Here is a 72,089-nt window from a genome sequence, read left to right as displayed (position 1 = left end):
ATTGAAACGATAATCACTAGCATCATTAAAAAGGTAACAAGTAACGTTTTTGAACCCGACCCGTCATTGTTATTCCTAACCCGATTCACCCCATAACCCGAATCCTCAACCCCATTATTTGTATGAAGATTTCCGTCGGTGATCCACTGAGTCAAACTCGCAGACTCGTGGCGGTCCGAATCGGCGCAATCACACGCGCAACTGATTAAACTCGGTATCTCCGGCGACTGTGGATCAGGAGTTTGGCGATGAAAGGATTTGTCGGACTTGGGTCTTGCGAAGCGGGTACGGTTTTTGATTAAGAGATCTACGAGGGAGGCGGGGAAACCGGTCTGAACGACGATAGAAGAAGCACCGCGTTTGGAGGAGTGAAAATCGGCGATGATTTGAGAAAATTGGGTTACCCTGTTTTTGTTGATCCATGGAATAGGCATGGTTGATTACAATGTAAAGTAGAGTTTGGAAGAGAGAGCGAAAAAGATGAAAATATTTAGGAGTTGATCATGGTTTTATAGCTGTGGAATGAATCAAAAGCAATCAAGCGTAATTGGAGGGATACGGAAAGAGAGAGTGTAATTGTTCATGATTTTCGCCGAAGAGAGAGAGAGTATATGAGTGTGGAAAGCGGAAGGAAGGAGAATGAATAAAGTGTTGTTCCATTATACTGTGCCTTTCAATTAGGATATTGATTTATTTTGTGCACCTTTTAACCTGTTTAGCATGTGTTATATGCTGCTAATAGGATCTTTCTTTATAAAAAAACATGAAAATTTTACCTTGTACCCCTACAATTCACCCCATACCCCTACAAAAATTTAAAAATTCCCATTTTACCTTTAATTGGTTTTAACTAATTTACCATTTTATTTTTACCATTCAATTGAAAATTGCAAAAATTACACTTTCACACCCCTCGCACCGGAACTCTTGCAAAAAGACTTCCGGTATGTATTTTTCCAAACCGGAAGACTTTAGGAAAGACTTCCGGAACACAAAAAAAGCAAATCGGAAGACTTTAGGAAAGACTTCCGGAACACAAAAAAAGCAAACCGGAACACTTAAGGAAAGAGTTCCGGTTCAGATAAAAAAAAATTCAAAAAAATTTGCATACCGGAACTCTTTGGAGAAGTGTTCCGGTATGCATTATGTGTGTTCCGGAAGTCTTTCCTAAAGTCTTCCGGTACGTTTTTTTTTTAATTTTTTTTTTTTTACAGAAATGAGGGTATTTTGGTAAAAAAAAAAATTAATGTAGGGGTATGGGTACAATTGTAGGGGTATAGGGTAAAATTTTCAAAAAACATTTGTCATTCAAACTTTGGGCCCGGCCCGGAATTGTTACAAATCAGGATAGACTTGTTTGGATTCATAGGTCTATTTTCATTCCTAACCTTAATTTTAGAGAGTGCATTATCTCTTGCAAGACAATGCGTTGCATTATTATTTTCTCTACCAATGTGACAAAATCTTAACATTTTGAAACAATTCACCTTTTTCTTAATTTGATTACAAATCACTCCCTAATCGGTTTTAGGAAGATCCTGTTTTTAACCTCTTTAACAACACAATGTTTTATTAGTTTCAAAATGCATGTTACTGGAAACCTAGTTGAATCGCTTTATTAACGACTTTAAGTCTCGTCACAGCTTCCGTTAGAACAAGGTTGTTGGCACCTTTCATGTTTTGGGCAACCTTGTTTATTATCTCGCCATCCAAATTGTGAAAATGACTAATAATCCTCGGATCCCTTCAACGACTAAGCTCGCATCTAAGGTACAATAAATCCAATCCTTAGCCGACGGGGATTTCTCAATATCTTTGTCTTCAACATCAGGTTTGTGCTTACAATTCTGATTGATTTGATTTTGGTTAATCAATTTATCCTTTCTGATCTCTTCTCTATCTTGCATGCTATTATTTTGAGGCTTGTGTATGATGGAGTCAAAATTTATGATTTTTCTTTTGGAAAGGTACTTATTCTTCATAGTGTTATTGTTGTTGATAGAGTCTATACTAGGATCCTTGTCCTTATCATTGATGTTTTTGCAGTTTACGTTGTGTTGATGATCTTTATTTGTCCATATCGGGTTTTTGATCTCGTTAGATAGGTTATTATTGTCTTTATTTCGCATAAAAGCTTTAAGATTGCTAAGTCTCATATTAGACTTGTTCTTTTGAGGTCTTATCTCATTAATGCTTTGAGTTCCTCCTCTGATGTTGCTTGCTTTAACCATGTTGTTGTTGTTGTTGTTAATGGCTCTGCAAGAGTCCTTTTTATTGATAGGTTTATCTTTGAAAGTGGATGTTAAGTGATCTTTAACATAAGGATTTGAGAATATGTGTTCAAAATCCTGATCATTAATATGAAGTTCAATCTGATTACTGGGAGGTGGAAAGTACTTATGATGGTTCGTGATATGTGAGGTCATCCTCCTGTTATGACTCTGAGTTTTAGAATGGATAACCTTAGGTTTTTTTTTAACTTTATCCGTGTTCTTTCCCTTGTTTCTAGAAATTTGCTGACAATCGAAGTTCCTAGTTGCAAGGTGATGACAGTCGTCATTACATGATTTTTTATGAGAGAATTTAGAAGAATATTGAGCAAAAAGCAATGCTAAAATGTGAAGAAATGAGAAAAAATCTATCATAAGGAAGAAATAAATACTTAGTGAAAATGTTGAAGAAAAAGGGAAGAAAATAAAGCATTTGCGTTTGGATTTCTCGCGCACGCAGTGCATCCCTTATGGGCGACGAGGCTTGCATCGCGGGGTGATGCAGCAACATCGTGGCACAATGTCACGCTTTTTACTGACACACATAATTGCTATTTAAAGGCCTTTTTGCTAAAAAATTTAGGGATTTTGAAACCTGGAGATAGAGTGATGGCTATAGATATTCAAAGAGCAAATTTTGAGAGCATTGAAGTCTCTGGAGAGTTATTCTTCCATAAATTTTGATGATGAAGACTTACCAACTCATGGTATTTGTTAATTTATCAATAAGTAGCTAAGTTTTTCTATATTAGATCTTTTTAATATGAACCTTATTATTACTTTGTTGGATCATATGTCTACTTGAGATTTATTGAACACTTTTCTTATTATTATCTTATTTAAATTGTTCTTGAGTTTAATGTTTTTTGTTCGTTTACGAGCACACAAATCGATATAGATACGTAGGGATTTCTGACTGTTAGTCTACTTATCTGATTTGGGCAATTTATTTAACTTTGTAATTAACTAGGGATAGATAATTAGAAGTCATTCCTTTTGAATTAATTCACTTAGAATGCCTAATTTAACTTTGAATTGGCCTAAAGAATTAGGGAATTATCGAATAAATTATTGAGTTGCACACCAAGGAATTTAGTGCAGTGACCTTGTTAGTTCGTAGTGAGATAATAATTTAATTGAAACTCAATAAATACACAGTTCATCAACAGATAAAATAAGGGGATTCAATATAAGAGACCTAATCGCTTTTCTCATATTGACATTTATTCTCTTAGTTTTCTCGTTCTTATTTTAGAACTAGATAAAATCAAACCCTCCCAGTTGCTACTATTTTAATTCGCACATAATTACCTTGTTAAACAATATTCCTCGTGGAGATGATCTTGTTAATTATTACTTCGACATTATCGATACACTTGCTGAAAGGTCATCAATTTGTTGGCGTCGTTGTCGGGGATTGTTGATTTCAACAAGGAAATTTAGTGCGATGCTTTTAGTTTTAAATTTTTGCATTTTATTTTTAGTTGTAGTTTTTTATTTTGCAATTTAATTTTTAATTTAATTTAATTTTTCATTTAATTTTTCATTTAATTTCTACTTTTCTTCCATTCTATTTGGTGCGGTGCTACCAAGGTATTATTTGTTTGTTTATGCGAGGTACAAATTCGACGCTGATATCGATCAATCTAGAAATTGAAAGAACATATCGTGCAATTCGTAGGGAGAAAAGAGAAGCACTGCAAATTACCGAAGAAGTAAAATAGGAAGTAGTATAAATCATTGTTCCACCATGACAAACATTTGGGGACTATTGTAGAAGGACTAATTTGGGACAGATATCTTTAGGATTTCAGTCGGCTAATCCAATAACATTTGACATCAAGATTTCTATACTTTCAGGTTTGAAAGATAACCCGTTTGACGGGAAAGCAACCAGAGATCCTTGGGAGTATCTCGCAAAATTTTACAAGACATGGCCAATGTGCAATCCAAGTGGTGATATCACCGACGATCAGGTAAAATTAAGTTTATTTGGTTTTTCCTTGATATGTCACACGAAGGATTATTTACAATGCATCTCAAATGGTATAATTCAGACCTGGAAAGAGCTAGAAGACATGTTTATATAGAGGTATTATTCAAATGCTCAATTTATGGAGAAAAATCATAATTTCCAACTTTGCACAAGAAGAGTCTGATTCATTATCAGATGCATGGGAAAGATTCAAGTTGTAACTCTGAAAGTGTCTAAATCATGATATGGATGCTATATAATAGATGGCACACTTTATCAATGGTTTGAGAACACAAACGAGAATGCATCTCGATGCCCCAGCTAGAGGTACATTAAGATTAAATACTAGTGGAGAGTTAGGGTCATTGATTGAGAATATATGTCAAAATAAGTATTGCTCAAGTGAATGAGTGATGAAGCAAAAAGGAACTCATGTAGTTGATTTGACCACATCCTCATCAACTCAGATAAAAATAGTGTCTAAACTGAGTTTTGGTTGCTAGAAAATTGAGTTTAAACATGAATTTTTGGAAAAATCACAACATGTAATCGATTACACCAATCGATTGCCACCTTGAAAATATAGTTTTTTTTTTGAAGTAGAGAGTTGGTGTAATCAATTACACCAAAAGTGCAATCGATTACCACCTAAATTTTTTAAATATTTTTTGGGACAGAAAGTTGGTGTAATCTATTTCACCTTATGTGTAATTGATTACACCCCCTGAAACTTTTAAATTTCACTTGTGTGCTTGTCTTAGGTGAGTTGAGATGGTGAAAATTTGTAAAAGGTAATATTGTTGTAGCACGAAAAAATACCTGAGTGTAAGTAACACTCAAAATATAAACAAAACAGAGTCGCCATCGAACTTTATTTATTCCCAAATAGGAAAAAGGAAAATATCGATAAAATCCACGAAAATAAAGAGAAATGGTCGTCGCAACCAAACCGAGTTCGGGAGTCTGTTATGCAAGAGGAAGGCATTAGCACCCATCACATCCATCATACTCGATGGAACCCATTTAGTTAGTTTCGTGTAAGAGTGTTACCATGATATTAGTTTGCGAACTTCTACCTATCAAGTGAGAAACGAGGAAGAAAGAAAGGAAATACTTAGTTTTTTTTAAAATATTAATGTGTCTGACAAGGTTTCGCAGTCCTGCTCCTACGTATCTCCAGGTGTTATGGAGAACTCAAGGCTACGCAGTTTTACTAAAAGGGAACTACTGAATTAATTGCTTTTAAGAGAGTGATGTTTGGATCGCATTTGAGCGATTAAACCTTTACTTGCTGCTCACTCTTGGAGGATGAAATATTTGCTTGTTTTTAGTCGAAATGGATGTAGCATACTCGTTTTTGAAAATATTTTTGGGGCCCCGCAAGGGTCGAAAACAAGTTTGATTAGTTTGAGTTTATTTTAAGTGGAGACAGACATCCAAACAGGGAGCTCTACTGCAGTACTCATATGCCTGAAAAGGAAGAGGCCTAAGCTCAATCACTCTTTTTTCATCCAAAAGTTTGTTTATGAAAATGTGTGGTGAATTAGGTCAAAGTTCATCAATGGAAGACGATTATTCAAACAGGGAGCTCTACTGCAATGTCCAAATAATCGAGAAAGAGAAGGTCGATACCCAATCAATCTTGTTCTTCTATAAAAGAAATGACCTAATTGTGATAATTATTGTATTTTAATATATAAGATGAATGTTTGAACATGAAGCTCTACAGTAGTATCCAAACATTCGAAAAAGAGAAAGTCTAAACCTTATCAATTTCTTCCATTTTTATTGTGAAAATCTTTTAAAAACAGGGGGACGACTTATCGTTGGATCAAGTGACTGAACCTGATTTATGAAAATAATTTGGATGTGGCGGGGGTTATGCTCGACTTTGAATTTGATTTGGATTTGATTTGGGAAAAAGACTCGACGTTGGATCAAGTGTTTGTTTTTTGTTCTTTTCTGAAAGTGGTTGATTTTAATCTTGAGTTAACAATCAACTGACATAATAAATTAAATGAAAGCGATAAACTTATTAACTTTTACAGAAATGAGGGTACAATTTTCCAAATGGGGATACAACACAATAATTTAAACAATACAATTTCAAAAGACAATTGAAAAATAAAAGAATCTTGTTGTAAGAAGGCCCAAGAGAAAGCCAAGGGATTAAAAAAAATTGAACTACATAATTTAGCGCTATGTTAAGCAATCGTAAAACGATTCATGTAGGAATGACCCTATCTAAGGCTGATCAATAAAACTCTATACGCTTTAGCAATATCTGAAATTAAATTGAATTTTTGACTCCGAAATTGCAAGGCATATCTGAAAACCCGATTTTAAGCGACAAAAAGAAATGAAATTTAAACTAAAAGAATTTAGTGCTATGTTAAGCAATCGTAAAGTGGTTCATGCAGGAATCACCCTATCTAAGATTGATCAACAAAACTTTATGCGTTTAAGCAATTTCTGAAATTAAATTGAATTTTTAACTCCGAAATTGCATCGCATCTATGAAAAACCGATGGGACAATAAATCAAATTTTCTTTAAGAATTTAAAATAAAAAATTTAATTAATGAAAAATAAATAATATAAATAAATAATATAAATTATAATGATAGTAATTATAATAATTAAAAAAATAATAATAATTATTAACAATAACTAATTAATATAATAATTAGTAATAATAATTAACATATATAAATAAAAAAATTAATAATAATAATTAATGATAATCAAAAAATAATAAAAATAATAATGACAACAACAATAATAAAAACAATAAATCAATAATAATAATAATTAGTAAACAATATTAATAATTATAATGATTAGTAATAATAAAAAAACAATAATAATAATCGATCAATAAGTATTAATAACACTAGTAATAATATATAATAAATATAACAATGATAATAATAATAATCATTATTAATAATAATAATAATAATAATAATAATAATAATAATAATGGTAATACTTAATAATAAATAGTGAAAGTGAAAAAATAGTAATAATAATACAAATAATAACAATAAATATATAATAATAATAATAATAATAATAGTAATAATAATAATAATGTAATATAATAAGAGATTAATTTGAATACACTGACAGTGTAAAAACATTTTACACTATCATCCAATTAAAACTATTCATTTTGACAGATAAGCGTGTAATTAAAAATAAATATAATAATAATAAAAGATTAATTGGAATATACTAAAAGTGTAAAACCTTTTTACACTATCATCCAATTAAAACTATTCATTTTGACATATAAGCATGTAATTAAAAATAAATATGATCGCACCTGATCAGGAGGGCCTTCCAAGGTCTTGGTGAATGGGCCGGAGAATGAAGTGAGAGGGGGGTGTACCTGCAAGGTGCTCCAACGCTTAAGTCAGAAAAGGTACAGAATGAGGTTATCAGAGTGTGAGTTAGAATACCTGCCCCTTTGCCATGAAAGGGGTATTTATATTGAGCCCCCAGCGCTGGGCCAAGGCTCCTAATGGGCTGGATTAGCTAGGCCCAAGGAGGAGCTGCCAGGGGACGCGTAAGAAGCGTTAAGACCTAGACCAAGGTCTGCCCCCTGGTCCAACTGCCCCTATCCCTAAGGAGACAATATAGGGGAGTTGGGTGACGTGGTGAGTGAGATGCCGTTATGGCCCTGCCCGACACAACTTAGGTGTCCGCGACGTGGGTTGACGATGAGTGGATGGAGATCATATGAGGAGGACCCGCTCGTTGTCCGACACGTATTTAAGGGGCCGGGGAGACATTCTTCGGGCGGACGGTCGTTCACCTGACGTGTCCTCGTGGTCGCTTGGACACGGTCGTTTGGACGTGGGCTTGGCGAGCATTGGGCCGTGCCGTGCCTAGTGTCATGGCCCAGTCCAGAACAGGAGCCCCCCAAGTCGAGTCTCTGAGCCAGAGAGATGACTTATGTTTCAACTAAGGGTTCCCCGAGACGATGGGGAAGCTTGATCGTTAGACAGGTGAGGTTGTAACAGACCTATTCATGACTGACATTTTCTCCGGGAATGTCGGGGATGGAGGTGATCGGTTGGTCTGCACCTTCCTTGTAGTAAACGTGGGTACGACGCGGGGAGGTGGCGTCTTGGTGAGTCGAGGAGACGGATAGGTGCTCGGGTCGTTTCAGTTTCTTATCTTTGATAGACGTGTCTCAGGATTAGTGGCGTCGCTTCGTTTCGCGCGCAAAGACGGCGTAGGCAGGCTAGGCAATGATGACCTAGCGTGTTGGTCTACGTGCCAAGCCCTATAAAAAGGGGTTGAGTAACTTCATTTCCACCTTTTTTTCTCGTTCATACGTTCACCGGAGTTCTCCACCTTCTCTCTCGTTTGCTTGCTCAACCGTCTGGACCGCCGTCTCCGCCCGTCCTCCTATCTGAACCACCGTCTTCTGCTCGGACACCACCGTACCCCTTTCAACTTAACTATGTCAGGTATGATTTTCCACTGTGACCCATTCTTTTTCCTTGTTGTTTTCTGTCAAACGCATGCTATTTTTGTAGAAATGTGGTTAGGTTTAACTTGGGAACAGTGTAGCGGACTGTAGGTGTATATTAGATGGTAGAAAATAGGGTTGGGATCCTACTGTACCGGGCATAAACTTCATATGCTGGGCAATACTTGCATAGGCTGTATGAAGTTTATGCCCGGTCTCCATAGAATGCGCGCGCCACCGAGTTGAGCGCGGTTAGTGTCCGTCGCCGCTACGCCCTTTCACTTGACCTGCGGTGGAAGGGTGGATTTGATATGACGTCGAATTCACTCTTTCTGTCTGCGTTTCAGGTGCTACCGGGCGCTTACGACCGAGGAAGGAAGATTCTGGGTCCTCCACCGAAGACGCGACAATCGCTCGTCTCCCTGTCGGGGATGGGAGTGTCCGAGATGGTACCGAACACGCCTCCTCTTCCGGGCAGGTCGACTTCTCATGGGTTGCGGACGAGCCCTTGGAGGAGGAATCAGACTTCTGTGACGAGGCCATCACTGCTCACGCTATGGTCGAGACCATAAGCCTGGAGGATCCACCAAACTGGTATTGCTGCGCCCCCAAGGAAGGAGACCGCATTTGTCATCATTTCCCGGGGAAGCAGTTCACCATGTACGAATTTGCTTTTCGTGAGGCGGGGATTAGACTGCCCTTCAACTCCTTCCAGATGTCGGTCTTCAAGTGGCTCCGGCTGGCGCCGTCCCAACTACATCCTAATGCTCTCGCATTTATGCGGGCATTCGAGTTAGTTTGCCAGTTCCTCGGCATTGGTTGCACCCGGGCTCTCTTCTTCCACGTTTTCCATCTCCAGAGGTCCGGTTCCCGTGGTCGCCACAGTTGGGTTTCTTTCAAGCAGCCCGTGCGTCTGTTCAAGACGTACGAGGATTCTGTTCGCCATTTCAAAAGCCGGTGGTACGTGGTGATGCCGATTACCCGGGCTGCCCTTCACTCTCTATACTACTATCAACGGGAACCCAACGGGGAGGAGACGCTGATGTCGAAGATACCGCTGAGGTGGCAGCGTGATCATTTCGATCTCTCCACGGCGCATTACCGGGTCAAGTACGCGATGCTCGGCGAGGAGGGTAGGCTCGCGTACAAGAAGCTGGTCGATTACGTGCAGAGCTTCAGCTTGGCGTTCTGGGCGAATCGACAGGGTGTGCCCTACCTGGATGAGGCCGGGGAGCTAATCACCGAGACGCGTTATATCAATACGAAGGCTCTGCTCGAGTGTGATACCGAGGAGGAAGCTCTGGCGTTATTGAGTAGGCAGACTTTGTTTAGCTTTTTATTTCTGTTTATGACTTCGGTCGCTAATGTTTGTGTGTAATTTATTTGCAGGTGCCATGCCCAATGCTCGTGATCGGGTGCTGAAGCTAGCGAATCAGGTCGGCGCTCCTGACCGGGTGCCCAAGAAGAAGAAGAAAACTGTGGCCCGTGTCTCGGAGACTGCTGGCGATGCCGGGGTCGGTCCCTCGCAGGCGGCGAGCGTGACTCCTTCCTCTCCTCCTCGGTCTAACCCGATCAACATTCCTGATAGCAGTCCGTCGCCAGCGGCTTCCCCCCTCCATAAACGGAAGCGTCCGGCTGGGCCTCTCACCAGGTCGTCTCCAGGAAGTCCGAATGGACCGGGCAGCTATCTTCTACCTCCCTGCTATGTGGAACGGTCGTTCTTCAAGGCCGAGGAGTCGATTGTTGTGCCTGCGCCTGAGGCCAAGGCTATTCTGGACCAGGACGCTGCTGCCCGGAGAAAAGATCTGGCCAGGGATATTGCTGCTGTCATCCGGGTGATGGAGACGGCCATGGTTATGACCGACGCTTCGGTCTCCACCGCCTCGCTGGAGGATGCCCTTTTGCAGGTTCGGACGGAGAAGGAAAGACTATCTAAAGATCTGTCGGACTACAAAGAAGAGCATCAGCTGCAGGAAGGGCTGAGCCAGAAGTTGGAGGAGGTGGAAAGGGAGAGGGACCAGTTGAAGGCTGCTAAGGCGAGCTTGGAAGAGCAGGTGGTCGACCATCAGAAGCTGATCGAGGACAACGCTGGCCTACGGGCTCAGGTTGAGTCCCTCGAGGGAAAGGTCCGTCCTCTGGCAGATGAGACCGAGGAGGAACGCGCCCTTGGTTCGCGCGGTGAGCTGCTAGGGCATATTCGGACTCTCAACCAAGATCTCGTGGCCTGCTTCAAAGAGGGTTTCGACAATGCTGTCGAGCAGCTCGGGCTTCTGAACCCTGAGTTGGTGACAGCAGGGTCGGCCTATAACTGCTGCGTCCGGGATGGTGAGATTACCTGCCCGTTTGAAGCGGAGGAGGAGCTGGGGGGAGAAGAAGAAGAAGAGGATGAAGAGGTGCTCCGAGCGGAGTCTTAGTTTATTTCCTTTTCTTTGATTTTAGTTATCATGGCCTGCGTGCCTTATGTATTTTGGCCTTCGGGCGTTGTAATATGGCCTTCGGGCGTACTTGGCTTCGGCCGCTCTTATCGTCAATAATGTATGAATATTTTCGTTGTCATTCATTGTGCTCGTTTGTGTTTGATACTTGTTTGTATGAATTCGTACTCTGCTCGACCTTGTTAATCTCCTCGGTTTAGGGAACCGACGAAGTGTCGGGCTTTGTGCCCGTGGGTATCGAAGCCCGGGTCCGTTGTTCGAACCCTGGTCCCGAGGCTTGGGCCTTCCCATCGCGAGCTGGGTGCCCTGCCAGTCCTGGTACTTCGACGTTGAGTCTTGGTCAAGATCCCAACCGTCGGGGAGGGTTGTGTTTGTTATGTGACCCGGGTCGTTCCCGGGTCTCGTGGTTCCTCCCTGGGGTTTTGGGGACGAAGAGCGTGGTCGTACCTGCCACGTCTCCCCGTGGTGTACTTAGCTGTAATATTGTCTAAGTTTTTCTGCGTTCCATGGTCGAGCGAGTTGTTCTCCTTGTAGGTTTTCTAGGTAATAGGCCCCGTTGCTCGTTTTGTCGCGGACGCGGTAAGGGCCTTCCCAGTTGGCCGCCAGTTTGCCCTCTCTCGGGTTTTTCTGGTTTCTTCTGAGGACCAGGGTGCCGACCTGGAACTCTCTTTTTATGACTTTCGCGTCATGGCGTAGTGCTATTTTTTGTTTGAGGGTTGTTTCCCTGAGAGCTGCTTCGGAACGTATCTCCTCGACTAGGTCGAGCTCGGCTCTAAGGGTTTCATCGTTCATTTCCTCGTCTAGGGGCTCCTCTGTCCTCCTTGTTGGCGTCCGTATCTCCACCGGGATGACTGCCTCGGTGCCGTAAGTTAGTCGGAACGGGGTTTCCCCGGTGGTAGAATGTGGTGTCGTGCGGTAGGCCCATAGGACGCTATGTAGCTCCTCGACCCATGCCCTCTTTGCCTCGCCGAGTCTGCGTTTGAGGCCACGTAAGATTACCCTGTTGGCCGCCTCTGCTTGCCCGTTCGTCTGCGGATGCTCGACAGACGTGAAATGCTGTGTGGTGCCCAGGCTGGCGACGAAGTCCTGGAATCCTCCGTCTGTGAATTGTGTCCCGTTGTCTGTGACAAGTGCCTGGGGTATACCGAACCGAGCGAGGATATTGCGTTTGAAGAACCGGAGAATGTTCTGCGCGGTTATTTTAGCCAGTGCCTCCGCCTCGATCCATTTGGTGAAGTAATCCACCCCGACGATGAGGTATTTATTCTGATATGATCCGGTGACGAAGGGTCCGAGGATGTCCATGCCCCACCACGCGAAGGGCCATGGGGAAGACAGTGATTTGAGGTCGTTCGGGGGTGCGAGGTGCATGTCGGCATGTCGTTGGCATTTGTCACATCTTTTGACGTGCTCTTTCGAATCGTTTTGCATGGTCGGCCAGTAGTAGCCTGCTCGAAGGGCTTTTCGTGCGAGCGATCGTCCGCCGAGGTGTTGAGCGTTAATTCCCCGGTGTATCTCTCCAAGTACGTCGGGGACTTTCTCTTCCTCGACGCATTTGAGTAGTGGGATGGAGAATCCTCTCCGGTAGAGTTTGCCTTCGAGGAGTACGTATGAGCATGCGCGTCGTTTGACAGTGGTCGCCTCTTTCGGGTCAGCCGGGAGTTCGTCTCGTGTGAGGTAATTGTAGATGGGTGTCATCCAACAGTGGGCATCTCCAATAGCGTTGACCTCGAGTGGAGGCGGTAGTTTGTCGATGCTGGGCCGAGGGAGAATTTCTTGGATTACCGATTTATTCCCACCCTTTTTCCTCGTGCTGGCTAGTTTCGAGAGAACGTCTGCCCGTGTGTTGTGCTCGCGGGGTATGTGTTGAACTTCCCATTTTTCAAATCTCTCAAGTTTTTCTTTGACGAGGGACAAGTACTCGAGGAGGTTGTCGTTCTTGGTTTGGTATTCCCCTCGCACTTGTGAGGCCACGAGCTGGGAGTCGGTGGATATTTTTACCTCTTTTGCTCCCAGGTCCTCGGCTAACCTCAGGCCTGCGAGGAAAGCTTCGTATTCGGCTTGGTTGTTTGATGTTGGGAACGCTAGCGCTAATGATACCTCTATCAGGATCCCTTCTTCATTTTCGAGGATGATCCCGGCCCCGCTGCCTGATGTGCTAGAGGCGCCATCGACGAAGATCGTCCATTTGTGGGCGCTTTCTGCTGGAGTCGGGCAGTGGGTCATCTCCGCGACGAAGTCGGCCAGTGCCTGAGCTTTCAAGGCTTTCCTACTTTCGTATTGTATGTCGAATTCGGAGAGTTCTAGTGACCACTTGAGCATCCTCCCGGCCATATCCGGGCGCCCGAGCAGCTGTTTGATTGGCTGGTCGGTCCTCACCTTTATCGTGTGTGCGAGGAAGTAATATCGTAGTCTCCTCGCTGTGTTGATGAGGGCCAGGGCGACCTTTTCGATTTGCTGATATCGGAGCTCGGGACCTTGGAGTGCTTTACTCGTAAAATAGATGGGTTTTTGTCCTTCGTCGGTTTCTCTTATTAGAACGGCGCTGACGGCCTCGGTTGCCACGGATAGGTATAAGTATAGGGTTTCCTTTTTTGATGGCCGTGATAAGACCGGGGGTTGGGACAGAACCTTCTTTAGATGGAGTAGCGCTTGCTCGCATTCGTCGGTCCAGTCGAAGGTAGCCTCTTTGCGAAGGAGTCTGAAGAATGGCAATGCGTGCTGGGCGGACTTGGCGATGAAACGGGAGAGTGAGGCGAGCACTCCATTGAGCGACTGGATCGATTTTTTGGTTTTCGGGGTCGGAAACTCCGAGAATGCCCGGCATTTGTCGGGGTTGGCCTCGATCCCTCTTTCGGTGAGATAGAAACCGAGGAACTTGCCTGCTCGGACTCCGAACGTGCATTTTTCGGGGTTGAACCTCATTTTACACTGTCTCGCCTGCTCGAATACCTTCGTAAGGTGTCGAGCATGGGTTATCTCCTCGTGTGATTTGACGATCATGTCGTCCATGTACACTTCGAGCATGTCCCCTATTTCGTCCTTGAAGACTTTGTTCATCATGCGTTGGTATGTAGCGCCAGCGTTCTTGAGCCCGAACGGCATCACGTTGTAATAGTAATTGCCCGTTGGGGTCATGAACGCTGTGTGTTTCTTGTCTGCGGGCGACATAGGGATCTGGTTGTATCCACTATATGCGTCCATGAAGGACAAGAGTTTAAAACCTGCAGAGTTGTCAACGAGCGAGTCTATATTAGGGAGGGGGAAAGCATCTTTCGGGCAAGCCCTATTAAGATCAGTATAATCAACACACATACGCCATTTTCCATTATTTTTCTTAACGAGGACTACATTAGAGAGCCAGGTTGTGTACTGGGCTTCAGAAATAAAATTTGCCTCTAAGAGGTCTTTTACAGCTCGCTCGGCAGCCTCTGCCTTTTCGGGCGATTGCTTGCGTCTACGCTGTGCTATGGGCTTGGCTGCCCGGTCTAAAGCTAGCTTATGACACGCGATCTCGGGGTCCAGCCCGGGCATTTCTGCGGCATTCCACGCGAAGAGGTCGGAGTTCTCTTTGAGGCATGCTACTAGCTCTTCTCTTGTTTCCTCGGGTAGTCCCTTACCTATTTTCACCGTCCTTTCCGGATCGTCCCCAAGAGGAATGAGTTCGAACTCCCCGTCGGGGATTGGTCGGACCGGGTGTTCGAGAGAGCGTTCCTTGGGGAACCTCCCCTCTTCGGTCTCGTCCAGCCCGATGCGACAGTCGAGGTCGATGGCGTTGATTCCTCGGGCAGGATCCTCGGTCTTGAGTTTTTTGTTGTTGCAGTTGCTCTTCGTGCTGACTACGGCCTGTCCTTTTACTGCGGCGTCGTAGCATCGCCGGGCTGCTTCGATGTCACCATGGATGGTGACCACACGTCCCAATTTGGTGTAGTATTTCATCTTCAGGTGGACGGTGGATGGGACCGCGGTGAGTTCGGCCAGTGTCGGGCGTCCAAAGATGCAATTGTAGAGAGACGGACAGTCTACGACCAGGAATTGGGTTTTGACTTCCCTGGCCGTTTCTTGTTCGCCGAAGGTGACGAGGAGCTCAACATATCCCCACGGTCTGGTTGTTGCTCCGTTGAATCCTTGGAGATCTGATCCGACGTAGGGGGCTAAGTTGGTCTTGTCTAGCTTCAGAGTCTTGAAGAGGTGGACGTACATGATATCCACTGAGCTGCCTTGGTCGACCAGGATGCGTCGTACGTCGAATTGGGCCATCTTTGCCCTTATCAATAGCGGGATGCCCGAGTTCGGGGATCCGCCCGGGAGTTCCTCCAGGAAGAAGGATATTGGGTTGGATTTTCCCCGGTATTTTGTCAATGTCGCTTTCTGCTCGGGGGCAGCCAGTAGGAGTTCGTCGAACTTACGTTTGACGGAGAGGGCCGCGGATTCCCCGTTAGTTCCTCCTCCTGATATCACCAGTGTGGTAGGGAAGTTTTCCCAGGGGCTGAGTGCAGTGATCTTGCCCTCGGGCAATGGTTCGGGGAGGAAGAAATCTTCCGGTCGTGACACGCAGAGGGCCACTTGATGGGGAGAGTTGTCAGGGGGTGTGTCTTCCCGGGGTCTCTTCTTCTCTGGCTCGTCGTGTCTGGGAGCTTCGTTCTTCCTCGTATACTGCTTCAGGTGCCCCTCTTGGATTAAAATTTCTATCGCATCCTTCAGGTGGACGCAGTCTTCGGTCACGTGCCCGTGACTTCTGTGGAACCGGCAGTACTTTGATTTGTCGGTGTGGGGCTTTGGTGCAGACGGTTTTGGGAACCTGACCCTGCCCTGCTTAAATTCAGAGTTGATACATTCTGCGAGGATGCGCTCTCGAGGAGCTGTCAGTAAGGTCTTGGTGAATGGGCCGGAGAATGAAGTGAGAGGGGGGTGTACCCGCTATATCTGCCCGCGGGGCCTCTTCCTTCCCGGAGCTCGCGAGGTCTTTCTTCTCTTCGTTTGTCTCCGTTGCGACGGGAAATGCTCGTGTCCTCGCGTTTTGAGTGCTCGGTCTCGCCAGCGTTACGTCCGCTGCGGGCATTGTGTGCCACCTGCTTTTCCTCGTATCTGATGTAGGCCTGGGCTTTATGCAGGAGCTCGTTTAAGGTGCGGGGAGGCTCGATCCCTACGGCTCTGCTAAGTTCACTGCCGGGCAAGAGACCTCTCTCGAGGAGATACTTCTTCATGTGCTCGGTGGTATCTACCTCGACAGCTTCTTGGTTGAATCGCTCGATGTATGAGCGCAGTGTTTCATTCTTCTTCTGCACTATGGCTTCAAGGGTCGCCTCAGTCTTGGGGTGACGACGGGAAGCTGTAAAGTGCCTGGTGAACATGGACCTCATGACTCTCCATGACGTAATGGACTCAGGGGCCAAGCTTTTGTACCAAGCCATGGCCCCTTTCCTGAGGGTCGTTGAGAACAGTCGGCATTTGAGGTGCCCGGTTATATCATTGCGGTAGTCGAGCATCGCGTTGACGTTGTCGACGTGATCGTCGGGATCTGTAGTCCCGTCGTACACAGCTAGATTTGGTGGTTTCTCCATGCCTTTGGGGAGCGGGGCTTCCATTATTGCCCGAGATAGGGGGCAATGCAAATCTTCCTCGTCGCTCCTTAAGGGAGACAGTTCGTTGTTGTCGGGGCTGTGCCCGCGCCTTGGTGATGTTCTCGCTCGACCACCGTCACGACGAGCGCGTGCCCTGCTGACGTGGGGTTCTGGAGAGCGACGTCCTCGCTTCTTCGTTGGCTCCGAACGTTGTTGTATCCTACTCACCGGCTGGGGCCGGGCCTCTTGTCGTTCGGCTTCGAGGGCCATGATTCGTTCGTGCTGCTGGTGGAGCATAGAACCGGCCTGATTGAGGGCATTCACCATGGCAATCATTACGGCGTCTCCTTCAACGGGAACGGGAATGGGATGAAATGTCTCTGCCCCTAAATTGTGGGCGTGAGAGGCATCTCCGTTGTTTTGGGGCTCTGGAGACGGGGTGGATGGATGACCGTCCCGAACGTCCGCTTCATGGGATGGCGGGCCGTCGTCCATATTGTAGTTGACGAGGGGACGGCTGTGATCGCTATGTTGTTCTCCGGCCATGTTGGAAGGACAGAAATAAATGAGCTTTTGATCCTCGTTTGATGAAGATGGGGATAGCTAGTTCCCACAGACGGCGCCACTGATCGCACCTGATCAGGAGGGCCTTCCAAGGTCTTGGTGAATGGGCCGGAGAATGAAGTGAGAGGGGGGTGTACCTGCAAGGTGCTCCAACGCTTAAGTCAGAAAAGGTACAGAATGAGGTTATCAGAGTGTGAGTTAGAATACCTGCCCCTTTGCCATGAAAGGGGTATTTATATTGAGCCCCCAGCGCTGGGCCAAGGCTCCTAATGGGCTGGATTAGCTAGGCCCAAGGAGGAGCTGCCAGGGGACGCGTAAGAAGCGTTAAGACCTAGACCAAGGTCTGCCCCCTGGTCCAACTGCCCCTATCCCTAAGGAGACAATATAGGGGAGTTGGGTGACGTGGTGAGTGAGATGCCGTTATGGCCCTGCCCGACACAACTTAGGTGTCCGCGACGTGGGTTGACGATGAGTGGATGGAGATCATATGAGGAGGACCCGCTCGTTGTCCGACACGTATTTAAGGGGCCGGGGAGACATTCTTCGGGCGGACGGTCGTTCACCTGACGTGTCCTCGTGGTCGCTTGGACACGGTCGTTTGGACGTGGGCTTGGCGAGCATTGGGCCGTGCCGTGCCTAGTGTCATGGCCCAGTCCAGAACAAAATATAATAATAATAATTACATCATAATAATAACAACTTCTCCACGTTTCTCTCTTTCTCTTTCTTATTGCATGTATCTCTCACTCTCTTTTTCTCTTTCTTCTTCCATGTTTCTCTCACTCTCTTTATTTCTCATTTTAGTTACTTCTATTATTCTTCCCCCACTCCCTCCATCTATTCAAAATTGATCTTTATACTTTCACAAATTTTATCTCACAAACTATATTTGAAAATCTCTACATACATGAGGTTAAACCTTAAACTAATAATATTTTCTTCTTTTTTATGATTGTGTGACTTTCTAATTTTTTCTTGTTTTTTTCTTTTAATATTAAATTTAAGTAGAATAATTTATGAACTTCTACTGATTGTTGAAACTTTATAAAATTTAAATCAATGGTAGCTTGAGTTTTAACAAATAATATGGGATTTGATTAAAAGAGAGAGGATAAGTATTGTATTCAATTTTACTAGCTTTACTAGTGCAATATTATTTTTATTATCATGTTCAACAGTTGTGTAAATATTGTTTGTATTATTATAACAAATTAAGAGATGCAAAACATACATGAAGATCAACCATAGTTAGCTCTGATGACATGCTTGAAAGTGTGGTTGTATTGATCCTCTCAATAGCAGACTACCAGCAGAGCCTCCCTTAGAGCCATACGAAGAAATGGAGTTTGCTTCAATTGAAGAGACGAAAATTTACTACACAAGGTATGCTAAGAATAAAAGTTTTAGCTTTCGTATGGGTCGTGTTACTAAATCAAGAACAAATGCTATGATAATAGGTCGAGAATTTCTTTGTTCAAAGGAGGGATTTCAGGCAAAAAAATATGTGAAAGAAAAAAGTAATAGTATTGTCGTACACTATGAAACAAGGGTAGGATGCAAGGCAATACTGTATTTAAAGAAAAATGAAGAAATATGGATTGTTTCAAGATTTGTAAGGGACCATAATCATGAACTATTTTCTCCTAGAAATTCACAGTTTCTTCGAGTACATAGAAAGAAGACTAATGTGCAATAAAAACTTATTGATGTGTTGCATGAACAAAGGTTTATGAATATCATAAACAATGTTAACAATTAAGATTTAAAAAATGACTGTGATAGTGCAAAGGCTTTTGCGATTTTGGTCGGTATAGTGCGTCGTGACATTAATTGCAACCGTCAATTAACTTCAATTTATGACATTAATTGCAATCGTCAATTAACTCCAATTTATTCTTTAACATAAAATGGCAAATAACGATATCGGTATAGGTATTTGACGATACCGTTTTGCCTCCATTTTTGCGGTTGCAGATAGGCTTTTAAAGCATTGCTAACACTAATTTTTCACCTACGTTGCAGCTAAGATGGTTAAAGATGTGATCATGAAAAGACTAGAGGGACTTGCTTTTATTTAATACACAAGTCAAAACGATGTGATCACGGAAATATCGAAGGGACTTGCTTTATTATTCATTGTCTATAAAATTTTACTACCGAAAAATATCTAAAAAACTTGTAAAACTTAATCCTTATGATTTGAGTGGACCCCCACCAAGAGCCTCAAAACCACCAAAGAAGTGGAACTTATCCTCTCTCTTTTAATCAAATTTCATATTATTTGTTTAAACTTTATAGGATTTGATTAAAAGAGAGAGGATAAGTTCGACTTCTTTGGTGGTTTTGAGGCTCTTGGTGGGGGTCCACTCAAATCATAAGGATTGAGATTTACAAGTTTTTTAGATATTTTTCGGTAGTAAAATTTTATAGACAATGAATAATAAAAGCAACTCCCTTCGATATTTCCGTGATTACATAGTTTTGACTTGTGTATTTAATAAAAGCAGGTCCCTCTAATCTTTTCATGATCACATCTTTAACCATCTTAGGTGAAAAATTAGTGTCAACAATGCTTTAAAAGCCTATATGCAACCGCAAAAATGGAGGCAAAACGGTATCATCAAATACCTATATCGACATCGTCATTTGCCATTTTTATGTTAAAGAATAAATTGGAGTCAATTGACGATTGCAATTAATGTCATAAATTAGAGTTAATTGACGATTGCAATTAATGTCACGACGAACTATACCGACCAAAAGCGCAAAAGCCTTTGCACTATTGCAGTAATTTTTTAAACCTTAATTATTAACATTGTTTATGACATTCATAAACCTTTGTTCCTGCCATTATATTTTTCGTGGCAGTCATATTAAGGTAAGATATCCCTTAATTAATATGCTTATGAAAAGATTTATATTTGATTCTTCGAACCATAAATCTGAGCAAAACTAAGCAAATCATTTTATTGACATAATAACTTTTTCGTTCCAATTTCTTCGTTTGATTGATTTTCCAGACATATTTAATACATATTTATTCTAAGCATTTTGTGTTTATATTATTGCAAACATTGATGAAGAAGGATATAATAAATCGTTTCTATAGATTGAGCATGAAAAAGAAAATAAAATAAAAATTAACGATCTCTTTACATAAAAGCATTCACTATCAGACAAAATCTAACATTATCAACACCACCATTTTCAATACATAAGACAAATCTTATTTTACTAGGGCCTAAACCAGAATCATGCAATACATCAATAAGTTTTTTTTGCACATTAGTCTTCTTTCTATGTACTCGAAGAAATTGTGAACTTCTAGGAGAAAATAGTTCATGATTATGGTCCCTTACAAATCTTGAAACAATCCATATTTCTCCATTTTTCTTTAAATACATCACTGTCTTGCATCCTACCCTTGTTTCATCGTGTATGATAATACTATTACTTTCTTCTTTCACATATTTTTTTTCCTGAAATCCCTCCTTTGAACAAAGAAATTCCCGACCTATTATCATACCATTTGGTCTTGATTTAGTAACACGGCCCATACGAAAGCTAAAACTTTTATTCTTAGCATACCTTGTGTAGTAAATTCTCGTCTCTTCAATTGATGCAAACTCCATTCCTTCGTATAGCTGTAAGGGAGGCTCTGCTGGTAGTCTGCTATTGAAAGGATCAATGCCAACAACACTTTCAAGCATGTCATCAGAGCTAACTATGATTGAATCTTCATGTATGTTTTGCATCTCTGAATCTGTTATAATAATACAAACAATATTTACACAACTGTTAAACATGATAATAAAAATAATATTGCACTAGTAAAGCTAGTAAAATTGAATACAATACTTATCCTCTCTCTTTTAATCAAATCCCATATTATTTGTTAAAACTCAAGCTACCATTGATTTAAATTTTATAAAGTTTCAACAATCAATAGAAGTTCATAAATTATTCTACTTGAATTTAATATTAAAAAAAAAACAAGAAAAAATTGAAAAGTCACACAATCATAAAAAAAGAAGAAAATATTATTAGTTTAGGGTTTAACATCATGTATGTAGAGATTTGAAAATATAGTTTGTGAGATAAAATTTGTGAAAGTATAAAGATCAATTTTGAATAGATGGATGAAGCGGGGGAAGAATAATAGAAATAACTGAAATGAGAAATAAAGAGAGTGAGAGAACGTGGAAGAAGAAAGAGAATGAGAGAGTGAGAGAAACGTGCAATAAGAAAGAGAAAAAGAGAAATATGGAGAAGTAATTATTATTATTATTTAATTATTATTATTATATTTATTTTTAATTACATGTTTATATGTCAAAATGAATAGTTTTAATTAGATGATAGTGTAAAATAATTTTACAGTGTCAATATATTCCAATTAATCTTATGACAATATTAAGAAGAGAAGAAAAATAAATAAATAAATAAATAAATAAGTAAATAAATAAATAAATAAATAAATAAAAAGTAGGCTTTGGGACGGTACACATGTGACATGGAGAGGGGTTGATTTAGAATTTTATTTCAAAATAAAAATAAAAAACAAACACCAACTAAATGGCGACATGTGGCTAGAAAAAGATTCTCCCTCATGCACATGATGATGCTTCAGAACCAGTAAAACTCGCTTTTCATTTTTTTCTCTTAGAAAGAAAACTCCCTCTCCTTATTGAACAACAACAACAATTGATGAAACAAAATCAAAACTTTTCCTCCCTTTACTCACCCCTTTGAATCTGACGGTGGTGATGATTATGTGTAAAGGTGGTTGAAGGAGGGAGGCACGGTGGAATATGGCAGAGCGATGATAGAATCCACAGCGAGTTAAGGTTGAGGAGGGGTGGTTGTTATGAGATGGTTTCGAAAATGGTGGTGTGATATGTGTGGCTTTAAACAAAGCGAAGTTGACAGAGTTGTGAAGTTGTTGAAGTGGTGACAGATGTTGCTTGATGTGTGAGATGCAGACATGTGTGAATGAAGGAGTTTAAAGGTGGTCGGAGGGAGTTCCACCAGTCATGATTGTGTGTTTGTCGCCGGAGGAAATTTCTTCAGTGATAAGTTTAGATCATTGGATGGAGGGAGTTCATGAAGTGTGTTTGGTGGTTTTTTTAGGTGGTCGCCGGAACAAAGTTGTTGGTGGTAGTGAGGAGTTTCATCGATGAGTGAATCAGAGTTGAGAGGGAGTGTGTTTTGCGTGAGGGTGACCCTGAAAGGGAGGCGAAATTGTGTGGGTAAAGCTGAGTCGTCGGAGTGAGGGTGAAAGAGGAAGGGAGAGAGTTTCAGATGTTTAAAACGTTGCTGAGTGTGAGAAAGGGGAGAGCGTTATTTGGTGGTGGTGGTGGTGGAGAGGGAAATATGGTGAGATAAAGTTTGTTGAAGGTGGATAAAGTTGTAGTGTTTTTTTTTTTGGAGGTTGAGTGTGAGGTGGGTGATGGTAATCAACTTTTGTAAAGGATCCTCTTTCAGATTTTTCTTTCTACTCACATTTTTATAAAATTTCTCTTTAATTAATATTATAGAGGTTTATGAATGGAAGTTTTGTGTTTGTGTAGTATGTAGAAGATGTTTGTGGAGTGAAGAATGAACAGAGAGATTGAGATACGAGAGGAAGAAGAAAACAAAATAAACCAAAAAATGGGAAAAAAAGAAGAAGAAGGTAAGTGCAAGGAGAGAAAAAGTTTCTGAATTTTAAAACAAAACCTTGTGAAGGAAAATAAAAAGGAGGAAAATATCTAATCTTAAGCCACATGTCACTTTTTTTCATGGTTCTAATTTAAATAAAATTTAAAAATAAAATAATGACAAGTGTCACCGTGTGATTGGTCATTTTATTTTAAAAAATAATTATTTTATCTTCACTAATTAAATTAAAAATACACAAACACAAATTAAAATCAAAATGAAATATATAAAATTCTAAATAATTCTTTCGATTATTTTTGGCAAAAGAACAAAAATAATTGGACAAAAATTGAATTAAAATCGGGTGCAAAATGCATGAAAAATAAATTGAACGCATTAAAATGATCAAAGTGAAATAAACTTTTTGAAAATATACGAGATTTGATCAGAGTTTGAAATAAAAAATGACTGGTTAAAAGACTCAGACTGATTTAAAATGCGATCGAAAAAGTAGTCGATAAATTAAAATGAGCATGCCAGGTTAACATATGTGAAACGTAGATTAATAAAACTAACGTTTGCAAATTAAATTTTAAAAATTTTCGCCCGCTAATTCGATGTACAATTGAAAATCGATTCATTTGGGTTGTCTGTAGATCCGAAATTTTAATTTGGCTGGTATTTCAAGCATTATACAAAATGAAATGCATGTTGTGACAAGTATAAAATGCAAACATTTTGTAAATGAACTGAATTGCTAACTGGGTAACCATGAATAGACAATCAGATGCAAATAAATCGCTCTTGGATCATTTGCTTACTATTCTCAAACACAAACAAAATCATATAAAGATTCAGATGACGACACAACTCTTGATTCTCAAACACAAATAAATAAATAAAGCTAAGTGTCACATGGTGATTGGATAGGAGAGAGATACTTTATGATTTTTTCTAATTTTAAAAACTATTAAAAACTATAATATTAACAATTTAAAATAAAATCAAAAACATAACAATAAAATCAAAATAATAACGTAGAAAAATATATTTAAAATAAAAGTAATTTGTGTTGGAAATTGTGTGTTGATTTTAATAAAAATATAAAATTAATCTTTTAATTGTTTTTTCCAATACAAATTTTCTATAAATGAGTTTCTTATCTTTTTCTCTTAGGGCACAAGTTAGCATTCCCTTAAAGTTATTTCTTCTTTTTTCATGTTATGTAATGGTTTGGTGAAAACTCTATCCAAAATTACGTGAGTATTGTCATTTTAATTATAAATAAAATAAATAAATAAACCCGACTACACGCAAACTATTTTACATGTTTAACATAAAAAAAAAAGACAAATTTTTAAGTATTGATAGCTAATTTAATATATATATATATATATATATATATATATATATATATATATATATATATATATATATATATTGAATGTGATTCTTTCATTAGTGGTTGGTTTGAAAGAGAAGTTATGGAGAAAGAAATAGATAATGGAGAGTGTAAGAAGAGAGAAAAGGATGAAAAATAAAGTAGATTTGAGATATTTTCTGGTTTAAGAGAAAGGGAGAAGAAATAGAAAAGAAAGAAGTGTTGTATATTAATAAAAGTACTATAACACCCTTATATAAATAATTTAAAAATCTATATATTTATAATTTAAAGGGCAAAATAGTCACTTTTCTTTTTTAATTTGTTTCTTCTGATTTTCTTTCTTTTCATAATTGAAGAGAAATATAAAAGGTGGACTCACTCTTTTTTAATCTCTCTTTTTAATTTCTCTTCTTCCTTAAAGAAAAGAAAAGTTATCAATCTCTCATCAACTTCTCCCTCACCTATTTCTTTCTTTCCTTTTTCTACTCTACCAAACATACCTTACAAAAAAAAAGAAACAGACTTGTGAACGACATTTCTTACTATTCCATCTAACATTCTGTATATCCATTTAAAATATCAAAATAAGTAAAATGATAATTCTTATATATTTTTTAATTTCTTTGTACTCATCTCCACTACATACCTAAAGATAGATATATTAATAAATAAAAATGATAAGAAAAATGTTAACATATATCTCAAAGACACACATTCTTTTAAGAGTTTAAAAAATAGTTTCTAAAAGAAAATAAGAATATTCAATGCATTTGTTAGCCTGACCTAAATGATAGTGACAAAAGTAGTATGAATTTGCATTTAATTCCGAGCCCCAACCCATCATAATTGACATATCGACACAAAAGGCAAAAGGGAAAAACTTGAATAGGGAACTTGTATGTATAATAAGCTACCTAGTCAAACATTCAATAATTTAATATCATCAGAACCATTATCACAAAACCCAGCTTATACAATGAGATCAATTTAATACAACACCACATGAACAAATCAATGAATTTTGAATACTCAACAAATTAAACATGTCAAAAGCCATTTGAAATTGCAGTTTGAAACAACTTTGACAATTCAGAGAGAGGCCTTAAGCGCCAAGTTCATCTTCCTCCTCCTCATACTCTTCCTCATCAACAGTAGCATCCTGGTATTGCTGGTACTCTGCCACCAAATCATTCATGTTACTCTCAGCCTCGGTGAACTCCATTTCATCCATTCCCTCACCAGTGTACCAATGCAAGAAAGCCTTACGCCTGAACATAGCCGTGAACTGCTCGCTAACTCTCCTGAACATCTCTTGAATGGATGTTGAATTTCCAACGAAAGTGGATGCCATCTTAAGACCAGTTGGTGGTATATCACAAACACTAGACTTGACATTGTTGGGTATCCATTCCACAAAGTATGAAGAGTTTTTGTTCTGTACATTAATCATCTGCTCGTCTACCTCCTTGGTGCTCATCTTACCCCGGAACATTGCTGAAGCAGTCAAATAACGACCGTGGCGTGGATCTGCAGCGCACATCATATTCTTAGCATCCCACATCTGCTGAGTCAATTCAGGCACAGACAAGTTGCGGTACTGCTGGGATCCTCTTGATGTCAAAGGTGCAAACCCGACCATAAAGAAATGGAGACGGGGGAAGGGGATAAGGTTAACAGCAAGCTTTCTAAGATCAGAGTTCAGCTGCCCAGGGAAACGCAGACAACAAGTAACTCCACTCATGGTAGCCGAAATGAGGTGGTTAAGGTCACCAACTGCGATAAAAAATAGCAAAAATTTAAAAAGGAACATGCAACTAAAATGATAGTAATACATTATACACTATATGCAAAAAGAGACTCAAAAACCAAATGATTACAGAATTTCAACAATCATAACCACCAGTTACGAGGGAGATCATACAAGGCCTAATTAAACCCACTACAATCCTCCGATGATTATAATCCTAATTTAAATTGTAAATTTAAAAACCAACTACATCACTATATCAATTAGTATAAATTAACACAACACTTTATCTTTAGCTAATAATGACAATACCAGCATTACCATTAAAAAAAAGCAGAAATAACAAACCAACATCTACTTTGCTCTTTTCTGGTTAATGTTAACTTTTCAACGATACCAAATTTACCACTTTCACTCTATGCCTTTCTTTTTACTTTTCATTGCAATTGCAATATCAAACAGTTACCTTAAAAAATGATCAACCCTGACCTATTCTTCCTACAGAAGATATAAAAAAAAACATGTTCTCTCATGTTTGTCAATCATTATCTAATCAAATCATCTAATAGTAAATACGACAAAAAAAAACTAAAATATTACAATGATATCATAAAATGCAGAATCTGCAGTAAAATTCAATTTTCAAACAGAGGAAAGGAATAAGAATTTACAAGTTGGTGTGGCGAGCTTCAATGTACGGAAACATATATCATAAAGAGCCTCATTGTCCAAAACCATACATTCGTCCGCATTTTCAACAAGCTGATGCACCGAAAGTGTGGCATTGTAAGGCTCAACAACTGTATCAGACACCTTGGGTGAAGGAAAAACAGAGAACGTCAACATCATTCTATCGGGATACTCTTCCCTAATCTTCGAAATAAGAAGCGTTCCCATTCCAGAACCCGTTCCACCTCCCAATGAATGACACACTTGAAATCCTGTTCACACATTACAATTTTCATAAACACATAAACTACAATCCAATCCAACCCCAATAATAATTAAAAAAAAAGAACGGAAATAGATATTGAATTATTGATACCCTGCAAACAATCGCAATTCTCGGCCTCCTTCCTCACAACATCCAAAACGGAATCGATAAGTTCAGCTCCCTCTGTGTAATGACCTTTCGCCCAGTTATTACCGGCACCGGACTGTCCGAAAACGAAGTTATCAGGTCGGAAGATCTGACCGAACGGTCCGGATCTAAGGGAATCCATGGTGCCAGGCTCAAGATCCATGAGGACGGCGCGTGGAACGTACCTTCCGCTACCAGACTCATTGTAATAAACATTTATGCGCTCAAGCTGAAGATCGGAATCGCCGCTGTATTGTCCGGTATGATCAATGCCGTGCTCGTTGCAGATAACCTCCCAGAATTTGGCTCCGATTTGGTTACCGCACTGCCCACCCTGGATGTGGAGGATTTCTCTCATTTTCTCCGGGAAAATTGAAAAGCGAGGGAAAATGCAGAGAGAAACGAGAAGGGGGCGAAGTGCGTAACGAGAGAATTTGCGTTGTTGTGATTGGTTGAGAGAATTTAAAGGCGTGGTTATGCGGTGTCGTTTTGGGGATGTTATTTTTGACGAGTCGTAATCAATGGTACTGCTTCTTTCTTTTTGCTGTCAATTTGTTTTTGTAATTAATTTTTTCCATTTTTTTTTATATTTATCAGTTCTTGTTTTTTTTTTTGTTGTGTTTTCTTGTGTGGGAATTTAGCAACCATCCAATCTTTTTTTTTCTAGCTGTTTTTAGTGTTGTTTTTCTAAAAATATATTAGTAACTGATTTTGTGGTCAAGCATTAATATTGTGTAATTGATTTTGTATTGACTGTGATTTGAATGTTTTTCACTAGTCTATTATTTAAATTTTGATTTCAGCAACAAAATATTTTATACAAGTAAAAATATATTTTTTTATATATAATTATCACTTGGTGAATGTGAATTTCAAAAAGTAATTATATAATTATCACCTGGTCAATGTGAATCTCAAAAATATTTTTTTATATAATTATCACTTGGTCAATGTGAAATTAAAAAAATATCTTTTTTTATATAATTATCACTTAGTCAATGTGAATTTCAAAATATAAAACATATTTGACGTGTAGAAGAATTCTTCAAATAGTCTACTTGTTTTTGTTTTGATATTTCATTTTGTTTTGATATTTCATTTTATTATGATTTTAAATTATTTTTTGGTTTGTTTTATGTATTTGATTTGATTTGTGGTGGATATTTGATTCTAGCATATTTCAAATATTTATATAGTTACATTATGAATTTTGAGGTTGATACATGAAATTAAATGAACTCAAAATAAGAAATAACAAATGGTTCTGCTGAATATTCATAGATATTGTGTTACATACTTATTGAATTATTGAATTATAATCTGATAAATTAATTAATTAGTTAACTTTAAATTTTAAAGTTATGTAACTCTCTAACTCTTTCTTACATTTTCTCTAATAGTTTTATATTTTTTAATATTCTCCCACGTGTTGGATCTTGATACATATTAGATCAAATTTAACTTGGACATCAGAAATGAAAAAGACTTATGTAATAGGGATTTGGTAAAAAAAATCCAGCTTGGAATTTTTCTCTTACAAGGTAACTATCAAGCTTCAAATGATTTGTTCTTTCATGTAAAAGATGATTGATTGTTATATGCAAAATACCCAAGTTTGACATAACTTATTTGTAAGTCACGTAACAAATACAATATTTATTAAAGTTTATATGTTATAACAATCAAAGCTCAATATTCTGCTATAGAAGATGACCTGAAAATTGTGTTTTGCTTCTTTGTTCTCCAATAAGTGATGTTCCAGTGAAGAAGCAAGAACTTGAAATTAATCTTTTTGTATCTATACAAGCTACCTAATTAGTATCAGATAATCCAAGAAGACGAAGTAAATAATTTCTAGAAAAAATGAGCTTTTGTGAGGACAACACTTGAGGTATCTCAAAACACTACAAGCATCAATATTATATCGAACAATATAAGGTTTAGACAAAAGTTGACTTTATTATTGAGTGATATGTGTAATATCGAATTTGGTGGTATTGAGATAAATGAGCCTTACAATCAACCTTCTATAGGACGGTATGTCTTCATATGGATCAAAGTTGTCATTGTGCAACTTGATTGACGAATAAGATGAATTGGAAATTGGTTTTGAGCCAACCAATCTTGAAGGTACTAGAAGATCAATGAAGTATTTCCTTTGGCAAAGTGAAATAACAAATTTAGAATGAGTTACTTCTAAATCTAAGAAATATTTAAGAGTGTCAAGATCCATTATTTTGAAAGTTGAGAGCTTCTTTGATGGCTTGAAATTCATAAAGAGAATTCCATGCTAAAATTACATTATCAACATAGTCAAATAGAATTGTGAATTTTGAATCTTTATTCTTAACAAACAATGAATGGTTAGAGTTAAGTTGTTTGTAACTATGATGAATAAAATATTTAACTTCTCATAGACCATTGTCTACTAGCCTGCTTAAGTGCATATACGTATTTGATCAATTTTCGTATTTGGTTTGGCTTAGAGGATGTAACACCAGGTGGAACTATCATTAAACATCTTCATTTAACTCACCATGTAAAAAATATTATTTACATCAAGCTGATGCGAGTTCCATTTATGTATTAATGCAAGAGCTATTACGAGTCTGACTATATTGAGATTTGCAACATGTAAATAAGTATCAGAGTAATTTAATCCCTCTATCTGATTATAGCCCTTAGCAACTCGTTTTGTCGTTAATCTTTCAATGCTTCCATATGAATTGAAGTTCTATTTCTCATCCAAGTATGCATCATTCACTCGCATTTCCATATTATGGATATCCACATAGAGAACCTTTTTCGCTAATTTCCCCACCCCTAACCAATTGGAAAACCAAAAAATGGAGTTCACATCCTCCAATCTAAATTCAAAGTCATCTTTAAGTGCAAAGAGAGCTTTCATAATTGCATTTCAAGCAAGTGATCTTAGATTCTTTTTCATATTAAGGAACATTTCCTCACTGATGTACTTATGCTTCAAAACATGGATCTATAGAGAATCATAATCTCGATGGAGACCCCAAACCATCTTACCCAGCATAGAAATTTTGACCTCTCTTGCTTTCTGAATCCCAAGACCACCAAACTCTTTGCGCTTAGTGATTTTATTCCAGCCAACGATATACACACCAGAGTTTGAACTTCATTTTCATAAAACATTATTGGCCATTCAATCAATAAATTCAAAAGTTGGTTTAGGTAACCAAGCCACTTGCATATAATAATTTGGGATGGAGTTCAGGTGATGCCTAACCATAGTCAAATGACCAACCTTGATTAACAGTTTATGTTGCAAAAATGTTAACCTCTGGCTGATTTTATCCTTTAGAACTCAAAGTACTTGCGTTGAAGATGACCATGGAACATAAGGAAACCCAAGTATTTCTCTAGAGTAAGAGTTTGCTTGATACATGTGTTGGAGACAATTAAATCCATTTTACTCCTTTTAGTTGTACCAGAAAAGAACACATTTGATTTAGCAACAATCACTTTAAGGCCATAAAACATGGAAAATCGCCTTAAGATATCAGAAATGATATATCTTTGAGAGTTAGAAACCTTAATAAAACAGAACATCATCAGCAAAACATAAATGCCATAGGGGGGTCTATTGCGAGATAATCATGCTGGTTTCCACTGGCCTTCATCGAATGCCCCAATGATTGTATGTGACAAGAATCCATGCAAATAACGAAGAGATAGGGTGAAAGGGGGTCACCTTGTCATAATCCTCTAGTCGAAACAAATTTTGGTAGTCGTCTCCCATTTTGAAAGAATAGACATATAGGAGCTAGTTACACAATGCATGATTAACTTTATAGTAACGGAAGGAAAACTATTTTGCTTCAAACAAAATTACAAGAAATCCCAATTAACATGATCATAGACCTTTTCAAGGTCTATTTTAAACATCATGTCAACTTTTTTATTTTTAGATTTACGCATAGAATGAATTGCTTCTTGGAGGATAATGGCATTATCAGTTGTTCTTTTACCAGACAAAAAACTACTCTAGAAGGGTCCAACTATCTGATATAGATAATGACATAATTTGTTAACCATAATCTTTGTAATAAGCTTATAAACAGTGTTGCACAAGCTAATGAGCCTGAATTCCTTAAAATTTTGGGGGACAATCTACCTTAGAAATTAATACGATAAGAGTATCAGAAAGAGATGAGTAAAAGCTACATGTCACAAAAGCATTTGCTATAAATTGAACAACATCATATCCAACTATATACCAAAACTCTTTAAAGAAAATAGCTTGGAACCCATCAAGGCCACGCGCCTTGAAATAGTGCATTTGATTCAGTGCATAAGTAACTTCTTCCATCGTCATCTGTTGAGTAAAAGAGTGTTAGGCTTCTTTAGTGTGGATCAGAGCCATTGTTAAGTCACCCATACTAGCGAGGAGTATAGGAGATGTAGGGCAAAAAACACCTTTAAAAAGTTTGTTCTTCTTCCCTAAGTATAGTGTCATCTTTGCACCAACACCATTGAGAAGATGAATGTCATGGGCTTTATTTCTCTTCCCCCAAATTACCGTCTTAGTATGAAAAAATTTGGTGTTATGATATCCCAATTTAATTAGTTCTTCTATAGACTTTTGATACATGTCATACACTAAATTTTACCCTGATTTTTTTCATTTGCATCAGTATGGCATGATAATTTCATTTGATAATACATTCCATCATTCATTTTATTGCATTATTCAGATTCCCGGATAGATGAAGAGTCGAGATCACATAATTTCATGTGTCTTTGAAAATCATAAGTGTCAATTATGATTCAAAATTAGAGGTAAATAGTCCAAGAGTTGACTTTTTGTAATTAGTTCTCCATTCAAGAATCCACCCGCATCATTATCTTTCACCAACATACTTTTGGGATGGATGTCAAAAGTCAAAGTTTGACTTTGTTGACTTTTATTGTCATCTCATTTGCATTGTTTTGATTTAAATTAATGGTTTTTTCTAGGTTTATGGTTTAAAATTGATTTGTGTCTTATTACTTAATTTTGTTCTAAATACTTTAATGGAATTTGGAGTAAAAATAAGAATAGGATGCAAATTAAAATAAAATAAAACAAATTGCATTTTTATTAGTCTTATTTCAAAAAGTCAAAACTTCATTTTTAATCCATGGCCAATATGTTTTTTTTCCAATTATTTGTTCCTTTTTGTTTTTTAAATTGATTTGTTTTTTGTTTTAATTTCAATTCATACTATAAGCCAAATTCATATTTCAAGTTAAGTATAGAAAACACATTTTAATTCCAATTTGCATCACATCCTTGAATTTCACATCTATTTACATATTACAACTAAATTAACAATTTGCATTTACATTTCAAGTTTGTATTTCAATTTGAATTTACTACACATTTGCGTTTACATGATATTTGAATTTACATTTCATTTCTAACAAATTAAAATCAAATGAAATGCAATTTCAAGTAAACCAAATAAAGTGCAATTCCAAGTAAACCAAATGAAATGCAATCTCAAGTAAACCAAATTGAATTTACATTTCACTTTATACAAACACAAATTTTTAAAATTTATATTTCATTTCATAACCACCTCTAACTATCATAGCTACATCTAACAACCTTAATCACTCAAACTAACACAATCTCCAACTAACTTGGAAATTCAACCTCATCTTGTCTTAAGCCTATCACATGGATCACAATCCAATGACCATGAACGACCGCACCTTAACCACCTTTCCCTCCATTTCATTCTTATTTAAACTTTACTCATCATCATAAAAGGCTAATCTTAATTCACCAAAAATCACTGAACCTTCATCCATCATCTTCACTAATTAAAAAATCTCCATCAATACCAAAATCATAATTTACAAACTCATTCACCAATTTTCATCAAATCTTCACCACATTCACTCCATTAATCCATAATATTAAAAACCCTCACCCTTCTATATTCTTCAAACTAATCCAGCTTAATATGATCTCACCATCATCTTCACCAATTCATCAAGATTCAGCCACATCACTACCACAATTTCTCTTCTTCTCCATATTCACTATCATTACCAACATCTACAACTCCTTCCATTATCATCATCACCTTCAATAGTTCAAAATAAAACAATATCAACTCAATAAAAAAAAATCATAATTCAAGTAGCAAAAAACAGCAAAGCAAAAATAAGAAAATAGGAGAATTTTGGTTAAGCAGTTTTGTCGAACACATTGCATGCGAAGTGCAAATTTCTCATTTCAAAATCCAATTAATAACCAATCATATTCAATTAGCAACAACAACAAATCAACATAACAACAATTATGCAATAAAAATTGAACTGAAAAAAGAAGAAGAAGGAAGAAGAGGAATTGAGCAAATCAAGACGAAGATGATGAGGTTTGCTTAGTAGTCACAATCGTAGAAGGACAAGCGAGGCTACATAACTGTGAAAAATGATCAAGAGTTCGACATCGAATCAGGAGAAACCCTCTACCCAGGTCTCAACATCATAGAGAATCAACTTCGTTGGGGTTTCATCCGTAAGGTCTACAGAATCATCTGCGCTCAAATCCACCTTAACCACAACCAAGAACGTCAACATCTGGTTTGGAACAACTACCTTACCCCCTTTGCTCGGTGCATTTCTTGCATACCATTTTCTTGGTCGTTATTGCACCACCATTATTGCATCCTTTATTCATATTTTGGCACTGAACCTATCGACGTTGTCCGCTACACTGCTTTCTTTTATTTTATGTCATTATTCAAAACCTTTTCACAAAAACTTGAAGGAAAAAAGCTTGAGTGAGTGTAGACCTTCTCTCTCCCTGAGTGGTCAGACACTGTTGTAGAGCTCCATGCTCAAACCTTCGTCTTCCGTATTAAAACAAGATAATCAAATGAATCAGGTTGGTTCTCCAATAGAAGAAAAATGATTAATTAGGTGTAGACCTCATCCTTCCCCGATTATTTGGACACTGGTATAAAGCTTTATGTGTGAATAATTGTCTTCTATTAGTGAACCTTAACTTAATTCACCATATTTTTCACAATAATTTAGAAGAAAAAGGATTGATTAGGTGTAAACCTTCTTCTTTCCCGAGTGTTCAGATACTGCTGTAGAGCTTTTTGTCTGAATACTTGTCTTCACACTAAAAACAATCTCAACACATTAAACTCTATTTTCTCTTTAGAACAAACGTCAATACAAAACTTTTCACAAGCAAACATGTTATATATGTTCTATCGCAATACAAACGAACGTTTTAGCCTCCCATGTGCGAGCAACACAAACAACTATTAACTTCTAAAGCGCACCTTAACATCGTTCAATAAAATCAACTAACAAGCACTTATTTTCTACCACGAACTACGAAGCTCTGATTTTCTCATTGCACCATGAGAATACGTAGGAACAAGACTTTAAAATCTTTGCAAGCACATTAATTAAAAACTTATTTTTTCCATAAATTAAAACCTTTTAAACATCAGATAATAAATCAGTAATCGCAAGTAACTTCTAGTTAACATCTGTGTATGCAAAATGATCAAAATGGTTTCCGTTGAGTACAATGGATGTGAGGGATGTTAATACCTTCCCCTTACATAACCGACTCCCAAATCTGCTATTGGTTGTGACGACCATACCTTTTTTTCTTTTCTTCGTGGGTTTTATCGATATTTTTCCTTTCTTTTGGAATAAATAAAGATCGATGGCGATTCTGTTGTATTTCAAGTGTGCGAAACACTCAGGTAAATTACAACTACCAGTGATGTCTAATTCAACAAAATTACATTTATCAATTACATTCAACAAAACAATTGCCATTGAATGATTAAAATTACCTCCTTTTTGTTCACTCGGATGAATGATGTCGTTAAAGTCTTCAATCATCATCCAAGGACAACCAAAAGTGTTCCTTCAGTCAATGAGGTGGAGCCATAGGTCAATAAGATAAGTGTACACGAGACTAGCATAAATTCCAGTTACATACCAATAAGAAGTTCCCATTGATAGCTTGATGGTAAGTTTATCCATAAAGACATCGTGCATGAAAGTTATAATGTTACTCCCAATCTACTTTAACACCCAAATTACCATGGATTGACCACGTGCATCCACGTAGTGAACACTACATATCTGGCTCTATCCTAGAAAGGTTTGGTCTTATGAAAATCAATGTGTGGTTCTATAATGATTAAAAGCGTTGAAGAGTGTTTTCTAATAAACTTCATCACGCGTCTTTAAGCCTTATTATTAGAGGCTCCTAAGATATTCCAAGAGTGTTTTCTAATCAACTCCATCACGTGTCTTTTAGTCAAGTTGATGGAGGTGACAAAGCAAGTCCCGAACATTAGATAATTTATGTAGCCAAATCCTAGTCAATGAGAGTTTCATGAACAACTTCCTCTTCTTGAGTAACACCCTCATCCATAACGCATTGTTATTTCCATCTTTTTGACTTGCTATTAGTTCAAAATGTGGAGTTTTGTATCGTGTGATGGTCTCAAAACCCAATTTTACTCTAGGAACGATGAATGTGTATATAGTAGTGCTAGACACACCGTTTGTGTTGGGGAAGAATTACAAATTGGCCTAGTTTTGTGCGAAGGTCCACTAATGGCAAGACGTGGTTTCAAAATGGAAAACTTGGCCTTGGCACGTGGCTCCCTTCTATATGTCGGCTGACACGCACCTGGGGTGAGTCCACTCTTATCAAATAATCTTTTCTTAGAAACTGCATCAAGTTGATTGGGTCCAATAATTTTGCTGTCAACGCTTATTCCTTTTAAGGAAGCGTCAATCCCCTTGATTTTAGAGCTCTCCCTGGATCTCTAGGCGCATTATTGGATAAAGATTTCCCCTGACCAAAATTGACTTTTTTGTTTGATTTTTCCTCCGCACCACCAGTCAATCACCATTAATTGCATTTATTTCTCTAGATTATTTTGTTATAATTTCGACGCTATCATTGCTCATTTCCTGATATAATTCTGTTAGTTTTTGCTCATGGACAATATCATTTTTTGGCGTACCTCTTGATTGTGCCACCGTAGGAACGATAGACTGCGTCATATTATCTAGTGTTTTCTTGCAATCATAAGTGTGATGTCCATAAAAACCACAACTGGAGCAAATAATATGAATACCTTCATATTGAACGTTGTGCTAGTGACCATTAACTTTGACATTTTTGATAACTGGCAAAGTCAGATCAATCTCCACGCAAATTCTTGCAAACCCTCCCCTCTCTACATTCAAAGTGTTAGTATCTACCTTAACATGAGTACCCACAACATATGCTAAATCAAGGACACTTTCATCATAATACAATAAGTTAAGCCCTGGAAATCGAATCCAAACCGGAGTTTTGTGCACCTTTGCGAGAGGAGATGCAAAGCCTGAAGTCCATCGAGCCATTGCAAAATACTGGTCGAATAACATCCACGGACCTCCAGACACAAATTTCTCCCTTTCTGTGAGCATATCGCACTTGACCATAAAGATACCATTGTCAACGTCCATGATCTCAAAACCTCCGATAAATTTCAAGATCTTCTTCAACCTATTCTTCATCAAATGATAACCCATGTTCTTCCCAAGGAGTTTAATGACTAGCGTCTCCTTTTATGGATTGCATAGTTCTTCAAAAAGCTTCTCATTCTCATGTATCATGATATTTGGTAGCAATCAGTTACCTCCTTCAAAAGATTTTCATAAGTCCCTTTTCAATTAGATCCACTATCTCCTTCATAGTAATGACTCTTTGGTCTTCAGTGAGGATATCCCGAAATGATGGTCTAGAAGACTTAGATACACCTCTATCCAGTGACTTGACTGCGTGGAAGCTGCGAAAACAAAGGACTAAGTGCAAAAACTTCTCCACCATTCAAATGATGTTATATTATATATATTTTCTTAAAGTAACATTTACAATACAATGTAAATTCTATTTATAAATACGAATAAATAAATTAATAATCAAAATTGAAAAGACAGATTAAAATGTTGGCTGCTGAATTTTGTTTAGATAAAGAAAAAAACAAAAAAGTTTAAGATCAGTAACTATTGGGAATGGATTCTCTCCTATTAAAGTTATATCGAGTGAAGTCTCATCCATTCATTGAAGAGAGTTACTCCTAGTAGGAATGTAGAACACAGTAGGAAAGAGCAGAGAAGTGGACGCCAGAGACTGATATTCCTACCTTTTATATGACTTAGATATCTCTCTCTCTTACACGCATACTTTCACTTTCTCTCTCTTACTTTTTCAGAACAATATTTAATATTTTCTTCATCTTTAGATTCAAACTTGCAAAGTTGCAACCCTCAAAAGAAGATGGATTCAACAGTCTCAGGGTTGTTAACAAACATGTTAGACAGACTAGTCACAACTGCTTTTCACAATATTTCAATGGCAAAGGGTCTTCAAACTGACATAACCAATCTCCAAAACACTCTCACCATCATCAATGCCTTCATTCTCGATGCTGAAAACAAGCAAACTCAAAGCAACTCTATTTCTCTCTGGCTTCACCAGCTCAAATATGTTTTACTAGACGCCCGTGATATTCTTGATGAGATTGAATATGAATCTTTGAGGAATCAAGTTCTCAAAGCTAATGGAACGTTTACTACAAAGGTACAACGTTTTCTCTCACCCTCTAGTAATCCTCTTGCATTTCGTGTTAAAATGGCTCATAAGATCAAACATGTGAATGATAGGATAGATGAGGTTGCTTCTCTTAGGATGAAACTGGGTCTCTCGGTATCAGAGAATCATCATGCAAGTGGTAGTGGTAGTGGAAATAGTAGTACTAGGGTAAGGAGAGAGACTCATTCTTATGTTAGATCTTCTCATGTGATTGGTAGAGATGGAGAGAAAGAAAAGGTTATTAGGTTTCTGATGGCTCCGCCATTAGGTAGTGATGATGATGAGATTGATGTTATTCCGATTATTGGAATTGGAGGGTTGGGAAAAACAACACTTGCTCAATTGGTTTATAATGATGATAGGGTGATTGAGTTTTTCGATTTGCGTATGTGGGTGTTTGTTTCTGATGTTTTTGATGTTAAGAGGTTAGTGTTGGAGATTCTTAAAGCTATGCATGGAATGGAAATGGATACTCATATGTATAGTTTTGATCAATTGCAAAATTTGCTTCGAGAAAGGTTATGGGGGAAGAAGTTTTTACTTGTTCTAGATGATGTTTGGAATGAGGATTATAGAGAGTGGCTTGAATTGAAAAGGCTTTTACTAGGGATGCATGATGGTGGAGATGATAAACTCGGTAATAAGATTATCACGACCACTCGTAGTGACAGGGTTGCTTCGATTATGGGGAATGCTAATAAGCATAACTTGAGGTATCTTCCAGAAGAAGATTGTTTAAGGCTTTTTGTTAAGTGTGCATTTCCAGAAGGAGAGGGGAAACAGCACCCGAGGCTTGTGGAGATTGGGAAGGACATTGCCAGAAAGTGTAAAGGGTTGCCCTTAGCGGTGATAAGTTTAGGGTGCTTGCTTTATTCGAAACCTAATGAAAGCGAGTGGAAGAAAGTAAGAGATAGTGAATTTTGGAAAGTGAACCCGGAAGATGATGATGGCATTTTGGCTGCGTTGAAACTAAGCTATAATCACTTGTCATCTGGTTTGAAACAATGTTTCGCTTATTGTTCGGTTTTTCCTAAGGGTTATGAGTATACTAATTTGGAGCTGATTTCATTTTGGATGGCCCATGGATTACTGCAACCGAAAAATGAAGATGAAGAACCAGAAGATCTTGGGGAGTTTTATATTCAAGAGCTAGTTTCGAGGTCTTTCTTTGAATGTGCTTCTGAAGAACAACTGGTTATTGACGGTCTTATTTCCGAAGAGCTTGAACTTCTAGGCATCTCGTTTTTCAAAATGCACGATCTTGTTCACGACCTTACCGTGTTCACAATGCAAAATGAAAGGGCAGTAGTAAAATTTAATTCAACAAATGTTAAAGAAAAAGTTCAGCATTTATCATTTTCAGACAGTGGTGGAGGAGTTCCTACAATTGGTAAAGTGTCGAGTAAGATCCGAACCATTGGATTCTGGCACGCGGGTCAAAAGGAACTTGCAATCACCGAACTGTTTTTCAAATGGATCTCCAACAACAAGTTCAAGTACCTCAGGGTGTTGAATATTCAAGGTTCTAATTTCCAGTTCTTGCCGGATTGTTTCAACAAAATGAAGCATTTGAGGTATCTTGATCTAAGCTATTGCCAGAGGTTGGAAAAACTCCCAGATTCCATTTGCCATCTTCAAAGTCTAGAGGTATTAAATCTCTGGAGATGTGTAGCACTTGCATATATTCCCACAAAATTGAGGAATCTTGTCAGCCTTAGGATTTTGTGGATTACAACACAAGTCGCTGATCTGTCTTTCATAGGTATCGGGAACTTGAAATATCTACGAATTTTAATTTTGTGGAATTGTGATAATTTGGTCTTCCTACCACGCGATTTGAGGCACCTGACTGCTTTAAAGAAACTGACGATTGAGGCTTGCGTAAAGGTGATAAGTTTTGAGGATCATGAAGAAGAAGAAGAAGAAAATGAAAACTACACCTTGAAACTTGAACGATTTTCAATAGACAAGTTACCCAATTTGACAGGATTACCTAGTTGGCTTAGAAGATGTGGTAAAACTTTGAGGTACATGGGCCTTTCAGAGTGTTCGAGTCTAATGGCATTGCCCGAATGGTTGGTAAATCTAACATCACTTGAGACGCTTCTAATTGCTGATTGTCGAAAGTTGACATTACCGCAGCATATGGATCGTCTTCAAAACCTTCAGAATTTAAAGATATATGGATGTCCTCAGCTAGTTGAGAGATGCAAACAAACTACAGGTTGCGACTGGTACAAGATAGCTCATATTCCAAATGTTGAAGTAAGTGTAAATCCATTCTTTTTCTTTATGAAATTTTAACATGATAGGATTCAAATTCTCTTGGTTTTACTCTGAACTGCAGCACATTTGTTTCTGTTTGTTGCTAACTTTTCTTTTCTGTTGGTTTTATCACGCAAGATTGGTAGCGATTAGGATCACTGACAAGATTGCAAACACAATCACCAAATATGATGAAGACAGTAGAGACTTTGAAGTTTGCATTACTCAATTTCCTGCCTGCTGCTGGTTGCGTGCAATCCCTTCTTATAAGCTTGAAAGATTATATATCACATACAGAATCATCTTGCCACAAATGGAAGAGGACTTGAGTTCAAATGCTTTCACACAACTAATACATTCACTTACTATTCTTATGTATACCTAACATTTAAATTAAAATGTATCATAAGCTTTTAATTGATCATACCGATGAATACAAGAGTTACACAGTTTCATGCTATCTTCATTTTTAAAAGCCATTTCATTTTGATTAGATTAAATAAATCAAACAAGAAAACAAAAACACACACCTCTATGAGTAGGCGTGTCGATTATATGTGAAAAAGGTGAAATTGTTGAATGATGAATTGAATAGGATAAGGGACAAAGGGAGAAGAGGTGAGATTATTACAAATAAAGTCATCAAATTTCTCATGTTTGTGAATAGTTCAATTGGAGATTTTTGAAGTGTAAGGTTGTAAGAGAAGGTGGTGAGTCAATATCAGGTAGAGTTTCAGATGTGAAGACTGGTTAGTGTAGGTGTAGGAGTGATGGGTGTAGAAATCAAGGGTGTACTTTTGGTGTGATTATTTTGTAATAGATTTGAAAGTATCAAGTTAAATTTGTAAAAAGTTTGGTTTAAATTTAGTGAGTGAAGTCTCTCTGAAAGCTCTAGTTGTTTGTGGAAGGTTATTGAGTTGAACCTGTGTAAAAGTTCTAGCTTGTTTGTGAATGGTTTTTAGCTTAATTTTGTGCAAGAACTCAAATTGTTTTATAAGATTGTTTGGATTGACATTGTGAAAAAATTCAAGATTATTTTAGTGGAGATCTCATGAAAAGACTTTTGGAGAATGAAATAAATCAAGTGGTTTATGCCAAACCAGCATAAAATATCTCAGGTATGATCTTTCTGTCCCTTTCTTTTTTCATTTATGTTCTTTATTCAACTTGTTATTTCTTCGTCTCTTCTCATTTCTATTATTTAGATGTTTCATCTTTGTTTATTTCTATCTTCTAACACTAATCATTTCAAATCAAACTGTTTTTTATGAACACGTTTTTGAAATCTGAATATCTTTTAAGGTATTTGAAGATTTGGATCTTTTCAATGAATATGAATGAAAGTCACCGGAGGACATCAAACATTACAAGAAGATGGTGGATGTTAATCTTGTCTTCAAATTCCTTATAAGTTTAAATATTGGATTAAAGAGGTTCATGGCTGGATTCTAGGCAGAAATCCAATCCAGCCAACTGCAGAAGTACAATGCGAAGAAAGCCATCGTTAAGTGATGCTTGGAAAAAAGAAAATAGTTGTCCTTGCACATCTTGAACGACCCGCCTTAGTTGTTCCTCGTGTCAATCACAAATTGTTTCCTAATCAATGCGATGGAGAAAATACACATTTATTTCTAATCCACTGTGGTCATAATCGTCACACTCTAAAAACTTGCTTCAAACTACGTTGAAGGCCAAACAATGGCATGAAGTTTGGCGACTGTCCTATGTTTGCGGCCAATGAGGCTGACTCGTCTTCATTTACGAAGAAGCTGATGTATTACCTTCTTTAGCTTCTAAAGTTCAATTCAACCCCTAAAGTTCTTATTGGAAATATGGCACAAACATGTAAGGATTCTTGGGCATTATCGGTCCAAAAACACTCTAACCATCGGATAATTGATTCAGATGCATATGAACACAAGACTAATTGCTCTCATCTATTCGATTCATATTTTCCTAACTCAGATTTTAAAAAAGTTAGAAAAGTTAGGAAATTTGATGGTAGTAATTCTAGTATTCTAGACAAAGGAATCATAATTTTTTTTAGAATAAATCAATTTGCAATCTGTTTTACATGTTTTTAAATTCGCTAACAATCTACTATATGTTCATAATGACAGAAGAAAGCGAGTCTTTTGTAACTTCTGCATTTCATTAGAGTATATTCTTGGTCTTTATACAGACTCAGAAACTTCAGCTATTCTAGGAAACATAATAATTAGTAAATACTATTAATTTGGCCACTATCTCTTGACCTTCCAACTACAACAGACTCTTAATCTCTCCATTAACTTATTAATAAAACCCATTAACTATAACATTAAAGTTTATTCAACAAAACTCCTCTGTAAACTTAAATGTTTCTTCTATTCATCATGCCTATCAATTTCTTGCCTCTGTCGAAGATTTCTTTTGATAGTGGTTTTGTGAAAATGTCTGCTGCTTGGTCCTTATTTGCTACATGCTTCAATTCGACATTTCCTTCCTTCACGTGTTCTCGAATGAAGTGGAAGCGAACGTCAATGTGTTTGCTACTTTCATGGTTTACTGGATTCTTTGCTAACTCAATTGCTGACCTGTTGTCAACTTGTATTATTGTTGCACCTTTTTGTTTTAGCTCCATTTTACTCATCAATCTTCTGAGCCATATTGCATGACAAACACACCAGGGTGCTGCTACATATTCTGCTTCACATGTCGAAAGTGTTACTATTGACTGCTTTTTAGAAAGCCAAGTGAATGCAGTATTTCCCATGAAGAACACATATCCAGAAGTGTTTTTTCGATCGTCTATGTCTCAGCACCAATCACTGTCAGAGTAACCAACCAACTTGTATTTGTCTGAATTCGAGTAGAACATCCCAAGTGACACTGTTCCTTGGATGTACCTCAGAATTCTCTTCAATGCTTTCCAATGTGTGTAAACTGGCTCCTCCATGAATCGACTTACAATGCCTACACTTAATGAGATATCTGGTCTTGTACATGTGAGATAGCGAAGACTTCCTACCAAACTTCGATATTTTCCTGCTTCGACACGTTCTCCTCCATCAAATTTTGACAACTTTGTTCCTGGTTCCATTGGCGTCGAAGCCGGATTACAGCTTTCCATCTTATATCTTTTCAAGATTTCTTTTGCATATTTTTCTTGTGAGATGAAGATTCCTGTTTCTTCTTGTCGAACCTCCAAACCAAGAAAGAATCTCATCAGGCCTAAGTCTGTCATCTCGAATTCACGTGTCATTGTGCTTTTGAATTCTTCTATCATCTGATCATTACTGCCCAGAAAAATAAGATCATCGACATAGAGAGCAACAAGTAATACATTCCTTCCATTTTTATTCACATAGAGGGCATGTTCGTACGGACATTGCTCGAACCCGTTCTCCTTGAAATATGTGTCGATACGTGTGTTCCATGCCCGCGGTGCTTGCTTCAACCCATATAGCGCTTTCTTCAATTTCAGTACCTTCTTCTCTTCTCCAGCTTTCATGTACCTGAGTGGTTGTTCAACATAGACTTCTTCTTCGAGTACACCATTCAGAAAAGCTGTTTTGACATCCATTTGAAATATTGGCCATTTGAATTGAGCAGCTTGAGATATGAGTAATCGAATTGTCTCCATTCTTGCAACAGGTGCAAATACTTCGTCATAATCAACTCCTATTTTCTGTTTGTATCCCTTCGCAACAAGTCTCGCTTTGTATCGTTCTATTTCTCCTTGAGCGTTCATCTTTTTCTTGAATACCCACTTTACACCAATGGGTTGACTACCTTTTGGCAATTCAACTATCTCCCAAGTGTTGTTGTGGTTAATCGCCCTCGTCTCTTCGTCCATGGCACTTTTCCACTTCTTGTCTCGTACTGCTTCTTCAAAACTGATGTTTTCAGCATCTACCAAGAGACATACAAGGTGCACTTCACTTGTCGAATCATACAAATCTTGCAAACTTCTCATTCTGGGTTGTGGAGGTTCATCTTCATTGTCAGAATCTTCAAGTTTTGTTGAAATGTTTGGTGGTACAGCGACAGATGATTCTTCAACTTCGACGATAGCTTCTGTCGAACTGTTCCAGTCCCACTTACTTGCTTCATTTATTCGAACGTCTCTACTCACTATCACCTTCTTTCTTATGGGATCAAATAGCTTGTACCCTTTTGTTTTCTTATCATACCCAATGAGTATGTATTTCTGACTTTTGTCTTCAAGTTTCGTTCTTCGTTGATCTGGTATGTGTGCATAAGCCACACTTCCAAATACTTTGAGATGAGAAACTATTGGCTTCTGTCCGCTCCACGCTTCTTGTGGTGTTTGATCTTCTAACTTCGAATGTGGACATCGATTCTAAACATAAATGGCACATTGTACAGCTTCTGCCCAAAATTCCTTTGGCATGTTCTTGCTTTTAAGCATTGAACGAACCATGTCAAGGACTGTTCGATTCTTCCTTTCAGCCACCCCATTTTGTTGAGGTGAGTATGCTGCAGTTAGAAATCTCCTTATACCCTGCTCTTCACAATACTTCATAAAGGTTGTTGAAGTATACTCACCACCTCTATCAGATCGAACTGCTTTAATGTGTCTGTCGGTTTCCTTCTCCACCATTACTTTGAACCTTTTGAACACCTCGAATGCTTCAGACTTTTCTTTCAAGAAATAAACCCATGTCTTCCGTGAGTAATCGTCGATAAAGGAAATAAAGTATATTTTGCTACTGAAAGATTCTGGCGTAATTGGCCCACATATGTCGGTATGAATCAATTTAAGGATATGCTTAGCTTGATATTCTGCCTTCTTTTGAAATGAAGTTCTTGTTTGTTTGCTAAGCATACATTCTTCACAGAACTTTCCTTCGTAATCCATATCTGGTAGTCCATGCACCATGTTCTTTTTCGCCAACCTTTTTAAACCAGCATGATGTAGATGACCAAAGCGTAGATGCCATAGTGACGCTTTGTCTTCGACACTTACTTGTAAACATTTTTCTCGAACGTTTATCAGATTCAGTTTGTACATTCGATTTCTCTCCATTTCGACACGAGCAATCAGATGTCCCAGCTTGTCCTTCAAATGCAGTATCCGTTCTTTCATAAGTATCGAATAACCTTTTTCTGTAAGTTGTCCCAAACTCAAGATATTGGTCTTAAGATTTGGTACATAATAAACATCTTGAATTGATCCAATCAACCCATCCTTCTGCAAGTAACGGATCGTTCCCTTGCCTTCGACCTTCACTTTCGATGCATCTCCGAAAGACACATTGCCATCTTCAATCTTTCTCATTTCTTTAAACAAGTGTTTGTGACCACACATATGGTTACTTGCTCCTGAGTCAAGATACCAAACATTGTCATTTGTGTTGATCTCATTTTGAGCCATCAAGAGAAAACCTTCATTTGCTTCAGCTTCCAAAGTTAGATTGGTTGTTTCTTCTACCTTCTTTTCGATTCGACAATCTTTTGCAAGATGTCCCACTTTATCACATTTATAGCATTTGAAGGAGTTACAATCCTTCGCATAATGACCATACTTGCCACACTTGTAGCATTCAAAGTTGGAATGGTTCGACCTACCACCTCTTTGACCACGTCCTCTGCCACGCCAATTTTGCTGGCTTGACTGTCCTCTCTCGAAGTTGCTGCCTCTACCACTTCGACCATTGTCACGTCCTCCACGACCACGTCCTCTTCCTCGAAAATTTTGAGAAAAGAGTACCTTTTCGTCTTTGATTTGCTCCTTGGTTTGATTTGCGTCCTCTACTCCTTCTTCCTTCTTTTTCATCTTACGCTGTTCGTGTGCTTCGAGGGAACCAGCGAGCTCTTCGACTAAGAGCTTCGAAAGGTCCTTTGACTCTTCTATTGCACACACAATATTCTCAAATTTATCTGTTAAAGATCTCAAAATCTTTTCAACGACTCGTGCATCAGTTACTGTTTCGCCATTTCTGGTGAGTTGGTTCACCACCTTTTGTACACGCGTGATGTAGTCAGATACATTTTCTGACTCCTTCATTTGCATCCTCTCCAATTCGTCACGAAGAGTTTAGAGTCAAACTTGCTTTACTCGATCTGCTCCTTTGAACACTTTCTCTAGCGTGTCCCACGCTTCTTTCGACGTAGTCGGACCGACAATCTTTTCGAAGCCTGATTCATCAACAACCCTAAATAGCATGTATAGTGCCGTTTTATCCTTCAATCGCGTCTCTTTCAACGCCTTATTTTGAGCTGACGTATATCCCACAATATCTGTTGGTTCTTCAAACCCATCTTTGGTCACCTCCCACGCGTTTAGAGATCCGAGAAGAGCTTTCATTTGGATACTCCAGTTTTCGTAATTTAACTTCGTTAGTCGTGGCAACGACATTTGATTCATCATGTTTGCCATTAACTCTGATGCCAATTTGACAGAAGAAAGCGAGTCTTTTGTAACTTCTGCATTTCATTACAGTACATTCTTGGTCTTTATACAGACTCAGAAACTTCAGCTATTCTAGAAAACATAATAATTAGTAAATACTATTAATTTGACCACTATCTCTTGACCTTCCAACTACAACAGACTCTTAATCTCTCCATTAACTTATTAATAAAACCCATTAACTCAACACATAAATTGTCTAAAATGACAATAATTTTTTTTTTAAACTAGTGTTTTTCAAGACCATAATTCTGGGAAGATAATTGAAACTAGTATATGTCATACACTAATCCCTAAGTTTTTATTTATTTTTCTTAGGTCAATTGCATAATTTACCACATATATTGTATTTTAAACATAATTCATTACCGTCAAACAAAATTCAACATAAAAAAGATTGTGCATTAGGATATAAGGTCTTCAAATGGTTGATTTTCAATCTATCCATTCATCTCATGAATTTTTACCTTTATTATTATTTAGAATTAAAAAGTCAAATTTAAAATAAATAGAAAAAGTCCAAATTATTTTATTTATTTCTTTACACCATCATTCACTTTTTTCATCATAAAAGACAAAAAAAATTAGTAAGTTAAATGAGTCCTTTAATCATAATCATGTCAATGAGACCGATATCATCACCATTCAAATAAAATGCCACACATGAGAAAATTGGGTTCAAGGTTGCATGGTCATCTTCACCATTTAAAAACCAATAAAACCACATCCAAGTTTCTATAACATATCATCCCACATTATGCATCATCATTCAAATAATGACAAATAAAGGTTTAGAATTTCATGATCAATACATCTCATGCACATCATCATCTAAGTCTAACATAAACCAAGTTTGGTTTTTATACATCTCACTTGTATCATACACAATCATTCAAACCAAAGGGTAAAAAGGAAAAGAATCAAAACTGAAATAATAATTTGTATCCATTACATTCCATAAGCACCATACACATTCATACATAAGATCACAAAGTTGCACATGGTTTTCACAAGGTGAAGTCACAATTTTTTCACTCTCTTTTTTCCCTCCAAATCCAACCTTGCCATATTGCCAGCTCACCTTGATCACAAGAAGCTCACCATTCCCTCACATAAATTTGATATCAAACATCTATAAAACATCTTGTATTTTTTACATGCTCACCGCCCTAATCACTGGTTGCCTATTTAAACAAACTCAATCAAAGAGAATAGGGGAATGAATTGCAACTATAGCCTAACAAACCACCTTCAGTCCACCAACTCACCTTTCACCAAAAAGCTTCCACTACTCCACACTTTGAGAAGTTGTTATGAATTGTGAACAAACTTTCAAAGCTTATGATGTGTGTGGTTTCTTGAGACTCATCACGGCATCCGAAATTCAGAGCAAAGAGAAAAAAGAGTAAGAGGATTTGCAGTCGTTTGAGCCTAATTCAAAGGGAATTTGGAAGGAAGAAGCAGAAAGAGGAAACACACAGAAAGAATAAAAGATGTGTTACGTGAGCAATTCACACTTGGCCGAAATCTAGAGATTTGTCACCGGAATCTTCATATTCGCTGGTCAGGTGCATTTCCACACTTTTTTTAAGCAATTTCTCGATACGGTTTTGTAGCTATGCTTGTGATAAACCTCTGCCCCGTGATAATTTGTTCCAATTCATGTCAATAACCATTTAATTCAAAATTAGATCAACTGTGTTCTTCGTGTTCTTGCTCGTTTCTCCAGATTTACAATTTGCGCTTGATTTCCATGATATAAATGTTTGAGTAACTTTGTTGTGTTGCCCTGAACTCATTTCCATGCCTGAAATCATGTGTTTGTTTGGAATGAGACCGAATTGTGCTCAGTTTTACATGAACTTTGAGCCTCTGATTTCTTCATGCTTGAGCTTGTTTGTTGTGCTTTAATCACCCTTGCACATTCGCCATTGATGTATGTTGATACTCCAATATGGATTTCTACATGATTTTGGATTTTGTCCATGTTTGAAATTGAGTCGTGAGAGAGATGAGAGAACGAGGAGGAAGGGTATAGAGGTTCCCCTTAACCTCCAAAAAGACTTTCTTTCTTTGGGTTGAGTGTGTTGTTTGATGAATCATGTGATCTTAATTCTGTTATATTCCATGATCAATTGCAAATTCGTGTACAGTAATCATAGTGATTGTTTCATAAGCTATTTGTTCATAAACATGAGTTTTGACATGAATTTGAGATTTTTAAAGCATGAATAAATTACGAGTTTTGTGATTAAATCAATGGAATAACATGTTAGATTAATAATTTTGGGTTGTTTGGAAGAGTTTGGGGATGTTTTGAGTGAGTTTTGTAGGTTCTGCTTCTGTTAGTAGGGTGACGGGCATCACCCATATGTCGCCCTAGGCGTCATGCACTGTGAAACGCTGACGGGCGTCAGGCATATGATGGGGGAGACTGTCATGGTCTCCAGGATTTCGTGGTCTGGACGATCGTCACAACTCTGACATGCTGAGGGGTGGGGAGGATGACTTGGTGACAGGCCACCCTTCATTTTGTCAGTGGGCATGCTGATTTGGGTTTTAAGGGTGGTCTTGTCGTGCAATCGATGCTTGGATGTTGTTTGGTCCATTTTGATGACAATGAATTGATTAATTAAACCATATGATTAATAAAATGATATTATGAATTAATATGAGTTGTGTGTAATTATAAATATGCGTATAAAAGTGCAAGTATGATGTAATGTAGAGCTTTTTTTGCATACTTTTGATGAGTTGATGAGACATGTGATTTGAGATATGAATTACTATTGATGAAGTGAATATATATATATATATATATATATATATATATATATATATATATATATATATATATATATATGTGTTTACACTCAGAAAGGGGTTGTATTTGCATCTTTTACTAATTGAGTGATTATGCATAGTCAAAGTGGGGTTGTAATCCATTTTTATATGTTATACATCATATGTGTCATTGTTGTGAAAGAGGAATGTTCGCTAGTTTAGAGCGTGGACTAGTGACTTGTTCCAAGCCTTGAGTGAGGGCTTGGAGCTCAGAGTGGGGGCTCGGGGTTCATAGAGATTGGGACCCGATTCATATGAAGAACCAAACATTGAGTTGGTACCACATGTATATAGAGTTGAGTTGTGAGTCTGGTTCAAAGTGGGAACCGTGACAAACATGAGTCAAGTCATTGTTGTATTATATTGCATGATTGTGATTGGATGTTTGTGATATGGGTGAGATGTGAATACATGATGTTTATGTGTTTCTGATATGTGGATGATTTTGTAGATATGCGAACATATCCTGAATTGTTATGCACCACTTGATATTTGAACATATTCTCACCCCCTTTTTGTGTTGTTGCATCTGTGCTCCTTTGGAGTATATATAATCAGGTACTCGAGTACGAGTTTGAGGTTGAGAACGGTGTTGTACCTCTTTAGTTACTTGTCATTTGGATCTATAGTTGGAGTCGTTCTGATATGTAACACGAGGGGATCATGATGTCCTATATTTGTTTATGTTATGTATCTTTCTATTTGATTTAATGTTGCGATGAATTACCTTTTAAACTAATAAAATGGTTTAACCCTTTAAATTATGTGATTCGAAATTGTTTTGGTTGTGTGAGTAATATCCTTCATTGGTGAATATTTATGTTTTATTACTTAATTGTCGAGTTGGAAATTAGGGTGTTACGTATGCATATTGAGCATAATTGTTTTGATAATGTATTGAACATAGTGATGGATGTTCAAGGAAAAAGAAAAGATAATGAGAAGGATAGAAGGGACATGGAAATTATGTGTAATCGAAAAGACTTGGAGTTGAAGCTTCGACCGAATGGAAAATTATTAAAACCCAAGGCTACTTATAGTCTAACTTCCCAAGAAGCTAAAGTGGTTTGTCGATGGTTAAATGAATTGAAAATGCCTGATGGTTATGCTTCAAACTTATCAAGGTGTGCCGATGCTAAAACTGGGAAGTTGCATGAATGAAAAGTCATGATTGCCATTCTTTCATAGAATGACTGCTTTCAGTTGCTTCAGCTCACTACCCAAACATGTGTTCAATCCACTAACTAAAATTAGTCAATTTTTTAGAGATATTTGTGCATCAACTTTAAGAGTGGATAACATCATTAAATTAGACCAAAATATTCCATTCATTCTATGTAAGTTGGAATAAGTTTTTTCGCCTGTTTTTTTCGACTTTATGGAACATCTACATCTGCATCTTGCATATGAAGCTTATCTTGGCGATCCTGTTCAATATAGGTGGATGTATCCCTTTGAAATATTTATGAATGATTCAAAGTGATCAGTGAAAAATAAAGCTAAAGTTGAAGATTAGTATGTGCACATAACTTGCATCGGGAAACATCACATTTTTGCAGTTATTATTTCAATCACTTGATGTTAACTCCAAGAATAATAATGAATGAAATTAATGTTAACAAAAGAAGTCAATTTACCTTACCAGTATTCGATCTTTCCGACCGTCCCTCTAAAAAGAAGAATGTGCATTCGTTGACCCAAAAAGAATCGCAATATGTGCATGTTCATGTCTTGATTAATTGCGTTGAAGTTAAACCATATCTTGAGTAAGTATACCCCAACTACCTATTTGTCTTTACAGATTGAGTTATTACCTTCAAACTTATAGTGTGTTTCTTTATAGGGCATTTAACACCTCTTATTTTTAAAGCACCAGTGAACAAGCAACTTCCAATCACATACATAACAAGCAACTTCCAATCACATACATGCTTTTTTTCCAGCATGGTTCAAGGAGAAATTGTCATGCATTGTTGCACAAACTCAAGAAATACTTCATTTGAGAAATCTGTCTAAAGGCCCAGTTCAAAGTGCAATTGAATGACACACATACTTTGTGAATGAATATAAATTTCACACTCAGGTATGGACAAAAGAGAAGAAAAAAATCCATAAACAATGGTGTGTTTGTAAAAAGGAGTTACAAATGGTGGTGAAGACGACTTATATGGCGTTGTTACACATATTTACGAGTTGATATACAATTACTTAGACTCAGAAAATAAAGTTGTCTTGTTTTATTATTTTGATTTATAACTATTTTTTAAGTTATATTTTGATTTATTATATATTTTTAATTAAAGTTAATTATTTTAATTAAACTATGAAGTTGGGGAGACCCCCACAAATTAATGAGCTATTTGTGAAGACCCGTACCAAAAAATCGGGGGATTTTGTTGACGTCCGTTCCAAAACAAATTTAGTAAGCTATTTGTATTTTATTATTTTATTTAATTATTATATATAACTAAATTATTTAAACTATATTTAATTTAATTTTTATGTATGTGTAGGAGTTGTATCAGGGATTGCTCACATAACTCCTAGTTGAAATTCCTTACTATACTCTGATAGGTTCAAATCCGATTGATCCAAGTATGGATCTTTATATTTGGAGTTTAACAACCGGAAGGAAGAAAGCTAATGAGTGTTTTTTGGTGTTGGACCTTTTGCCAGTGACTATAGAAGAAGGGATAAAAATTTATTTCAAAGACTTGAAGATGGGAAAGGAATGCCACGCCCGCCAGAAATGATACCCGAAATGATGGGAATAGTGAGACAACTGACTCTAACTGAGGTAAGACGTGAGACGACGACACATGAGGTGACGCTAAAGGCCGAAATTAAGGAAATGAAAAAGAGATACTCTGAGTTGATGGCCAGGAAGCAGTAAATGAGAAGGATGAAGATGAAGAAGACTAGTTATTTAGCGATGATTGATTTTTTTTATTGTTATTTATGTTTGTGGTGTGAATATCACGTGACTATAATTTTAATATTTTTTAATGATAATTATTATTTGAAAATATGGTTTTCTTAGTGAATATAACTTTATTTTTTGTATTTTATTAATTATTAATTATTATTTTTATTGATAATTATTATTTTAAAAATATTTTTATTAATTATTAATTTTGGTATTTTATTAAATATTTATTATTTTATTATTTTGTTAAATAAATATCCTGCAAAATAGAAAGGACGTGACAAAATTCTGGAAAAAAATCATTAGTGGCATGTTTTTCACGTCACTACTGATAATTTTATGTCGTAAAATTCACGTGGCTACCTAGTCCACGTTGACCCATTTCTAGACGTTGCAGGATGGTGCAGACTATTTTTTAGCGACATATGCCACAACTTAGTGACGTGTTTTTCACGTGGCAATGTGGGTGCAGTCTATTTTGTGGCTAATGATGTGAATATCATGCCACAAATTAGTGATGTATTTTTCACGTGGCAACCAGTTGCAATGAATGCTTCTACGATGTGTTTCAGTCATGTCGCTAATTACCTTTTGTGACGTGATATTTAGATTTGTGCCGTAAATTTCATGTGGCTAATAATTGTTTTTTTCTAGTTTTATTATTATTGTGAATATACAAATATAATTATATTTAATGCAAAATAGAGAAGAATACATATAAAGGATGACTATTCAAATATTCGCCAAACTTATATAAGTATGGTGGATTTCAAAATATTAAAAAATATTTCTAAAAATACATTATGAATTTCATATTTATATTTAATTAAATAAATATATGCATAATTTTTTTAAATTATGTCTAAATTAAAACTAAAATAGAGATGGATGAGATATCTTAGTTGAGATAAATGAATTTACAATATTGATCTAAATTTAATCTTTATCAATAACATCTATTTATATTTATATATTAATGTAAGTAAGTTGTTGATTTTTAAAACAACAACTTTAAAAAAAGTTAAAATTAAAATTATTATTTTAAAAAATATATATATAAACATATACAAAACAAGTATCCTCTTATTTTACTTTTAAAATATATTTTGAAAATAAATCTATCAAAGAATTTTTCTTTTTTACCTTTTCATCTTTAAAACATTGTAAAAAGTAAGAATATAACAATTTTTTAAAAAGGAATAATAATAATAATAATAATAATAATAATAATAATAATAATAATAATAATAATAATAATAATAATAATAATAATAATGGAAAGAAAGAGTACATACATTAGGTATACAAATACCAAAAGTTCTATCAAAAGTTACAACAACAAATCAAACAAAAACAAGTGAAAAGAACTACAAAGTAAAAAAACAAACTTACTATCACAAGCTAGATTCCGCAACAATCGTACTCTAAGAAGTGCAATCCGATAAGGTTCAAATTAGAGTTCAAGGCAGTTGGACCACCACTACCGGATCAAAAGTCACCAGGGAAGAAATAATAAAATACACACACTATTAACCTATCTATACATCTCACTCTGCTATTGATTAATTCGAATGATAGAGTTCTTATGTCATTCTATAAAGGTGTGAGTTCTCAATTGTTCTACCCAAAAACCATTTTCAAGCAAAACAATACCTTTTTCCTCCACTTCTTTCACGCTTGTTGGAATACCAAAAAAAATAGTCTTATCACGAGCCCTCCAAATGGTCATATCACGACATACTAAGTCATAAAAAACCTCCTTAGAGTTTTTCCTACCACCTAAAATAAAGAAACTCTTAAAGAGAATACTAAGATCCCTAGGAGGAACTATTTGTCACCCCAACTATCTAAAAATCTGATACCAGACACGACTAACTAAATCATAAGTGACAAATAAGTGAGATTCCAACTCGACGAAAGCACTGCAAAGTGGGCACAAAATATGACCATGGTCCATAATCACATTTATCTTAAATAAATTCTATATAGAGGGGAAATTATCGAAGAGAAGCTTCCAAGAAAAAATAATCACCTTAGACGATATCCAACTACTCTGTGTGTGGTGGAGAGACATATTACATGTAGAGGGGGGTTGCTAGAATAAGAGGAAGAAGTCAAAATATAATGATACTCATAGGACATTGAGAATACACCAAAATTCCAAATCCACCTATCTCTTTCCAAGGAAAAAATATCACTCAGATGACCGAAAGAAATTCAATAACAACAGGTTCCTCATGAAGAAAGAAAGACTTCCTTCATCTGAAACCTAAAATTACGGTTTCATCTAACCGTATACCTATCTCTACCACACTCCCCTCAAGCTAATAAGTTATCAAGAACAACCCAAGAAACCTATACTTAAGGGGGTATACTTCCAATCCATGGGTCACCCCGATCCTACCTTCATAGAAATACCACACACACACCACTCAGAAGAATCTTCCTGTTTTAGAACCTAAAAGGAAAACCCCTTTCCACTAGGAAGAGGAACTACAGAAGCATAACCTCTCCAACCCCTGAGAGAAGAGATAATAAAGACATCATAACGAGCAATAGGGATATTGTAAAGAAGAGTATTTCCTTGTCTTTGGTTAAGGTTTTGATGAAGACAAATACATTAACAAAAGAAGAAGAAAAAAATAGACAAATACATCATTAAAAGAAGATAAAGATGAAGTCAAAATGATTGATCATATGCAATTAGTGAAGATCTTCAAAGTTTAAGTTAAGAATGTCTTTATCTTTTAAATATCACTATGCATCTCTTATATCACTTACAAGCTCAAAAAATATCACATAAACATAAGCTAACATATTCTCAAAGTTAAAGTAATGAAACAATGGAAGCAAGACCTTTAATAGTATGAATTTTCAAAGAAAAGTGGTCAGTAATCGATGGCGGAGTTTAGGTAATCGATTACCAATGGTAGATTTTGAATATTTTGACATAGAGGAATCAATTAATCAATTACCACATTGGTGTAATAGATTATCATATGAACAAATGCATTTTTCATGGATTAGTGCATTGGGAACGCTTTGTAATGGTTCATGGTTCCTTTCCAAAGAGTTTTCTTGATTCAAGGAGATTTCTACTTGTATATAAATGTTGTTTTACAATAGAAAACAAAAAACTATATGAACAACTTTAAAAATCAAAATTTTAAGAATCAACATATCACTTTCATGTAATCATGATTTTTCAAAGTGTTTGAAACTTTGTGAACTTTAACCAGAACTAATTTCTAAACAACAACACTTTCTAAGCATTTAAGTGACACTCAATTGAAAATTCATATTGATAAGGATCAACAATCATAGTTTGAATCTCATTATTATATAGCCTGCATAAGTTCTTCATTTCTTTACAAATTGAACGTTATTTGTTTCACCATAGTGTTTGGTGAATGTGGAAAATGTTTTTTGAGTCGGGATAATTCAAAGTTCACCATAGTGTTTGATACTTATAAAAAGAAAATATTATACTTTTTTGATTGGGATATAGGTGTTCTTTAGAGTGTTTTATGTGAGATTTGTAAAAAATATTTGATCATAGGAGAAAATCCTCTAAAGAGATAGAGAGTCCGAATATACCCATATGTTGGCTAAGAAAATACATATAAATATCAGTGATATTTTAGGTTCTGCACTTTATTTTCCAACTCACAACTTAGTATAATTTTTGAATAAGTTATACAATCATAAACCTGCTTTCCAAAAAATAATAGTTTCTGAAAATTAACGCATAAACTCAAAATTATGTGACAACCTAATTCAGTCATAAGAAATATTAAGTCACCTCCAATTAGCCAAAAGACCATGCAAAGATTTCAAAACCCCAAACCACCTTTTTTTTTCCTTAGACTTACATACTTCATCCCATCTTATCCAAAAAAAAATTAAAATGTCTCTTAACGTCTCTCTAAAAAAAACTTCTTTAAATCTAATAATTTCCCCCCAAACAAAAACTAATTTTAAAAACTAAAAAACAAAACTCATTCATTCAAATCCTTAATTCATCATAATTTTAGCCATTGGCATTTGAATGGAAGGTTGATGCTCGTGGATTTTGCCTAAGTGTGTTCATTACAAACTGAGTTAATGTATTTTGTTTATTTTGATTGATAATTTTTTGTTTCATTGACAAAAACGTTTTGTGTTTTGTTAAAGTTGAAGAAAGGAGAACAATATTAAAGATAAATAAATAGTAATCATGAGAAGAATGGAGAACCAAAAACACACAAAAAGCAAGCGGTGATGGACACTTCCCTACACATTCTATAACCACGTGTCTTTCTTTTCCCAGCACACACAGTTATAAAATAACATCCTTTTGTTCGACCTCAACTTCTAACTTAGCCAAGACAGAGTTATAGGTTATCCATCAAACAAATATCATGAATGCTCATGCTAACTTGCATAAGAGAAAATCTTCCTTGATTGCTGATGGGAATCATGCTGCTGCTGCTGCTTTTAAGGTATGTATGCAGTTTTTATGGAGCAAAATTTGAAGCATATTCTAACTAAATTCCTTGTATATTATTACAAGACATCAAGGAAGGGAAGCTATGTGGACTCTCTTGAAAGAAAGGACGATGCTGTTGTTGATGATAACAACAACAATGAAGAAAAAGCTGGAGGAGAAGATGGTGATGATGAGAAGAATAAGCCTTCTACTCGATGTTTCAGCCATGGATGTCATTTAATGGAAGGAGAAATGAACCATGGAATGGAAGACTATGTTTTTGCTCAACACAGGAAACTCAACGGTTACGATTTAGGATTGTACGCAATATTCGATGGACACGCAGGTCGTGACGTTGCAAAATATTTGCAAAACCATCTATTTGAAAATATACTGAATGAGGTACATGCATTATAGTATAGTACATTAGTATATTTCATTCTACACGTTATTAGTGTTATTTGATTTCTTCATCCTGTGCATGGATAGCCTGATTTGTGGGAAAATCCAGTGCATGCTGTTAAGAAAGCATGTAAAGCTACCGACGACGAGATATTGGAAAACATAGCTGATTGGAGGGGAGGATCAACCGCTGTGGCAGCAATACTAATTAATGGAGTAAAGCTAATTGTAATCAATGTTGGCGATTCTCGCGCAATATCGTGTAAAAACGGTATTGCGAAACAGCTTACGGTGGATCATGAACCGGAGAAGGAGAGAGATCTGGTTGAGAGAAGAGGAGGTTTTGTGTCTAAGAGACCTGGTATTATCTATCACACCTATTTTTGCTGTATAGAGTTTTCTAATAATACAGATGACTAGGTTTCATTCGGTTTTGTTAGGGAATGTTGCAAGAGTAGATGGAGAGTTAGCTATGACAAGAGCATTTGGAGATGGAAAACTGAAAGAGCACATCACAGCAAAACCAGATGTGATGATTAACAAGATTGATGATGACACTGAATTCATCGTTTTGGCAAGTGATGGTTTGTGGAAGGTATAGAAGAAAAGTAATGACAATGGATGATTTGGAGTGAAATCTTTAATAGTTGCTATCTTATTGTAGGTGATGACAAATCAAGAGGCTTGTGATTGTATTAAGGATTTTGATGATGCTCAAAAAGCAGCTAAAAAGTTAGTGAAAGAAGCCAAATCTATGGGAAGCTACGATGATATTTCATGCATAGTTGTTATGTTCTAGATTACTTTAATATTATCTTTAACAAAATAAGGAAATTTTAAATATTTACTATCAGCAATTGTTGAATAAACTTTAATGTCATAGTTAATAGGTTTTATTAATAAGTTAATTGAGAGATTTGGAAGGTCAAGAGACAGTGACCAAATTAATAGTATTTATTAATTGTCATAATTTCTAGAATAGCTAAGGTTTCTGAGTATGTATAAAGATCAAAATTGTACTCTTTTCATATACAGAAGTTTACAAAAGAATAGTTTCTTCTGTCAAATTGGCATCAGAGCTAATGACAAACATGATGAATCAAATGTCGTTGCCACGACTAACAAAGTTAAATTACGAAAACTGGAGTATCCAAATGAAAGCTGTTCTCGGATTTCTAGTCGCGTGGGAGGTGACCAAAGATGGGTTTGAAGAACCAACAAATGTTGAGGGATATACGGCAGCTCAAAACAAGGCGTTGAAAGAGACGCGATCGAAGGATAAAACGGCACTATACATGCTGTTTAGGGCTATTGATGAATCAGGCTTCGAAAAGATTGTCGGTTCGACTACGTCGAAAGAAGCGTGGGACATGCTAGAGAAAGTGTTCAAATGAGCAGATCGAGTAAAGCAAGTTCGACTCCAAACACTTCGTGGCGAATTGGAGAGGATGCAAATGAAGGAGTCAGAAAATATATCTGACTACATCACGCGTGTACAAAAGGTGGTGAACCAACTCACCAGAAATGGCGAAACAGTAACTGATGCACGAGTTGTCGAAAAGATTTTGAGATCTTTAATAGATAAGTTTGAGAATATTGTGTGTGCAATAGAAGAGTCGAAGGACCTTTCGACGCTCGCAGTCGAAGAGCTCGCTGGTTCCCTCGAAGCACACGAACAACGTAAGATGAAAAAGAAGGAAGAAGGAGTAGAGGACGCAAATCAAACCAAGGAGCAAATCAAAGACGAAAAGGTACTCTTTTCTCAAAATTTTCGAGGAAGAGGACGTGGTCGTGGAGGACGTGACAGTGATCGAAGTGGTAGAGGCAGCAACTTCGAGAGAGGACAGTCGATCCACCAAAATTGGCGTGGCAGAGGACGTGGTCAAAGAGGTGGTAGGTCGAACCATTCCAACTTTGAATGCTACAAGTGTGGAAAGTATGGTCATTATGCGAAGGATTGTAACTCATTCAAATGCTATAACTGTGATAAAGTGGGACATCTTGCAAAAGATTGTCGAATCGAAAAGAAGGTAGAAGAAACAACCAATCTAACTTTGGAAGCTGAAGCAAATGAAGGTTTTCTCTTGATGGCTCAAAGTGAGATCAACTCAAATGACAATGTTTGGTATCTTGACTCAGGAGCAAGTAACCATATGTGTGGTCACAAACACTTGTTTAAAGAAATGAGAAAGATTGAAGATGGAAATGTATCTTTCGGAGATGCATCGAAAGTGAAGTTCGAAGGCAAAGGAACGATTCGTTACCTGTAGAAGGATGGGTTGATAGGATCAATTCAAGATGTTTATTATGTACCAAATCTTAAAACCAACATCCTGAGTTTGGGGCAACTTACAGAAAAAGGTTATTCGATACTTACGAAAGAACGAGTACTGCATTTGAAGGACAAACTGGGACATCTGATTGCTCGTGTCGAAATGGAGAGAAATCGAATGTACAAACTGAATCTGATAAACGTTCGAGAAAAATGTTTACAAGTAAATGTCGAAGACAAAGCGTCACTATGGCATCTACGCTTTGGTCATCTACATCACGCTGGTTTAAAAAGGTTGGCGAAAAGGAACATGGTGCATGGACTACCAGATATGGATTATGAAGGAAAGTTCTGTGAAGAATGTGTGCTTAGCAAACAAACAAGAACTTCATTTCAAAAGAAGGCAGAATATCAAGCTAAGCATATCCTTGAATTGATTCATACCGACATATGTGGGCCAATCACGCTAGAATCTTTCAGTAGCAAAAGGTACTTTATTTCCTTTATCGACGATTACTCACGGAAGACATGGGTTTATTTCTTGAAAGAAAAGTCTGAAGCATTTGAGGTGTTCAAAAGGTTCAAGGTAATGGTGGAGAAGGAAACCGACAGACACATTAAAGCAGCTCGATCAGATAGAGGTGGTGAGTATACTTCGACAGCCTTTATGAAGTATTGTGAAGAGCAGGGTATAAGGAGATTTCTAACTGCAGCATACTCACCTCAACAAAATGGGGTGGCTGAAAGGAAGAATCGAACAGTCCTTGACATGGTTCGTTCAATGCTTAAAAGCAAGAACATGCCAAAGGAATTTTGGGCAGAAGCTGTAAAATGTGCCATTTATGTTCTCATCTCAAAGTATTTGGAAGTGTGGCTTATGCACACATACCAGATCAACGAAGAACAAAACTTGAAGACAAAAGTCATAAATACATACTCATAGGGTATGATGAGAAAATAAAAGGGTACAAGCTATTTGATCCCATAAGAAAGAAGGTGATAGTGAGTAGAGACGTTCGAATAAACGAAGCAAGTAAGTGGGACTGGAACAGTTCGACAGAAGCTGTTGTCGAAGTTGAAGAATCATCTGTCGCTGTACCATCAAACATTTCAACAAAACTTGAAGATTCTGACAATGAAAATGAACCTACACAACCCAGAATGCGAAGTTTGCAAGATCTGTATGATTCGACAAGTGAAGTGCACCTTGTATGTCTCTTGGTAGATGCTGAAAACATCAGTTTTGAAGAAGCAGTACGAGACAAGAAGTGGAAAAGTGCTATGGACGAAGAGATGAGGGCGATTATCCACAACAACACTTGGGAGCTAATTGAATTGCCAAAAGGTAGTCAACCCATTGGTGTAAAGTGGGTATTCAAGAAAAAGATGAACGCTCAAGGAGAAATAGAACGATACAAAGCGAGACTTGTTGCGAAGGGATACAAACAGAAAGCAGGAGTTGATTATGACGAAGTATTTGCACCTGTTGCAAGAATGGAGACAATTCGATTACTCATATCTCAAGTTGATCAATTCAAATGGCCAATATTTCAAATGGATGTCAAAACAGCTTTTCTGAATGGTGTACTAGAAGAAGAAGTCTATGTTGAACAACCACTCGGGTACATGAAAGCTGGAGAAGAGAAGAAGGTATTGAAATTGAAGAAAGCGCTATATGGGCTGAAGCAAGCACCGCGGGCATGGAACACACGTATCGACACATATTTCAAGGAGAACGGGTTCGAGCAATGTCCGTACGAACATGCCCTCTATGTGAAGAAAAATGAAAAGAATGTATTACTTGTTGCTCTCTATGTTGATGATCTTATTTTTCTGGGCAATAATGATCAGATGATAGAAGAATTCAAAAGCACAATGACACGTGAATTCGAGATGACAGATTTAGGCCTGATGAGATTCTTTCTTGGTCTGGAAGTTCGACAAGAAGAAACAGGAATCTTCATCTCACAAGAAAAATATGCAAAAGAAATCTTGAAAAGATATAAGATGGAAAGCTGTAATCCGGCTTCGACGCCAATGGAACAGGAACAAAGTTGTCGAAATTTGATGGAGGAGAACGTGTCGAAACAGGAAAATGTCGAAGTTTGGTAGGAAGTCTTCGCTATCTCACATGTACAAGACCAGATATCTCATTAAGTGTAGGCATTGTAAGTTGATTCATGTAGGAGCCAGTTTACACACATTGGAAAGCATTGGAGCGAATTCTGAGGTACATCCAAGGAACAGTGTCACTTGGGATGTTCTACTCGAATTCAGACAAATACAAGTTGGTTGGTTACTCTGACAGTGATTGCTGCGGAGACATAGACGATCGAAAAAGCACTTCTGGATATGTGTTCTTCATGGGAAATACTACATTCACCTGGCTTTCTAAAAAGCAGCCAATAGTAACACTTTCGACATGTGAAGCAGAATATGTAGCAGCATCCTGGTGTGTTTGTCATGCAATATGGCTCAGAAGATTGATGAGTAAAATGGAGCTAGAACAGAAAGATGCTACAATAATACAAGTTGACAACAGGTCAACAATTGAGTTAGCAAAGAATCCAGTAAACCATGAAAGGAGCAAACACATTGACGTTCGCTTCCACTTCATTCGAGAACACGTGAAGGAAGGAAATGTCAAATTGAAGCATGTAGCAAGTAAGGACCAAGCAGCAGACATTTTCATAAAACCACTATCAAAAGAAATCTTCGACAGAGGCAAGAAATTGATAGGCATGATGAATAGAAGAAACATTTAAGTTTACAGAGGAGTTTTGTTGAATAAACTTTAATGTCATAGTTAATAGGTTTTATTAATAAGTTAATGGAGAGATTTGGAAGGTCAAGAGACAGTGGCCAAATTAATAGTATTTACTAATTGTCATAATTCCTAGAATAGCTAAGGTTTCTGAGTATGTATAAAGATCAAAATTGTACTCTTTTCATATACAGAAGTTTACAAAAGAATCGTTTCTTCTGTCAGCAATTACAATTTACAGACTTATATTTGGATCCATATATGAATTCTCCTTTATATAGTCTCAGTCGTTTATAAAATTGCTATGCTCTTTTAAGGTTTATTGCTTAGAGTCTGTTTCATGGAAAGTGATAGAATGGAGTGGAATGGTGTTTGGTGTTTGGTTTTACATGTGATGAAACTCATTCTATTCGGTACCATTATTTTTCATTTCACCTAAATTGGCGTTCATTAAGTTTATGTTCCATTTTATTATTTTCTTACTTGTTTTATTGATTATCGTTTTGATAAGTAAGTTTTCTCTTAAGTTAAACCATTTCTCCTTTTAGAATTGAATGTTTTTCGTCAATCATTGCATGTATAATTAGAACTTTTTGTTAAGTCATCAAATCAGTGGTTAGAAACATGGCATGAATGTGTAAATTATGATTTATTTTTAGTCGATCATCGGGACTTTGATTCGAATCACATGAAAGACTGATTTGGATGACTGAGTTGGATGACTGAGTTCCAAAATTTGGGATTCCTTTATTTTTTATTCGAATTGCTTCTAACAAAAGAACAATGTTTTATTGTATTGATTTTGTGAGTTCTGAAACGTTGTTGTGTGTTGTGTGAGATTGTATCTGAAATCATTCATTTAATATCTAAAAATTATCATTTTGGTGTATGCGCTTCTCAGCAGCTCTGGAAGAGATTATATAATGCACAGGTACGTATATGGTATCCAGTGTGGATACGAGTACCGATATTGTATTAATAGAGAATTAAATTGTTCAATTTATAACAAAGCATCACATTAAAATTTTAAATAATAAAAATGTATCAAGTTATATAACAAATAAGCTAAAAATAAATAAATATTATATTAATATATGAGAAAATCATAAATTTCTCTCAAAACTAAATAATTAAAAGAAATATATAAGTACCACGAATAAGGTACGTGTTCTTGATACTGACTAATCATTATTTTAGAAGTGTTTGTGCTTCATAGATGAGATCTAGTAATAGCAAGGCCATTTGATGCTAATTTGTTGTGAAGTTTAAGTATTAGATCGAAGAATTGAGTTATGATTATGTAGTTGAGATTGACAATCATACAAGAAAAAGAAGATTTTGTCTCCAAGAAAATTTTTGGTAAGGTCTGGTGAAGGTTGCTATAAATGAAGTTGGAGTTTCTTATTCATTCAATGAGATCAAAGATTCAGACAAGACATTTTAAGCAGAGTTGAGTGAAAATTATTATGGACTGAGGCTTGGAGCAGAATTTTGGATATGAGAAGGTGAATCGATTCAATATAGAGTAAAGATCTTGTGAATTTTAGCTATGTGAGTTAAATACGTTAGAAGAAGAAGATTCTGATTGAAGTTGCTTAACTATTGATTTAAGTTTTTAACATTATCTGAGATTATTTGATTGTATTAAAAAATATTATTATATACAATTGATAATATTTTATAGGCAACATGTGAAGTAAATTTTTCTCTAAGTTGTGAGATATCCTATTTCGAAGTGGTTATACCGCATTAATGGAAAATAACAAGTTAAACAAAATGTCCTGCACTCTGTGAGACATCCTATCTCGAGTTGTTTGATTGGCGCACAAGGTTGATTGAACTATAGTTCGTGCTTTTGGAGATTTATTTCCTTTTCTTTTCAATTAGGCATATGGTTTAGAAAGTGCATTTTGGTTTTGAAAAGATTTATGTCGAATCTATTTTATTAAGATTGAATTTCGTATTCTTAAAAGATTCAAATTTGTTCAAACTTTGTTTCAATCAAGATTCTCGATCAACGTTATGAAGATTGATTATGTGCACTTTTTAAGTTTCAGTCGCATTCATGTCAAAAACCCTACTGTGTTTTTTACTTGGACTATTGTTTCTAATTAAGGACCCGTTCTCCTTTGTGAACACTCATACCTAGCACTACTAAGCTTGGTGTGTTAATTGTTATTGAGTCTTTGTGTTGTTTTGATTTGTAATAATCTATTTTTGGATCATATTTCTAAGTTAGAAGAATAGAGTATTTGAGTTTAAGTGAAATTTAGAGGGGCCTCAGATTCACGGGGACCTTGGATTAAAGTTCACGGGTAGTAATAAAAAAAAAGATATTGAACTAAGAGAGTTCAGATAAGACCAATGTGTACTTTTAACTATTAAGAGTAAATTTCCATTCATTGGGTTAAATCCCCCAGACATAGGTGACTTTGCACCGAACTAGGTTAATAATTCTTGTGTTATTCATTTTTTGCATTTATTCTTCTTGTTACACATCCTTATTATCATACACATAGTTCCAGCATTGTGTCTGACATTTTGTTATCGGAAGAACAAACTTTCAATAGGTATCAAAGGAGACACCTTATTCTAGTTGAATGATCTCCGGGGTTTTTCTCTATATTTTGTTCAAAATGGACAATTCTAAATAAGGAGGATTTGGGAATTGACCATCTATTCTTAACGATACAAACTATGATTATTATAATATTGACATGTTTGCCTTTCTTTAGTATATGGACAACAAGACTTGAAAATAGTCATAGATTGATGGATTCCTCTAAAGGTTACAACTAAAGACAACACTGAAACCTTGAAGTCTGAAAAAGACTGGTCAAAGGAAAAATATGAAAAAGCACTTGGTAACTCTCGTGCGCTTAATTCCATTTATAATGAAGTTAACAAAAACATCTTTAGAATCATCAACACATGCACCAGTGCCAAGGAAGCTTGGGAACTCTCCAAACTACTCATTAAACTCGGTGAAAAAATATTAGAAGAAAATATGGCTAAAAAGTTTCTTATATCTATTCCAAAGATGTATGATATGAAAGTCATGGCCATTGAAGAAGCACGAGATGTGAGTATAATGAAAGTTGATGAGTTGATCAGATCTCTATTAACCTTTGAAATGGTGATTAATGATAAATCTGAGAAAAAAAGTAAGAGTGTGGCGTTTGTAAGACCCCAATTTTGTCCCTAAGATCCCTCATGGCATCATATCATATCATTGCATTGCCTCAAGGATCATTGGACACCTTGCTTCCTTCCCTATGGGTGGGATCTCTTTGAGAGTGGTTCTTGATCACCAAGTATTGCTTGCATTTGTATATCATTGCTTTTCTTTTAATCACTAACCAAAAGGTACAAAAATATGTCATTAACCCTTGTTACTTGCAGCTGAAGCATTTGCAGGTCAAGCAATGAAAGGCATTCATTGAGCAATAGATGGTGGTTATTCTTGAGATTTGGACCCCATGATCATTATCAAGAGTTCATATGAGCTACGATATCATTTTGAAGCAAAATCCCAAGTGGTAGAGGCTTAAATTTCATCAGGACATTTCCAGGTCATCTGAAGACCCAAAAAGTCAACTGCAAAGTCAAATGTGGATTTGGAGGTGGGAGGTGATTAGAAATACTTCATTCATGTTCAAACAAGTCTCATTTGACATTTCAAACACTCACATTGAAGAATTTGAAGTCAAGTCAAAAATTTCCCAAAATGGAAAGTGACCCATAATTTGAAGTTTCCAAAAATGGAAGGGTTTTGATCCAACTTCAACTCAACTTTACATCATCAAAGAAGCTTCAAATGAAATTTTGTCCAACATGAAAGTTGAAGATCTCTCTCTCCCATTTCCAAAAAGTCCAAGATCATGAGCATCTGATGAATGGTTGAGGAGATATGATCCAATCATTGCCAAGTGTGCATGGAACTTCAAATGAGCATAACTTTTGAACCAAAGCTCCAACTTGAGTGGTTCTTTTTGCAATATTCTTCTCTTGACTTCTAATTTCCAAATCATGCATCACATTACATAAAATCTCATCATATAATCACTTGCATATCCATGACTTTTTTGGAGGGAAAATGCAAAATTCAAAAATGGTGCATTGTATGGACTTTTTACCATTGCCATTGAGTTTAAAAGATAATTTTAAGTGAAAATGATCAAGGGATTGGTACTGTTCACGTGCCATTAGCCCATGCACCATGCATTTTCAAAAATTTGCAAAAACACCCTATTTTCATTAACCAAACTAATTATGGATTAGTAAGTGATTAGGAAAGCATATATATACTCTAATCATAACAGAATTGGGAGAGGTTAATCACAATTCACATTTCTAGATCCAAAATTCTCTCTCCCTCCAAAACTTTCTTCAAATCAAAATTCAAATTTCTTGAACATAACACCTTGTTTTGGTTAGAGATTCATGATCAGTGAGTTGATTATAGTGTGAATCAAGTGTTGAAGTGGTGAATTCGTGCAAGAATCAAGTGGTTGAAGCTCATGAAGTTGAAAATGGAAATTCAAGATTAAGCTAGATCTACACGTGTTCAAGCTTCCTTTTCTTCATCAAACATCATTGCAAGCATTGTGGAGTGAATTTGGATCAATACAAGTTGTGGATCTTGCAGTTCAAAGGTTTTGTTCTTCAAGAGGTTAATTTTCGATCCTCTTAATCTTGCAATTCATTGTTATATTCTGGTAGATCTTGTTCTCCTGATGATTCTGATCCAAAAATCGTGTGAATTGGTGCATTATTGAGCAAGTTATGAGTGATTAAAGTTTTGCATCCAAAAATGTTCATGCACGATTCTCTTAGATCTTGATGTTTTAAGCTTAGATAATTGTTGATCTGTATTCTACATTGCATAAGGATTTGAATGATATGCTTCTTGTTGAATTCTGGACGAATCTGGAAATCTCTGGAAATTTGGATGAAGTTCATATGAATGTTCATCATCTTCATCATGAAGAAGATGAAGATGCATGTTTCTGGAAAAATTGCGGCGGTTTTGTGCAAATAGCGGCGATTTGAACCGTCCAAATCTGCAGCTTAGGGTTCATATTGAAACGAGGTCGTTTTGCCTCAGCGCGCGCTTCATATTTGAAATTCGACCTAGTTCGATTCCCAGCGCCAGCATTTATTCAAATTGCTTCATATTTTTTTTGTTTCCCTCCTCTTTTGCCATGCTTGATCATGTTTGATTTTTATTTTTTTCATCAACTTGTAAAATCCATATCAAATTGAAAAATGCACCAAATCACTCCCAATTTTTTGCAAAATGATCATTGTTTTGTCTAGTTTTTAATGATCATGATTTCAAAAATTGTGCATGGCTGGAATTTTATTGGCTCTAGGTTGATTGAACACATGTGCATTTGTGACATTGCCTTTCTCTTTCTATTGTGAAATGCTTGATTTTATTCCAATGGACTTGAAATTTTACATGCTGATTCTAGACACATTGTTGGATGTTTTAGCCTTGGTTTGGTATTTTTCCCATTCACCATTTCTGTTTTATGCTTGTGTTAGCATGGTGTGACAATTTGTGTCACACATTTGGTTGTTCTTACTTGTGCAATTTAATTTCCATGCCAAATGATCTTTGATGCTTCTGATTTTTTGTATGATGATCATGTTGAATGTGTTGAATGTTCGTGAATTTTTCCAGAATTATTTGAATCATTTATGTTTTGATTTGAAATTTTCATTCATGATGTCCATATATGAGCCTTGAAATTGGCTTTGACTTCTTTTGATCATGAAATGCCTTTGATGATTGATTTTGATGTGAGCCTTTTTAGGACATGTTAATATGTCTTTGAAGTTGCAATGTGTTGAATTTCAGCTCCTGTTTTGAATTTTTTCTTCATCTTTGACCCTAGGTTTTAACCTAGTGGTTTGTTGCTTACATGTGAGCTTTGAATTTCAGGTTTAAGCATCCAAGTTCCATGGTAGATGATGCTTCATCATTTGGATGTTGATATTTGCTTTTGATTGCTAACACTTGCTATTTTGTAGGTTGATGATAACTCATTTGAGTTTGCCTTATGGCTTTTGTGTTGTACATTGGGATTGTTTGTTTGTTATTGACTATTGTCTGTTTGTCTGAAAGTTGTACTGATTGGTTTAGTTGTTTCCACAAGTACCTAAGTTGCTTTAAGTTAATTTGAACTTTGCTTTGCTTTTGCTTGTGGTTGGCATACCACTTAGGTATAATCCCTAATCTTCATGTAGTCTGGAAGACCTGCTATTATTGGCAGGCACCTGTCTGAAGCCCTCCTTAAGAGGCCATGTCTTTGATTGTTTACATTTGTACCAAGCAGGTTAAGTCCTCTTAAGAGGCAATTGGCAGATAGAAGGGATGTGTAATCCATCCCCTGCTATTCAGTTGTGTCATTCACTTTGCTCACACCATGTGTTGATGCATTGTGAATAAGAACCCAAGATCTTATAGAGTCAATCATTTGTGGAGAAGAGTTCCTTCATTCTGAACTCCTACACTTTCAATTGTTTAAAGCTCTCCCAGGCCAGGGATAAGAGCTATGAGGCATAACCCTCATCTCCATTTCATCTGCTTCACCCTAACTCTCAATGTTAGGGTTAAGAGCTCAAAACACCCATACAGTATTGGCTTGTTTAAAGCCCAACCTTGATTGAGCCTCTCGATTGTGTATAGTGTGTACTAACTGATTGCTTGATTGCTTAATTGTGCATCTTACATGTTTTCTTTTGCATATCTACTTGCATCATTCCATGTGCTTGCTTTGTGCTTTTCATAGCATGTTTGTTTATGGGAGGATTCAGATGTAAGACCATTGATTGGCTATCTGTTTCCTATGATCATTTCTTGTTGAGGTGGACATAAGACCATCGATTGGCACTCCATTTCCTATTTTTATCTTGGGAGGAGTCAGATGTAAGGCCATTGATTGGTTATCTGTTTCCTATGATCATTTGTTGTGGAGTCAGGTGTAAGTCCATAGATTGGTTACCTGTTTCCTCATTTTGTTTTGACCATTGAGAAGTCAATTGTAAGTCCATTTATTGGCAATTGTTTCCTATGATCTGGTGGGAGTTGGGACTAAGACCATTGATTGGCATCCCATTTCCTTGGAGTCGAGTGTAAGACCATTTATTGGTAACTTGTTTCCTTTTGCTTATAGCATTTTGTTTTCTTTGCTTTGTGAGATTAGTGTAAGTCCATTGATTGGCATCTGGTATCCATGTTTTGTTTTGTGAGACTAGTGTAAGTCCATTGATTGGCATCTGGTATCCATGTTTTGCTTTTGCGAGATTAGTGTAAGTCCATTGATTGGCATCTGATATCCCTCTTTGTTTTGTGAGTCTGGTATAAGTCCACTGATTGGCATCTGGTTTCCAGTTATGTTGTTTATCTATTGCTTGCTTGTTGCCTTTTCCAAAGGAATCACTTGGATCATCTACATATGATCTCAAGAGGTGAACATCTAAGAAGTTTTGCATCCCTTAACCTTCACCCTTTTGTTTCTAACCCTCCATTTGCATGTTAACTCAAACCAAAAATATTGTGCAAACATTTTCATTTTTTTTCAAACTAGAAACCTAGGCCTTAAGCCTTTGATTTTTTAAACTTCATTTTGATAATACTTCTTTTGAATTGAATTCTAATCATACTTTGACCATATTTGTGAATACTCTAATTGGTTAATTTCACTCATTCAATTGTTTTGTGGCTCAAGTCCACTTTCTTGATAAGTTTTCATACATTAGCCATAGATCTCAATTATCTTAGTGGTTGATGTGAATCTCACCTTCTGTCCTTAGTGATTGAATTGTAAGACTTCCTTGCTTATTATAGGGCATGGTCCCTCACTAGCAAGTTGAAGCTTTTCTCACATGGTGGACTTGTGGTTGTATAGGTTGAGTTTTCTCTCGTGGATAATGAAAGACCTTAGGGCTTTTGTTTAAAATCAACCCACTCATATTTTGGAAATCTTTTAGCCGAACTACGAGGTTTTGATTCTGAAAAGGTACGTAGGCAATGGTTATCCATCCAAACACAAAAATAATAAAAAAATTGCATATTCTTTTCTCATCCTCCCAATCAATGTTTGCACAATAAATATGTTCATAAACAATATCTTTTGCAACAATTTGTGAAAAGGGTTCCCTAGGAGTACCTAGGATGCTTTGGGTGCCTAACACCTTCCCTTTGCATAATTACCCCCTTACCCAGATCTCTGACCTTTCATTAGTTTTCTATGTGTAAAACTTCTTAGGCTTTTGTTCGCTTTTTAGCCATTCCTTTGGATAAATAAAAGTGCAGTGGCGACTCTATCTTTGTATGCTTTGCTTTTGATTTAGTCAATAAATCATAAAGTGATGAATACACCGCTACAGCGTTCAAACTTGATGTTGAAGAAGATGATGATCATTTAGAATGTGATAATAATGAATAATTAATTGAATATATTTCCCTTCTAGCGAAAATATTTGGCAAGATCATGAGGATACTTGAAAGAAGATCGAGGAATAATGTGACAAACAATGTCAAAGACATTCAGTTTCAGAACTCCAAAGGGTTTAATCCTCAACTCAAAGGAAAATAAGGGGAAAACAAAACAAGAGCAAGAAATTTCAATGTCATGAATTTTAAGGCTTTAGTTACATTGGGGCTGAATGTACTAACTTTCTTAGGAAACAAAAGAAGAGATATATTGCTACCTTTTCTGATGATGAATCAAACAAGGAGAGTGAAACTAAATAAGCCAACAATATGGTTGTTGTCACAACTATGCAAAATGATTGTGACACAAGTGATGACAAATTTTCTGATGATGCTCTTGATGATGCTTATAAGATGTTGTATCTCAAATGGAATGGAAAGTGCAAAGCTAGTGAAAAACAAAACGACAATATTGAAGTTATACTCCAAGACAAGGAACGACTCATAACTAACATCTCTGACTTAAAAGATAAAGTTGATCACTTAAATTCCAAACTTAAAGGTATGAATAAACTGGTATGCATGTTAAAATATGGAACTAAAACCCTTGAAGAAACTCTAGGGATAGTGAAATTCTGGTATCAGATATGAGATGTCGAAGGTAATGTCACGACACTAATATCTGAACAACAAATCAAATATAAACAGGATAAAAACAAAGAAACAATTGAACAATCGACACAAGCAATTTTTAACCCAGTTCGATGCAAACTCACCTACGTCTGGGGGCTACCAAGCAAGGAAGGAAATCCACTAAACAGAATTAGTTCAAAGACTCTCAGTAAACAACTTCAAGTTACAGTCTTTTCACCTAATCTCTACCCATGTGACTTCTATCTAAGAACTCTTAGATATGAGACCCTACTCATTCCCCCTCAATCACAACATTGATATAAAAACAAATACAAAAGAAAGAAGACACACTTCAAGGACACATACTTGATCTTGCTTAAAAGCTTCAACCAAGTAAGCAAACACTCGTGCTTCAAAGCTTAGAGTGGACAAAATACAACACAAAAGTCAGTCCAATTCATACATCAATAAGATGAATGAATGGCTCACAATACACAAGCTCACACAAGACTAAAACCCTAAAACTCTCTCACTTTTTCGTTCGTTTCTTGTGTGTGTAAACCAGGTTCTACATGGCCTTTAAATAGAAGCTTTTGAATGGGCCTGGGCAGCATAAAACCCTAATTCTATTTTCCTTGCGTATCTTCTAAGAAACAACAGCTAATCATCCCTTATTGGAAAAAAGATCATTTTGGTTTTAAATCAAATTACTCCTTGAATAGCGCATTCAATCTCCACATAGGCACACACAGATTTGCATGAAAAGCGCAATCTTAAGATACATCACATTCAGACTGAATGTTCTGTATACACATGTCTTAACATCGGGTCTGACATCTTAGCTAAATC

General features: G+C 36.8%; 5 protein-coding genes across 7 annotated transcripts in view; 2 read left to right on the top strand and 3 right to left on the bottom strand.

The window, feature by feature from the left end:
• Nucleotides 1–434, bottom strand: part of LOC127102613 (uncharacterized) — a 1,101-nt gene extending 667 nt beyond the window's left edge. The window contains exon 1 of the mRNA XM_051039963.1: nucleotides 1–434. This exon is cut by the window's left edge and continues 667 nt beyond it. Coding sequence (XP_050895920.1) covers nucleotides 1–434 — 434 coding nt within the window.
• A 1,263-nt stretch (nucleotides 435–1,697) lies between these two features.
• On the bottom strand, nucleotides 1,698–2,426 carry LOC127102612 (uncharacterized). The gene has a single exon (XM_051039961.1). It carries the CDS (start codon nucleotides 2,424–2,426, stop codon nucleotides 1,698–1,700), a length of 729 nt encoding a protein of 242 aa, XP_050895918.1.
• Nucleotides 2,427–25,183: 22,757 nt separating this feature from the next.
• On the bottom strand, nucleotides 25,184–27,611 carry LOC127108507 (tubulin beta chain). Its single transcript, XM_051045985.1, has 3 exons — nucleotides 27,107–27,611; nucleotides 26,733–27,002; nucleotides 25,184–26,087 (listed from the first exon to the last, which is right to left on the bottom strand). Exons 1-3 carry the CDS (start codon nucleotides 27,498–27,500, stop codon nucleotides 25,417–25,419), a joined length of 1,335 nt encoding a protein of 444 aa, XP_050901942.1. The 5' UTR covers nucleotides 27,501–27,611; the 3' UTR covers nucleotides 25,184–25,416.
• A 9,630-nt stretch (nucleotides 27,612–37,241) lies between these two features.
• Nucleotides 37,242–40,527, top strand: LOC127108506 (putative disease resistance protein RGA3). 3 transcript variants are annotated; one of them, XM_051045983.1, is made up of 3 exons: nucleotides 37,242–37,790; nucleotides 37,874–40,067; nucleotides 40,206–40,527. In XM_051045983.1, the coding sequence occupies exons 1-3, from the start codon at nucleotides 37,771–37,773 to the stop codon at nucleotides 40,218–40,220; spliced, it is 2,229 nt and encodes a 742-aa protein (XP_050901940.1). In that variant the 5' UTR covers nucleotides 37,242–37,770; the 3' UTR covers nucleotides 40,221–40,527. The 3 variants fall into 3 exon arrangements, with proteins under 3 accessions (XP_050901940.1, XP_050901941.1, XP_050901939.1); XM_051045984.1 differs by having other exon boundaries at nucleotides 37,243–37,790; nucleotides 37,879–40,067; XM_051045982.1 differs by having other exon boundaries at nucleotides 37,243–40,067.
• A 16,040-nt stretch (nucleotides 40,528–56,567) lies between these two features.
• LOC127108505 (probable protein phosphatase 2C 28) lies at nucleotides 56,568–57,978 on the top strand. Its single transcript, XM_051045981.1, has 5 exons — nucleotides 56,568–56,736; nucleotides 56,808–57,125; nucleotides 57,213–57,486; nucleotides 57,566–57,720; nucleotides 57,790–57,978. The coding sequence occupies exons 1-5, from the start codon at nucleotides 56,656–56,658 to the stop codon at nucleotides 57,922–57,924; spliced, it is 963 nt and encodes a 320-aa protein (XP_050901938.1). The 5' UTR covers nucleotides 56,568–56,655; the 3' UTR covers nucleotides 57,925–57,978.
• The last annotated feature ends 14,111 nt before the right edge of the window (nucleotides 57,979–72,089 follow it).

Source organism: Lathyrus oleraceus, chromosome 7 (genome assembly GCF_024323335.1).
Source record: "Lathyrus oleraceus cultivar Zhongwan6 chromosome 7, CAAS_Psat_ZW6_1.0, whole genome shotgun sequence".
In the NCBI taxonomy this organism is placed as follows: Eukaryota; Viridiplantae; Streptophyta; class Magnoliopsida; order Fabales; family Fabaceae; genus Lathyrus; species Lathyrus oleraceus.
Note: the sequence above shows the minus strand (reverse complement) of the source record. Positions and strands in the feature narration are given on the sequence as shown.

Excerpts from the sequence above, each read along its gene's own strand:
- LOC127102612 (XM_051039961.1), bottom strand. The coding sequence starts at position 2,426 with ATGACCTCACATATCACGAACCATCATAAGTACTTTCCACCTCCCAGT.
- LOC127108507 (XM_051045985.1), bottom strand. The coding sequence starts at position 27,500 with ATGAGAGAAATCCTCCACATCCAGGGTGGGCAGTGCGGTAACCAAATC. Across the intron at positions 27,003-27,106 it reads GAATTGCGATTGTTTGCAGG|GATTTCAAGTGTGTCATTCA; the intron begins GTATCAATAATT and ends ATGTGTGAACAG. Across the intron at positions 26,088-26,732 it reads GAAGCTCGCCACACCAACTT|TTGGTGACCTTAACCACCTC; the intron begins GTAAATTCTTAT and ends TTTTTATCGCAG.
- LOC127108506 (XM_051045982.1), top strand. The coding sequence starts at position 37,488 with ATGGATTCAACAGTCTCAGGGTTGTTAACAAACATGTTAGACAGACTA.
- LOC127108505 (XM_051045981.1), top strand. The coding sequence starts at position 56,656 with ATGAATGCTCATGCTAACTTGCATAAGAGAAAATCTTCCTTGATTGCT. Across the intron at positions 56,737-56,807 it reads CTGCTGCTGCTGCTTTTAAG|ACATCAAGGAAGGGAAGCTA; the intron begins GTATGTATGCAG and ends TATTATTACAAG. Across the intron at positions 57,487-57,565 it reads TTTTGTGTCTAAGAGACCTG|GGAATGTTGCAAGAGTAGAT; the intron begins GTATTATCTATC and ends CGGTTTTGTTAG.